This window comes from Psittacula echo (genome assembly GCF_963264785.1).
Source record: "Psittacula echo genome assembly, chromosome: 4".
Lineage (NCBI taxonomy): Eukaryota > Metazoa > Chordata > Aves > Psittaciformes > Psittacidae > Psittacula > Psittacula echo.
The window spans coordinates 20,277,943-20,347,877 of NC_137738.1; the positions used below are offsets into that span (position 1 = coordinate 20,277,943).

At 51.8% G+C, this 69,935-nt stretch overlaps 2 protein-coding genes across 8 annotated transcripts; one reads left to right on the top strand and one right to left on the bottom strand.

The window, feature by feature from the left end:
• Positions 1–1,672: 1,672 nt before the first annotated feature.
• On the bottom strand, positions 1,673–47,182 carry TMEM63B (transmembrane protein 63B). Of its 7 annotated transcripts, none has more exons than XM_080616779.1 (25): positions 47,056–47,113; positions 21,664–21,744; positions 19,737–19,935; positions 19,034–19,113; positions 17,206–17,244; positions 13,578–13,668; positions 12,802–12,839; positions 11,936–12,078; positions 11,625–11,676; positions 11,269–11,377; positions 10,671–10,741; positions 9,770–9,850; positions 9,513–9,636; positions 9,291–9,424; positions 9,009–9,146; positions 8,578–8,731; positions 8,266–8,372; positions 7,381–7,467; positions 5,759–5,824; positions 5,458–5,620; positions 5,212–5,317; positions 4,891–5,058; positions 4,648–4,763; positions 4,332–4,412; positions 1,673–3,359 (listed from the first exon to the last, which is right to left on the bottom strand). In XM_080616779.1, exons 3-25 carry the CDS (start codon positions 19,911–19,913, stop codon positions 3,183–3,185), a joined length of 2,502 nt encoding a protein of 833 aa, XP_080472905.1. In that variant the 5' UTR covers positions 19,914–19,935; positions 21,664–21,744; positions 47,056–47,113; the 3' UTR covers positions 1,673–3,182. The 7 variants fall into 7 exon arrangements, with proteins under 7 accessions (XP_080472905.1, XP_080472907.1, XP_080472909.1 ...); XM_080616781.1 differs by lacking the exons at positions 21,664–21,744; positions 47,056–47,113 and adding exons at positions 44,176–44,438; positions 44,605–45,507; XM_080616783.1 differs by lacking the exon at positions 21,664–21,744 and having other exon boundaries at positions 1,673–3,288; positions 47,056–47,182.
• Positions 47,183–47,259: 77 nt separating this feature from the next.
• On the top strand, positions 47,260–57,542 carry MRPL14 (mitochondrial ribosomal protein L14). Its single transcript, XM_080616536.1, has 3 exons — positions 47,260–47,328; positions 54,397–54,490; positions 56,936–57,542. Exons 2-3 carry the CDS (start codon positions 54,417–54,419, stop codon positions 57,300–57,302), a joined length of 441 nt encoding a protein of 146 aa, XP_080472662.1. The 5' UTR covers positions 47,260–47,328; positions 54,397–54,416; the 3' UTR covers positions 57,303–57,542.
• Positions 57,543–69,935: the final 12,393 nt, after the last annotated feature.

Sequence of the window (69,935 nt, forward strand, 5' to 3'; positions counted from 1 at the left end):
TGGGCTGCTGGGGGAAGGAGAGCTTTGTGCCCTCCGTTCATGCTGTGCTGCTGGCACATCAAGCTGCAGAGCCTGAACACGGGGAGGTGGGAGGTGAGCTGGGAGCCTGTGCTCACCCGTCCATCTCTAAGGCCTGCCCCACACACCGCCTCTCCCTTGTGCCATCCTCCAAGCAACAGCCACTGTACACAAACCTGTGCGTGCAGCAGCTGCTGGGAGCACCCTGGCTCCAGCCTGCGCCCCAGAGCAGCAGGGAGCAGTCCTGGGGGCTGGCTGCTTGCTGCCTGACCTGTGCTTAGGGGGTGGCAGAGCTGTAAGCAGCATCACACTGCAGGAAATCAGACCCAGCCAAGCTGCATGCCAGGGGTCTAGCACCCCTCATCCCGTCCCAAAGGCTTTAGCTGTCCACCCAGACCAGGCTCAGAGACAGGTTTCTGGCTGGAGCTGGCAGGAGCAGCCACTTAAATGGCTACTGAGACTGTAGGGCTGGGCTGACATTTGCCACCTGGCTAACAGCAACACTCCCCTCCCTTCCCAGACCATTCCCAAAGCATCTTCCTGCACCCCAGCATAAGTGCATGCAGCTCCCCATCCACCTGCTTTTAGCAGCAAAGCCTCTGATGCTTCTGCAATCCAGAGGGAAAGCCTGCTTGGGCTGGGGAGCCTGTGAGCCACAGCAGGGTGCCTGGCAAGAGGGCAAGGGCTTGCACTGACGCAGGGAGAGCACACAACCCTCCACTCCTCCTTTTGCACCACGCATGCTCCTGCATCCCTGCTGCAGCTGGGGTGCTCTCCTCCCAGGCCCCAGCCCCCAACCCACTCCACAAAGAAAAGACTGCAAGAACAATAGCTCCTTTTTTTCCTTTTCTTTTGTACACAAATATATACAGGGTATTATACACATCTCTACAGACAGTGCCACTCGGAACACACAGCTCTCTGCGGGCAGAGCCCCCACTGCCACAGGGGCAGCCCCAGCCTGTGGCCGTACCTAGAGACCGGAGCATCCCAGCCCCCTGCTGGACCAGGGCGGGGGAGTGTAGGTGGGTGCAGGAACAGGGAACAGGATCAACATCCCCCCTGCCTCAGCCTGGGAGCTCTCATGTCATTTCTGTCTCATCCCTGCGGGAATGGGTGACACTCACCATGCCCCTCTGCACTCACACACGCTCCAGCTCCAGCCAGGCCCAGGAGCTGCGTGGCCTGCCCTCCCCATGCACTGAAGACCCACATCTTTTCCCCTCTGTCCCCCTTTCCTCCAGGCCTAGGATTCCTACAGAGAGGTGTGCAGGAAAGTCAGCCACATCCTCCCAGAGCACCAACCCCCCCCCCCCCCGCTCTGTGTGTCTGGCTCCCCTCCTCTGAGGGACGACGGGGAGAGAAGCCATGGATGGGACCACCCTGCCCCATAGCAGAGCAACAGCAGGGCTGATGCGTCACTTGTTCAGGTCTATTAAAGTGCCTGGAGCTCCAGGGCCAGCACAGGTGTCTGAAAAGGTAAATTACTGTCCCTTTCCACCCAGCCTGTCAGACCCTGGAGGGTACGGCCCCAGTGGGCCAGTGCAGCACCCACAGGGGACAGGCAAAGGGAGGGTGGTAGTGTCTGCAATGAGCACCAAACAGGATGGTGGCAGGGGTCGAGGGAAATAAATATAGCTCAACAGCAGGGAGATTATTTTCCTTTACATTTTACACAAGGGGAGGGGGTAAGCAATTGAGGGCAACTGATCCTGTCCAGAAACCTCCTCTCAAAGAGCCTTTAAACAGGGTCAGACCTTCCTGAAGGTGCCAGGGGCTCCAATCCACCTCTCCCATCCAACCTGTCCCCTGCCTGCCTTTGAGACACAGCTACAACCAGGAAAGGGTGAAGGGCAGAGGTAGGGCAGGAACAGTCCTCTCTCTCAGGCTGGGTGATGGCAGAGGAACCTACACCCAGTCAGGGCACCTGAAGGAAACCAGCACAGCCCCAGGAAGCTTCTGTGCTCCTGAAGATGTGGTCTTGCTCAGAGAGGGCTCCCAGGGGCTGCCCTCCCGGGGCTCCCTCCCTCTCTGAACCCCTCAGCTGGGGCAAGATCCTGCAGCAGCTCAGGGAAAGCAGCCCATGGGGCCCCATCGCAACCAGGTAGAGCTGGCCCCGCAGAGTGCTGAGGGCCTGCAGTCCAGGACCCCTTCTCCCCTCTCCCTAGCACCCAGGAGACCCCCAGCACAGTCCCCCTGCCCCTGAGACCTGACCCTGCTGTGCAGACACAGAGCAGCAAAGGGGGCCATGGTACCACACGGGTCTGGTTGATTTGTTTGAAAGGGGAGTAGAATGCCATTTAAAATGATGCTGTAACCCCCTGCCTGTGCCCCTGGGGAGGAGGGGACAGGACCTGGGGGAGAGGCTGCCTGCGCCTCCTCCTGCCCTCAGCACCCCTCACCCTGCAAGGGGCTGCCTGGCTCACGTTCCTTCCCCACAGCGGTGCCACCCTTGATCGCGAGGGCAGGCTGGCCCCTTCCCCATGGGGGGGGGATGTCTGTCACCACCCCAGTGCCTGGCCCAGCTGCTGACATGTCACACCAAGTGGTGCTGCAAGGGGTTGAGAAAGGGCACGTGCAAGCAAGGGGAGAAGGCGCAACAGAAGGCACCCCTTCCCTAGGTGGGGCTTCCCATACACTGACTAAAGCTTTTAGTTTATCACTTTCCTGCAAGTCTAATAAATTACTAGTGTTTCCTGCCAGGAGGAAGGGGGACAGAGGGGCCTGCTGAGAAGACCCTGAAGGTTCCCCTTGTGCCCCTCCCCACAGCTCACCCAGCCTTCTTCCTCCCTGTAGGTCCAGAGCAGCACCGTGGGGGTCATAGCCCCCTTCTCCCCAGCCCCCAGGGTTTTAGGGTCTGGGGACACATTGAAGAAGGTAGCTAGTAAAAGAGCATGCCCGCTGAGCTGCCGGGCTGGTGCAGGGTGGAAGGGCAGGGAAATGGAGAGCTTGTGACAGAGCTCCTGCCCCCACTGAAGGCAGAGGCCCCCGGGGGGCGGGTGGGCAAGGGCAGCAGCCAGCACCCTTGGGTGCCTCTCCCTAGGTCTCCATGTGCACAGCCTGCCCTGCTCCTGGGCCTCCTTCCCCTCCCACCCTCCGAGGTCCCTACTGGTGGATCTCGTTCTCTATGAGGCTGTCCTCACACGACTGGAAATCCGTGTCGTTCATGCCATCTGCATTGATGAGCTCCTCGTCCTGTGAGCCCTGCTCCTCTGACTCTGTTGCTTCGCCCTCCGGTGAGGAGTCCTGCAGCACTTGGGCGATGTACTTCTGCCAGGCCAGGCACAGGGCAGGCGAGGGGTGGGAGAGAGCAGAAACACACGTGAGCCCAGGGGCTTCTCCTGGCAGCATAGCACAATACATAAAGAGTCATGCAAGAGGCTGAGAGTGCGGATACATTTGGAAGGCGAGGAAAGGTCCAGAATTCACACGATGTACTGGGAGAGGGGCTAAAAGTGGGGATGGCTTGGCCCTGCAACAGTGGATCTGCTGAACCACAGCATCCCCAAGGAGCCAGGGCTGGGAAAGCATGGAGCTTCTCAGCTCTGTGGAGCCCATGTGGACTGGAAGATTATGCTGCCTTTTTGCCAGTGGATGTGTCCCTCTGAGGCTGTGCCTGCCTCCTATGGGGATCTCCTTTTGGCAAGATGCCACTGCCCTTAGGTACATGGAGACTAGTAAGGAGCCTGGATTACATACGCACACTCCAGCACGGCTCCCCTCAGAAAGCAGGAGGCACTGCTGTACCCCGTCTCTGCACGTACCCCCTGAACTGCTCTGCACATAACCCAGCTAGGAAAGTGTCATGGTGGAAGGAAGCAGCTGAACAATAAAGTGAATCAAGGAGAAATACAGAAAACTGACTTTGGGATCTCAAGAGTTGGGCAGGGGAGGGGAGAATCCCCAAAGCACTTTCATGGCCTTCAAGGCAATGCCCACAGAGACCCCTTTGTGTTGCTTTCGTGGTGTGTGACAGCCTTTGCTGATAGGCAACACGCAAAGACACAGAATGAGAAGTGAGACTGACCCAGCTGGATTCACTGTCCCAGCTGACAGAGAGAGGCAGAGAGTAAATGCACAGCATCTGAGGAGCAGTGGGAAAGGGTTGAGTGTACATGCATGTGTATGTGTGCTGTTACAGTTCATCACCCAGCGAGGGGCACAGCACCTAACACTTGCCTCCCACCCTCACTGGGAGACTCTGGGTGCTGCCTCAGAGCAGTGAGGAGTGAGTTACTCTGACAGGGAGTTACCCCATTCCCAAACCTGGGTAAGGAGCACAGCAGGACATGGAGGTGGGGACAGGGACTCACAGCTGATTTGGGAGCCGGCAGACTGGTGGCAGGTCTCCCATTCTGCCTGTTTTCTACAGCGTCCACCTCCGTGTGGTCAATCTGGAGAAGAAATGAGAAGTTAAGACTGCTGGGCAACGTGTTTGCTGTCCCACCACAAGAGCAGCGTACAGACAGCAGGGACAGCCTTGGGACTGTCCCCTCTGTGAAGAGACCCCAGGGTTGAGAGGCTCTTCTGGGGAGCAGGCTGTGATTCCCCAGGAGCCCCTGCTGTTCCGTGGCTGAGCTGTACTTCAGAGGAGAAGGTCCCACACCCCTAGCCAGTACTCTGCCTCACCTTGTAGTTGTGAGCGCTGAGGTATTTGAAGTGCCCGAAGCAGACGTGACACAGGCAGATCACAATGGTGATCACAAGGACCACAAAGGTGAACATGGAAGTGGGGGCCAGGAACCCTGGGGCAAAGGAAAACCGAAGTGGTGGTGTCAGAGGGACTGTGCTCCATGACTGCCAGGACCACAGCCTGTCAAGGGAAGTGGCTCTCTAGGAGGCCAGGGGCTGGCATCCCAGCCCAGCACTCACCTGTGCGCATGGTGGAGAAGAACAGAAGCCAGAAGAGGCAGAGGATGGGGGCTGCCACCACCTGGTTCACAGCTCCTGAATGGATCTTCTTGTCCAGCTTGGCAGGCAGGTAAGCATAATACAAGTTGTATCGGTCTACCAGGTGCTTAAGCAGCATGTACATGAGCCCTGGGAGAAAGAGAGGTATGCCAGTGGAGAATCATCCCCTTTTCCAACACCTCTGGCTGACAACTGACCTCTATCTCCCCCAAGCCACACTTCTTGCCTTCAACTCAAGCTCTTCCAGCCTCTGACACAGGGAGGCAGAGGGGTATCACTTACCAAAAGGGACGATGATGGGGCAGGTGATGCTGTATGTCATGACCACAGTGAAGACACACATCATCCAGGCGTAAGCAGCCCCAAACTGGAACTCGTAGGCCTGGTGCTGCAAGAGGGAACAGAGACACGTCAGCATGTCCCTGGGATCTGAGCAGGGGTAACACACACAGCCCCATCAGGGCCCCACTCCAGCACTCCCATCCCCATGTGGAGGCCACAACCCATCCCATCAGCCCTGCTACGTACTCGTTTGACATTCCTCCGCTCCGCAGCCGAGCGGGCCAGGCAGAGCCGTATCATGTACATGAGCAACCCGGGGATGCGCAGCAGGTCCATGGCATTCCCGATGAAGGCAGAGGCAATGACATAATTGACAAAGAAGGCCCCGTTGTCTGGCAGGAACACACACCTAGGAAGTGCAGCAAGAGCAGGCTGCAGGAGGTGCTCCTCTCTCACAGGGCAGTAACCCGGAATCCCCAGTACCTTTGGATACCAACAAGAACCTCCCCGCATCGCAAAGAAGGGCCTTCTGCTCAGCTCTACTTACTCAAATCGTACAGCAGCTTCGGCAAGGAACTTTTTGTCAAACAACCAGCGGAAAAACACATCCAAGCTGTGGGGGAGGAGGCAGGAAGAAAAGAGGAACAGTCAGACACGGTGATCAGAGAGACATGCACGTGCAAGGACGTGGAAGCTGCGCTAGAAGCACCCAAAGCTCTGACCACAGACTGCTTTGTTCCCTCTTGGATGTGTCACTAGCAATTATGTAAATCAAACACTGGAGAAAACAGTGCAGCACCCAAAAAGGGGTGTAAAGCTTCCTCCTCTCATGTGTATTCTTCTCCTTTTGGCCTGATCCTGTCAGTAAAGTATTTTCTTCTTCCCTTTGTTGTTCTTCCCTCATGCAAGGAACAAGTGACTGACTACAGAAGAAACTGTTTAGGTATGAGGTCCTCTCCAAAACAGAGATTGAAAATAAAAAAATAAAATAAAAATAATCCCATTTTCCTCAATTCTGATTTTCTGATATAAAACTACCCAATCCTCTGGCACCTTGGGCACTGCTGGAGTACACAGCTCCAGAGGCAACAGCAGGGGACTGAGTACTCAGAAGGAAGCATGGTCTGTTAACAGTATTCTAGTCAAAATGCATTTAGCTGCCTCATCACAGAATCAGAGCAGTTTGGGTTGGAAAGACTTTAAAGCTCATCTAGTTACAACACCCCTGCCATGAGCAGGGTCACCTTCCACTAGATGAGGTTATTCCAAGCCCTGTCCAACCTGCCAGGGATGAGGCAGCCATAGCTTCTCTGGGCAACCTGTGCCACCCTCATAATAAAGAATTTCTTTCTTATATCCAGACTAAATCTAACCTCTTTCAGTTTAAAACTGTTACCCTTGTCCTATCACTACATGTCCCGGGAAGGAGGACTATTCTTCTGCCTCTGTCGGAGTTTGTCTATTCTCAAGAGCTGCCTGACTTGATTCAGGGGCTGCACCCTGAATCCTGAATTGAGAGAGGTAAAGATCCCCCACACTATCATGTGAATCAATTCCCATCAGTGAGGGCCCCCAGTCCCACTCCCACCTCCCAGTGTCCCTACTCAGCCACTGTTCAGTGCTGGGAGCCTGTGCCCAAGGCTGGCAGCTGACGCATTGCTCTTTGCCACATAGCATTTCTGTAACTGCAGGAAGATTTGGGGCTCATATCCAAACAGACAAGCATTGCTGTAGCCTACACATAACTTGCCCATGCAGTCAAGAGGTGTAATCTACACTGAGCTGGCTCGAATGGCAAATTCAGTAGTTTTGTGCAAAATTTGGAGTGTGCAGGGCACAGATGTGGGGAGTGCCTCCTTCACCAGCAGATCTCAAGCAGGCTTTTCACATGCATCCATGAACCATGTCAATTTTGTCTGCATTATTTGTAACACCACGACACACGTCAATGCATCTGCACATCGATTCAGTGAGCTTCTCAGAGACACAAACAGGTATGGTCCAACCTAGACCCAGCTAGAACTAAACTGTCACCTTCCTGAGAGAGTGGTGACCAGGGCACTTGTGCAGTGGGAAAAGAATGTAGTATAGGAAAACTACCAGGGGTGCATCTCAACCCTCCCCATGCTCCTGGTCTCTGCACTTGCTTTCCCTCCCCAGCACTTGTACCTGCTCAGGCCCAATGATGGCAGCAGCAAGACCATGAAGATGAGGAAGGTGTAACACTTGTGCATGGTTGTCCTGTTCTCTCCAGACCTGAGGGCAGAGAGGAGGCCGTTAATCTTTCACCATTACCGTGCCATAACCAGAAGCACCCCCATGGTTTTCCCATCAGAAGGCACCTCCCAGTGTCTAATCTGAATCCTATCCTGTCCACTATCAGTATGTGGACTTGCTCCCTGTCCTTCCACTGTGTATAAAATCTGTTCTTGAGTCCCAGTTCCTCCTCCTCCTTGTTTCACAGCCCTTCCCACCCCTCTTATCTTTAGAGGACTCTCTTGATGATGACTCTTTAGAGTCATCTCTCTTGATGTGGTAACACCCCCCCCCACCAGCCTTTGCAACATAGAGCAGAAAGCAAAGCTTACATCGCATGTCCTGTAGGGAACATGCGTCAAAAGCAGCACATCCTTAATGCTCTTCACTTCAAATACCTTCCCTATGTCCAGAAGCCATAGCAACTAAGGTGATTTTCCCTTGGAAAAGCTATGACTTACACGTGGGCACAGGCACACCATTCCTGCCTGCCCACCACAGCCAAGACTTCCCTCGCTACTAGCATTTGCCACCAGTAACCAGCCTCAACTCCTGCCAGCTTTCATCTTCTGTAGACCTATGTGAAGCTCTGCTCAGACAATCATGCTTCACAACAGCAGCTAAGGACTGTCAGAACAGCTGTCTATGGCAGACCCCAGGTGTCGAAGAGGTGCAACATAACACCATGCTTGGAGTGGAAAACAGAAGGTCAAGCAGAAGGAGCTTTACGTCAGTGATAATGTCTAGTGGCCAGGCAGCACGCTGGTGTGACTCAGAGCAGGCGCTGGCTGTCCTTACCTGGTCCAGTGCGCTTCGAAGAATGCAGAGTAATACACGATGGTGGGCAGCAGAGCAGAGAAGCACCACAGCAACAGGGTGGGGAAGAACTGGGTGATGATGGGGTTCTGCAATGGCAGAGAAGAGACCATGTGTTACATGGTGTGTCAGCTTCTGCAACAGCCGTAGGTATGGCTGCCTTTGCTGACACTGATGCCCCAGCACAGCAGCTGCCACTGCAGCCTGGCCAATTTCTCTCCCTATCCCCAGCCTTGCAGGTGGTAGGGGTGGTTCTCATGCTATCCATCCTGCACATGTCTCTGAAGGCCTTACATTGAGGTACTCCACAGGCTTGGTGACATTGAACTTGTCCATAGTGGTGATGATGATAGCAGGGGTGGTGAGGAAAAAGAGAAGGATGAAGAGGACCACATTGATCACGAGGCAGCGGATCCACCAGATGAAGCCCCGGATGGAGAGGTGTTCCCTGGGAAAGGGGAAGGAGGGCATCAGGATGGCTGCATGGGGGAGAAGGGCAGGTCCAGAGCCCCACATACACACCACGGCCCAGCCTGCATGAACAGCACTTGGGGCATCAGCCCAAGGCTTTCCCCTCCCAAGTCAGATCAGATCGCTAGCTCAGCCAGACTGGGCTTCAGCAAGAACAACTCATTCAGTTACCAGAGGAGCAGATGGTGAGGGAGACAAGAGTATGCACTCCCATCCCCTTAGCAGGGCTCACTGAGCCCCATAGAACTGCTCACCAATAGATGTTCTGTGGGTCAGGGGCATAGCTGACAGTCCAGTTGGAGACATGGAGAGACTCGCTGCAGGAGGAGGCCCTGGGCTCCCCACGGCATGCACAGCCCTGGCACTTACAAGCATTGAAATCTTTGAGGATTCTGGAGAAGAGAAAGAGGGAGATGCTGACACAAAGGCCTGGCAGGGACAAACGGAGGAGAATGCCTTAGTGCTGGCATTCCTTTGATTTAAGGCAAGAGCTGGGACAGGTCATCTTCCTGAGGAGAACAGGACTCTGCACTCACATGGCTGTGATGGTCTCATTGTGGAAGGTGACAAAGGCCATTCCCAGAGGCTTTTCATTCACCTTCTCCTTCTCCCGCTTGTAGTCATCTTTGAGCTTCTCCTCCAGCTTGGTATAGTACTCGATGGCCTCCACCTGGGCAGGGGGACAAAGGTCCGATCAGAGACCTGGAGATCCAAGCCCCCATGTGCCCTCCCACCCAACACCTCAGCTCTGCCCCCACCTCCTCACAGCCTCTGATGACACAGCAGCACAGGTGGCCGCAAGGCTTGGGGTTGATCATGGATGGGGTGTTCTCCTTGCTCTGCAGGTTGGTGAAGTAGATTCGGCCACGCTCTGCTTTCTTCCTGAAACCGGAGAGCAGAGGAGAAGGAAGGAGAGAAAGAAACAGGGTGGCTCAGAACAGCTCCTGTAGCACCAGACTAGAGGGGAGCCCATGGCACCGGCTCACCCTGCCCCCTCTCCCAAACCAGGCATTACCTCTCTGCATCCAGGAACATCAGCCGGGCCACGTCGTAGCAGGGACGGGCCTCCAGGACAGTGCAGTTAGCGTAGGCTTCCCTGCAGATGGAAGCACCAGCTCATCACACCTGGCACCAAAGGGTGTACCCTCAAGCAAACCCCATGCACCCAGGGCTTCTCTCCTGCCCCGGAGCTGAGCATCACGATGCATAGCAAGAGCTTGCTGGGGGCAGCAGGGGAGCCTGCAGGCTCTCTCCCTTATAGAGCAGGCAACACTTAGGACAAACGCTACATCCTCTGGGCTCTAGCACAAGATGCCTCTTTGGACTTTCACCCTGTGGCAGAGAAGAATCCCTCTAACCCCACACCGCCTCTGCCTTCATGGACCACAGGGTTTGGGATCAGGAGGAGGCAGAAGGGTTCCCAAAAGGTTACAAAGCATTTCTCCTCTCCCCATGGCACTTCTAAACGTGTTCCTTCTAAACATGGCCCTGACTGTGTTCGTTGAGGTCCTGACAGGAGAAGAAATGACTTTTATTGTTAAAAATATACTTTTCTGCAAGGACTGTGATCAGGGCAGAAGCAGCAGCACAACATCCCACAGTCACTGCTTGAGCATCTCCCGCCTGCATCTCACCTCTGAACTTGACTGTATCTCAGGTTATGCCCTGTCCACTACTTACCACACTAATCAGTATGGTTCTGCCAGAGATAGGTTGGCATATCCCAAGGCATAATACTAAGGAAACTGCACATTCAGATAAAATGTGCAGAAAAACAACAGCAAGATGTCCAAAATAAAAGTATTCACCTCTTTCTGCTCTCAGTATATTACTGCCATTTTAGGTAACAGTAGCACTACCCCAAATAACATCACTGTTACAGGGTAGCCTTCAATTAGGGATACAGGGAGACTCACTCAAAATGCTTCTTGATCTTCTCTGGCTCAGCATATTTTGAGATCCCATTAATGAAGAGAGTTCTCTTAACCTGGAAGGAAGAAAGGAAGGAAAAAAAACAACGAGAGGGCAGGCAGGTGTGGATGGCATGAAGGACCACACGGCAGCAAAGCCCTCCGAGCCCTGAGTCAGCGACACAAAAATGCAGCTCCATCACTTTTAGCACCCAGGGATCCCCCTTCCTCTATGCTTCCACAAGCTGCTGGCATCCTGCATCCTGATGCGCTGCAGCCCAACAGGCTAAGGTCTTACACTGCAGCTGCCTGAACAGAAACAAGGGGTACCCTTAAGAAGGCAGCAAAAGCAGCTAGAGAAAATCCTGGGGAAGACATGAGGTCCCCCCCACATTCACCCAGCGCAGACTTCTCCTGTTTCCTCACAGGCAGTCAGGGCTGCTGCTCTGGAGAGCTGCCTTTGGCCAGGCAGAATAAAACAACAGTCAAAATAAGAACGTCCCAAATTGCTGTGGGAAGGGGGGTGCTCAGCACTCTCATCAAGGCTACTTTGACAGAAGGGCATGGGAAAATATGCCTGGGAGAGCGATCAGATCCTGCTCACCAAGTCATCCTCTTTGTAGCGCATCTTGGAGGTGTGCCGACGCATGCTGTACACTGTCAGCAGCAGGTACAGGAAGGCAAAAGATGTGTGCAGCCACAGCAGGTTATTCCTGTCACAAGGGAGACCACAAAGGTCAATGCAAGGTTACCACTATAGGTTTATGTATGACTGGTCAGGCCCCGAAGGTGCTGGGGCCACGAGCAGTGTAACCAGCATGGCCACATGCCCTACAATCACTAGCCTCACAGTGAGGCAGAAATACAACCTTCAAAGAGGTGAGGCTCTGCAACAAATAAGCGTTTAAAAAATGCCCCCCAAGGGCCTCAATTATCTATCCCACCCCTGCCCACACATACCCAGAATTCAGGTTAGCGATAGTTGTCCTCCCAAAGCTGTAGGCGTTGTTTTCTAGGGAGAAAGAGGCAGACACAAGCACATTCAGTTATACCAAGTGCCACAGAGCACCACTAGGGTGGGCTACTGCAGGAATGTCACTTGCAGAACACCCTAAAGCCCAGGCTGCCCAGGATGACCCTCTGGATGCACCATGCTCAAAGAGAAACAGCAGTGAGGGATTATCTGTGTTAGTCCTGTCCTGCCCTCCACTGCTCTGGGACATGGTGTTGAAAGCAGGTCCCCAAGCCCAGCAAAGCCTCCCTGCTCTCACCTAGCAGATCCCCTGAGAAGTTGACAGGTAACACGATGCCCACGGAGAGCACACCCACAGCCACCAGCAGCCCGATGATGTGCCTCTGGAAGGACAGGTAGTGCACCGCATCACCCCCACACTTGTCCCGGATCTCGTCATCCCTGCCAGGGAGAGAAACACCCTCAATCTTCCACATTCCCTCAAGTGCTGGATGGAGAAAAGCACAAGGGCATGGCTGCCCTCCCGGTGAGCCCACACAGCACCCCTGGTCCTGCCATACACATCTGTGACCAGGCCCTGGGGTAGGAAGCCTAGCACCCAGCCTTGAACCAGCCTGGGCAAAAACCTGTCCATTCAGCTCTTACTGCAGCCCCACTCCCCATGTGCCAGCCTTCAGCCCCACAGGACAGACAGCTGGACACATGCAAACCCCAGCACACACCCTTCTGGTGGGCCTTGCCTCCCCTGCTGAGATACTGTCCCACAGTGCTCTGAAGATAGGAAGTGCTTGGGAGACCATGCCTGAGCATAGAGTCACAGGGGTGTCTCCCTGCATCACCCAGCTCTCCCTTCGTAGCAATTCCTTGGATAGCAGTGCCCCTAGAAGGAGTCCCAGGGAGAGGAACAGGGGAGACCTGGGCTTGGTGCTCTTCTCTTTCATAGACCCACTATGTGACCTTAGTTTTGGCTTCAGGACTCTTTTATCTAGTCCCATCTTTGCTTGTCCTCTCCAGAGGACACACTTTGCTTGTGTCCTTCACAAGAGGGGGCTGCAGCAAGGGCAGCAACTTCACACAGCTGTACTGTGCTGGGCACTCCAAGGCCCTGCCATGCCTTTCCTTCTTCCCCATGTGGGTCCCCTGTGCAGGTCCCGGGTCACTTACTTTATCCTGAAGATGGCTGTCAGCCAGGAGCAGAAACCCTGTGCAGAAAGAACACAGGAGGGGCTCATATCATTCTGTGTTCCCTTATCCCCACTCCCTCCTCCAAAGGCTTGGGACCACACTGGTGTCCTTGCACCTCCAGAGACTTGGCTTAGGTGGAGGACAGACTATGAGCACCAGACATGCAGAGCCATGGATGGGCCAAGATGACTGCGCCACTCCATGGGGCACAACACAGGCTGGACTCTGCCATGTGGCTGTCCAACCTCTCAGGCAACCCATGGGCTCTGGGGGCACCTAGAAAATGCACTACTTTAGCCATCTTTTTGAACAAGAAGAGCTCTGCAGGGACTGGGAAAGCTGGGCCAAGCCAGTGCTCCTCAAAGGAAACCTGGGGGGGAATATTTCCTGGGTGCTTCACCACCCATCCATCACACTCTGTTATTCTACTGAACTCTGCCTCCTCTTTAGAGAGGAAAACAGTAGTAGACAGCAGTGTGAAGAGAAGCTGGCAAGTACTGTTGCCATGCTGAGACAACAGGTTGGACAGATGTTCGTTAAAGCCACAGTTATGTACAGCCTACTTATTTAAGCACATGTCTAGAAGCCGCAGTTATGTCACCTTGAGGTCTACACCACACTCACACACTACAAGGTGTAGGACTTAATGCCTAGGGATAGGCAAACTGTGTTTCTTCTGAAGAGCCCTTAGTTCAGACAAGCTGTGGGCTCCTGGCCACGTGAAGGCAAGGTGTTAGACTCTTGCTACTACTCACATTGTCCCTCTGGTCGAAGTCCACAGAGCTGGAGACGGAGGTGAGGCGCTCATAGCGGTCATGGTTGTCGGAATGCAGGGCGGAGGCTACGCTAAAATGACAAGCGGGAGGTGAGGGAGAAAGTTAGGAGATGCGAGGAGGCAGCCTGGCCAGGAACCAAGAGCATCCAGAAGACTGATCCAGAGGTTAATTCAGATCAGTTTGCTCCGGTTGAGATGGAGAGAGGTGAGATCAGAGATAGCAGTAAACAGAGACCCCTCCTCAGACAGCACCCTGAGCCTTGCAGACCCACAGGCTTGGCCACAGATGCTACTTGCTCAGCACCTTCTGGGAGGTACTTGTGTTATGCAGCAGCACTTGTGAGGAGGGGCTGGCAGCGCCTGCCATGAAGGAGAGACAAGGTCTTTTAAGCACAGAGTTTATAGAGGAGAGGAGGTGGGAAGCAGAGGGAGCCGCAGCTCCTCCAGTTCTGGTGCGGCCACGAGGCGGCAGCCCCAGAGCTCCAGAGAGGTGCTGGCAGCAGCTCTACGCTTGCCTTGGGGAACAGAAAGGTTGGGAGTCTGGTGAGCTCGATCCTGCTACACCAGCTCTCCACACCTTCAGTGCAGGGAAACCCAGAAGGAAGAGGAATGCAGCTGAGCCCCAGTGGGTGGCTGGGGCCCAACCTGCTCTACAGCCTCAGCTGAGCCTCCTGCCCAGAAATCCCTCCAGCATGAGCAGGGCAGACAGCTAGAGGTGAAAGGACAGGAAAGCAAGAGAGATGAATATCCCAGACCGCTTTACTCCAGGCACAGGCAGGGTCCTAGAAGAAGAAACTGCAGCAGAATCAATCAAGGCAGACAACAGCCCCCACTATGAATGGAAGCAGAAGGCAGCTGGCAAATGAGACAGGAAAATGATCAGACCTAAATTAAATAGCACTTGCAAGATAACAGCAGGCTGGGACCTTGGAGGTGCAAGAAGAGATATGGCTGAACTGAAGGCTAGAAGCAAAGGATATAACCAGATGAAAACATGCTCTCCCTGCAACCAGTAAAGGTTCAAGGAAGATCAGAAGGACAAGAACCCAGAGAAGCATCCAAAAGACAAGTGCTAGAGACAAAGCGGATAACACTACGGGAACGAGAACAAGCAAAATACCCTCACAACCCTGCTGAAGTAAAGAGGATGGGACACGTAGCCTCTGTCAGAGCACAGCAGCACCTGCTGAGTCCCTGGCTGGAAGTAATGGAGAAAAGAGATCAGCTGAAGGTCATGGGACTACAGCAGTGCAGATTCAACAGTGGTGTGCAGCCTTGCAACAGTGCAGCCCAACACCCTGCTCTGCTGGAGGGACAGCCTAAGTTTCAACCAAGCTCTTGGACCTTCAGCTCCAGAGGGCTTCCAGCTGGGTGCAGGGAGGAAGGGCAAATTTCTGCTGTCTGAGGCCCTGAGGAGAGCCCAACGTGATGACATGGTGTGCTTTTGGCTCCTCAGTACTGGAAAAGCAAAGGGCAGAGCAGAAGCAGCACGAGGGAAGAACTGAGAAGAGTGCCATGTTATGAGATGACCAGGCTAACTCAGATCCACTTGCAGGGATGCAGAGACAATAATGAGGATGACCTCCATTGCTAAGAAGACAGAAGAGGCCAAACCTTGCCAAAGATGGGAAGCTGAAGAGGGAGCTCCAATGGTACCTGCACCTAGCTGAAGGCTTTTTAAAGCAAAGCATTAAACAAAGCAAGTGGATGGCAGCAAGGTTGCCCTAAACCATGAGGAGATTAAGGTGGGACCCTATTTGCTGCCCCAAGCTTGGTGCCAGCCCCACCAGGGAAGGAGAAGGACAGGGTCCAAGGCATGGCTAACTTCAGGCTAAGAGAATCACAGGCTCCAGGATGGGAGGCCAGTCATGCCATAGAAAGGGCTTGCTGCAGTGTGAGGCAGGAGGTGGCTGTGCAGGTGGCAAGCCCCACAGGGCTCTGTGAACATTGCCCTTACACAGAGGTGTGGGTAGGTTGCCACGACTTCCTGGTACACTGAGTCACCAGTTAAGAGCGCTGATGGCTACCACAAGCCCCGGCAACAGACAGGACAAGGGCCTTTGCTTGAGAACCGGTAAGTGGACACACCAGACAAACACACCTTTTTGCACCAAGAGCGATGTTGCACATTCAAGGGCTGGGAGCACTAGGTGGCATACATGTGTCCCTGAGCCCCAGCACAGAGCACAGCTGGGATGGGAAAGTGCCACCAGCCTTGGAGGAGCACAGCCAGGACGAGGTTTCCTCGCTGAGCTTCACGGGCTTTTGGAAGTTTTTGGCTATCAACACTGCCCCAGCTCATGCAGTAGGTTTGTTGGGGGGTAGGGGAGAAGCAAGAGGAAGTTCAGATGAAGAATAGGAGCAGGAAGAAGTGGCCTCCTGGAGAGAGACAAGCACTCATGAGGATAACTGAGGTGCCCCCCCCGCAAAAGCCTCATAGCATGATGGTTCTGCTAACTCTGCCTTACTTCCCCCACAAGGTGCTAGCAGGGAAAAGTTGCCAGACACACCTGAAGCAACAGACACCACTAGTGAAGCACTCAAGCATGAACAAGGGGTCCCCCTCTATGCCATGTACCACAGGTACCACCATCTCTATTTTTGTAACTCCAACTGCTCTGCTTCTTGGGGGTCAAGGAGCAGCTACAAAAATAGGAGCACCCCTGTACCATCTCAAGGCAGTAGCAGGCCCCTGCTTTGCAAGTGGCTGAAGTATGAGAAGTGAGGCTGCAGGTTGCTGCCTTGGCCTTAGATCTGTATCAGCCTGGCTGGAGTTACCTCGCAGGCTCTGCACCATCAGCTGACTGTCTCCTCTGTGGTGTGTACCACCCAGCCAGCTGGCAAGGCATAGGGAATGCTCTTTTCTTAGCCATAAAAGCAGCAAGAGGGAAGAGCAGGGGGAAAGGGTCCGTGGCAGGGTTTAATGGGCAACCCCAGGCCACGGTGCTGGAGGATGCTCTCAGCAGTGCTGAGACAAGAAGTTTGCTCCTGCAGGGGGAGAGAGAAAGGACAAAGGTGCTGCCTTGCTGGGTGTGCTGCCAGTTGGGGTTATGTGGCAAGAGACAAGGGCCAGCACTTGCCCTGGTCCCAGCAGCCTCATGAGGTTAAGAAAAAAAAGCTGTAAGTCTTGCAACTGCCTGCCAGATCCTCTCTGTGCATCCATCTGCCCTTGCAGCCAGTGTGGGAGCAGTTCTCGTGGCACCCTGGCACAAGAAGCATCAGGCAAAGGACATGACCAAGCGTGCTGTGGGCTCAATCGGGTTTGTTTTCTCCATCATAAGGCAGGATAGCTGGAGGTGGTAGAGCAGGACATATGATGTGGCAACCTCCACCCTGGCCAGCACAGGGAGCTCCTTGGCGCTGCTGCCCTTGTGGAGTGTTTAAAGACTACTAGGGGAAAACCAGGGCGCATTCAGCTGTGGTAGTGGCTGACACAAAGGGATGGGAAAGAGAAGAGCATGAATCCACTGAAAGGCACAAATCCAAGCCCAAACTCCCAGCCACTTAGATTAGTTCAGAAGCAAGACAGAAAACTGCAAGAGAACAGGAGAGAGAGAGAAAGAGAGAAAGCAAGAGAGAAGAAACGAGACCCTGAGAAAACAACATACTATTCCCGCTCCTCTCGCTCCGTCTGCCAGCGTCGGCGCCTGGGGGCACAGAAACAGAAAGGGAGAGGTTACAACCCTGGGAGCAGGTGCTGGGTCTCCTCTGTCACAAGGAGCTACGCACCCGACGCAGCTCCACACTGTCCTGGGGAAGAGAAACCTGCTGATGGTCAGACTGGAGAAGACCTTGCTTCCAGAGCCCAGCATCACCCCAAATCACAACAACCCAGAGCCCCCAACAGCCTGGGGGCAGACTGCTCTGCTGCCAGCTAAAGGGAAGCTAGCCTGGCTCCACACCATGGGTGCCCCAGGGAGTCCCTGAGGGACAAGGCCAGGCAGGACAACCTGCCAGGGCCACCAACTGCCTTCTAAGCTCCCCTTCCATGCCCTTCGTCCCCAGCCAGGGAGTCAACACACTTCATGCTACTCTCCCCAAATGCCCATCCCACCCTGCACATGGGTCAAGCAGCAGCAGGTCCTTCCTAGGATCCTGGTCCTGGTGATCCTCAGCTCCTACCAAACCATACACTTACCAGCTGTCCCTCACCAAAGAGTTAGCATCCCTCAGCCTTTCTGCCTACAGCCACTGCTCCTACTCCCTTGCACCAAAGGTACTCAAGCACCACCTCAAGCATCAGAAAAAGACTACCTAAGTCCAGACCTGTGCATCATGTGACCAACAGTAAGCACATACATGACCTAAGCTTTCATGTAGGCCCAGAAACCTTAACCCTGAGGAGTTGCTGCCCTCATACAGCTATTACCTTCTCCTCTTTTTCCCCCAGTGTCCCTACATTGCTGATTCCCCCAGCCAGGCCAGAAAAGGAGGGGCCGAGGAGTCACAGGGACACAGCTGCTTATCTAATGCCATCCAGGACCACTTATTAAAACCAGAAGAGTACCTGGTTTGGTACTGGAAGAAAACAACTCTTTGCGCTGTTGTGCACAGAGTGCCTGAAGAGCAGCTTGCTTGAATCTGTATTGCCAAAGGAACCACAGAAGCTGGATCTCAGCCCCATCTGAGCCTTTGGGCACAAGGAGCTCATGGAGCTGAATCAAAGGGAAGAACCATCTACCACAGCCAGCCTTCAGAAGCTGCATTTTGCCTCTAGCACGTGACAAAGCACCACAGGCACAGCAAACCACCCCTGGAGAGAGGCAGTCTACCTGCACATCCCTTCTGGCTTAATCCAGGAGAGTTCCTTGTTCTGCGGTGAAACAAAATAATCACTGTCCTTCCTACCGCTGCCAGCAAAAATGACCATAGCATCTCTTTCTGCTGCGGAGCTGCCATCGCTAATGGGCCCTAGCTTTTGCCAACAGACACTATAGCCCCAAAATGCATTGGGTAGGAAGGATGCATACCCAGACCGACTCATCAGCGCTTAAGATGCAAGCTAAACTCACATTAGCACAGCAGTACTGCATCTGGAAATGCAGCCTACCACTTTAAAGTGCTCTTAACAAGAATGGCACCCAGAAAAACCAAAGATACCTTCAGAGGCTTAACAAAGCCTTCACTGTGGCAGCCCTCACCCTTCCTGTGACATTTTCCTCTCTCTCTCTTCCTTCCATCTGCTGTTCCTCTGTAAGGGCTCTTGCACACCTCTGTCACTGTAGGGACCATAAGTTACATGGAGCCAGTAGCCACTCCCTGTGTTGGGAGAAGGATGCTGTAGCAAAAAAGCCAGTAAGTATGGATTTTTCCTGTTCCTGGAGCTCATGGGATGCTTGCCTCTCCTCCTCAGCTGCCCCCAGCACACGCAGGGGTATTTATCCTTTCTGCCCCACAGAAAGAAGGGTACCATGCATGCCCTTCTCCCATGCTTACCTGTCAGCATCAGTCACCAGGGCCAGGCGTCCATAGTCCCAAGCAACTTTACGCAAAATTGAAAAGACAAACAACAGTGCCTAGAAGAGAGCAAAGGAAGAACAGTGAGATGAGGCATGGCCCAACTCTGTGCAGAGCCACAGGAACAGGCAGGGTAGGAGGCGACAGAACTGCTCAGCTAACAGCACACTGAGATCATGGGACAGCACAAGTTCCCCAGGGCTGTTAAAATCAGACTATCTGGATGACTGTGGGAAGCACAGGTCCAGGGTGCAACACACAGTAGCTAAGTTAGCCACAGGATCAAAAGGCCCCTCAGGTCCCAGAGAGGTGAGATTATTCCTACAGTAGCTGTGGTCCTGCAGTTTCTAAGGAGGAACAAGCAAAGCCTTTGGGTGGGTAAAGCTGCAGGGACCTGAGACCATAAGAAGGAGGTTTGGGATGCAGGACTCACCTAATCTGACCCACGTCCTTAGGAAAATTTGCAACACCTTCCATGGGCTCAGTGTGGTAGTATTTGAGTTACGTCAATAGTGGCTAAGCCCACACTAGGTAAGGGACGTGATCAGGGCCATGAAGCCAGCCAGTAGCGAAGTCAGCCAGCAGTGAAGTAATGGATGGCATTTGGGGCCCTCAACATTAACCACCTCCCTTCATGGCTAATCATGGAAGAAGGTGCTGAAGCAACAGTAGGTAGACTTACGAGAAAGCACATAAAATCAAGGGCTAGGACAGTGGGCACCCCTCCGAAAGGCAGCCCCTGCAGCACAGTGCTGCGGATGCGGGCACTGTAGCAGTAGTCCTTGGTGCTGTTGTTGCATGTGGAGGTTTTGCAGGTGGCCCCTGCTGAGCCAAGGGTGGCAATCACGTAGGGAAGCATTTCTACAGCTTCATCGTCTTCCCTAGGGAAAGAAGAGAAAGGCATAGTTAGAAGCACAGCAGCTGAACAACAACTGCTAGAGTTCGGGGCCTGCCTTGCCTGCTACCTGAGGCCTCCTCTGCCCTACAGGATTTCCATGGGCACCAGTGTCCAGGGACAGGTAATCTGGAGAAGCCTACTGAATGTGAGGGTGCTGGAAAAGCCCAGGTACTTCAGCAGCTGTGGTCCCACCACCCACAGTTCCTAAGTTCCCTTCCTTGCTCCCCCACTTTCATGCCCTTTAGGTTTATCTCTTTCTCACAGACTACTACTCTTCCTGGGAGATGGTGTGTCATCCCCTTCACCTCAGCAGAGAGAATGTTCAGGTACAGGAAAGAACAAAGGGGTGGGGTGGTGGGGGGATGAAGTCACATCTGGATGACGGAAACAAACTGCTACGGGACAGTTGCTGCATCATGATCCCACAATTTCCTTTGCCTGTCTGCATGCCATTAACTTTATTAGGTTGAATCACCACCTACTGCTCATAGCAAGCCTCAGCCCCCAGGTCCCAGGGCACCCATCAGGGGCTAGTTACACCTCCTGCTTGTTTTCTTTCCTTCCTCTGACCTGGATGCATTGAGATGCCACCACACAGAGGGTGGAGAGGAGGCTTAGCCTGTCAAATACTTATTTTGGTGCACCTCAGATTGCTACGAGACCTGCAGCTGGGTTTGGGTCAGCATCACTGCAGTGTCACTGCTTGGACATGTGGAGATCTTTCTCCTGTGCAGAGCAGCTCCATGAGAAACACAGAAAAGACTATGCTATCAATGGATAAATGAAAATTGAGCATTACTGGGATGATCTAGAAATGACAAACTGACAGCAAAAACAACCACTTTGTGTAACAGGGAGAGAAAATTCTCATCAGCTGCAAAAGGAAGCACTGATAACAGACAGGAAGACCTACCCAGGCTGCTGATCTCTGAATCTATCCAGCATCGACCAACCATCCCAAATCCCTCACTACTACTGTGTACCATGTAGAAAGGCTGGATGGCATAGCATCGCTACTTGGCAATGCTCAGGTGCTGCTCACCCAAGCTCAGAAATGTCATCCTTGTGGGCTGGGCAAAAGAGCCATCACTTGCCAAAAGCATGAGAAAGCCAGCACCACTGCCCTGTGCTGGCTTCACACACGTCCCAGAGATGCTCCCTGCCACCAGCCCTTGCAGCTCTGTGTTGGATGGTGACATTGGCAATGAGGGCACAGGGCTCTTCCCTCCAGCTCACGGCTACATCCTGGCAAGTTCTTGCCTGGCTGCAGAGATTTATCAGCATGACAACACAGCACTGGCTGGATAATGGGCACCAAATCGTTCACTGCTTTGTCCTGGAGAGCTCTGCTTCCAAATGAGGCCTCCTAGCTCAGCTGGTATGGATGCACAGCTGGAAACCAGCTGAAGCACCAGTGATGAAGGGCAACACAACAAGCAAAGGCCCATGTGAGTACAGGCATTGAGGGGGGTCAGTCAAATCGGAAAAGCCACCAATCAGCTTGTAAAGAGATAGTCACAGGTATAGAGCTGGAGTGGGGCTGCTGGGAGCAGAAAATGGGAGTATAAAAGCAGGAGAAGAAAGCCAAGCCATGAGATCACAGTTGGGAAACAACTGGGAAGCCAGGCAGGATAATTCACCCTGGCTGAATTAACAAGAAACTTGGAAGCTCCAGGTGAGGGATGGGAAGAAATGATGGGATGAAACTCACCAAAGGGAAGTCACATGCTTTGGAGCGTGAATGCTTATATCCCTCTGGTTTTACTCCCAAGTGCCAGCCTAGATGGACTCGCTGCAAAGAAAAATTACCTCTCATTCCGCTTTTTGTAAACTTTTGGGTTGTATATGGTATCTTGCAGCAATGAGTTCCAGACATTGAATAAAAGACTATGATCCTACTGCAACTGCCCAGCCTTCAGCTCTCCTTGCATAGTGAGAGAAGCCAAAGAATAAAAGCTTTTGCTTTTTCTAGACCTAAGTTCACTACTATTAAATGCCTTCTCTTTTCCACGACACAAGGTCTCTTCCTGCTCTAACCACACTCACCACACACCCCAAATATATCCTCTCTTTTGACCCTATGGAAAGGAGACCAGAACTGCATACAATATCCTGAGTAGGAAAATGACCTTGGCTGCCAGAACAGCATCTTGATGCTCTCAGCATCTCTCCTTATGCTACTCCTTGTGCAGTCGAGCATGATTTACTTCTCCAATGGCACCTCTGCACACTGAGGACAAGTATCTCCAACCAGACTGCAATGCTGCTGTCCTCAGTAGCCACAGTAATATAGAAGCCAGCCACGTCCCAGAACAAATCATTCCTTCCAATACACCTGGCTGCACACTTCTAAGGACCCACTTTCTCATTGCCTCACACCACTTCATAGGGTGTCCCTTCATCTTGACAGACTTCAACAACTCCAGGGTATCAGCAGATTTTAGGCACCTTGCTGCACCTTATCTTTTCTGGATCATTAATAACCAAGAACCTCATCCCTCTGCTCTTGTCACACTGAAATTGTTCATTCCTAGGCTTTGTTGGTGGACCCTCAGCCAATTTTTGATCCATGAATATGCATCCCTTCCAGTGGGCAGTTTTCTTAACAATCTTTTGTGAAGGATTTCAGAGGTTTTCTGAATACGCAAGCCAGTTATACAAGCTGCCTCAATATTACCTACTATTTTATAGAAGTACTGAAAGACTTGCAACAGATCAGGGAAGTACGATTTTCCTCTGCAGAGAGCACACTGTTTTACCTCATTCCTGCATACTTTATAGACCCATTTTTGGGTAGTCTTTCTACAAAAATGAAGCTCACACGCTCACATTGCCCATGAGCCTACCATAATCATTATTCATATAAACTATTATACGTTCAAGACGAACTTTGCAAGTCTATGGGTAATTTAAGCCACATTTCACAGAGGTCCCAGAAATACAGTTTTTTCCCTGAAGCCTAGATGATGGTCTGGAAGGGACTGGAGATAAGTTTTCTTAGCTTCTTCAGTAACCCAACCAGAACACCCAGTAATGGAAAAGCTGGGGCATATGCCCAAGGCTTACACTGCCTTTTCATCAGCCCAGCCATGTGGCACAGGGGCAGTCAGCACCATTCTTTGGTATGCAAGCTCCCACCAGGCTGGTAAGCACCAGAAGGGGCTCCCCATGGAGACACAAGTGCTTCAGGGGTGTGGGAGGGCTGGGAAAGCTTGCAGGGACATGGTTAAAAGGTGCCTTTCCTGGTCCCTCCTTCCCCTGGTGTGCTGTAGGACAGGGGGAGCATGGCTCTGCCTGGGCTGAGATGCTAACATCAGTACAAGCGTCAAGAGCCAAGGCTCAGGGAATTGGTGGGAGGCTGCTGCAATGGATGGGGTTATGGGAACCAGCCCGTGGTGTCCAAGCCCTTTCCTGACCATTAACACAACTTTCCACCACAGCACACAGGGGGGCCAAGGAGGCACTAAGAGCAGGACATCAAACCAAGTCCCATGCAAGCCCCAGAGCCTTCCCCTCCTGCACTATGTGCATTTATTGCTGACTTACTCAAAACTGTAAAGACAGCACAGAAGAACCTGCCAAAAGGCATTTTTGGCTCTTATTCAGCAGTTCTGGACTCCATCCCCTTCTCTATGAGCAGTGGGAAGGGAGGAATGGCAGTCCCCCTGCTTCCCCATCCCCAGAGAAGCCTGCTCCCTGCCCCACACACCCAACAGGACTGGTGTGTCCATGCTATCCCATGTTTCCATGCCAAGAGCAGAGGCATCCTGCTTCCTAGTTGAAGGCCCTAAAGCACATCCCACTGGGTGCTGCAGGGCACCAGCTCCCACCCCCTAAGCCCCGTGTAAATGCAGTGCTGGGAACTGCTGCTCTAGTGGGCTTGCCAGGGCAGGGGCTCTCCTCCTCCTCGCTTCTGTCCTTGGCCTGCAGGTCACCACATCTTTCTGGGTTTTTCCTCCTGGATGAGCACCCATGTGGAAGCCAAGCAAGCCTGCAAGCTCTCATTCATCCATTGCAAAGGGAAAGAGGGAAGGCAGCGGCATGAGGCTAGGAAGGCCAGAAGGACATGCCTTGGCCCTTTCACGGCTGTGTGTCAGCCTGCAGGGTGTGCATCAGGATGCTCACAGAGTCATCCTCCAGTCTGGGAAGGGGGGGAACACCTAGCAGAGGCCTGAGGGGCTCTTGCAGGGCAGGGTAACAGGAGGCACCCACTGGGGAGGCTGCCTTCCCCACTCTGAACTCTGCCATGGCACAGCATAGCTTGGGCACACAATAAAAATAGCACTGCAGGCCCCTCCAAATGCAGCATTTCCTGTTCTCACCAGCGCATCCTGGAGCCTTTGCTCCTCATGCCCAGTGTTTGCATTCTCTGCCAAACCCCTGACACAAGGGAAAGAAGAAAGAGAAAGCATTCTGCTGGGACTCATGCAGGAATGATGCAGAAGCTGTACAGACGGCTTATAGGCAGACAAATGTGCTAACACGGACAAGTGTCTAGCTGCGCTCTTCCAGCCACACCACTGATGTCATGAGGAGGTGACTTGAGAAATGCCTGCAGAAAAATGTAAATCAATAAAGCACGGGCCTGCACTTGCAGGAAGTGTGACGTCAGCACATAAACTATGTTCATTTGTTTTCTCACCAGTAAATGTTAATAACCCATCTGTAATTAGTACAGCGAAATTGTGCTCTGGTACAGATACATTCCTTTATGGAAAGGTGAAAGTCTCACAACAGACCGGAGGCACAGAGACAGGCAGGATACCTGCCTGCATACCAGCAGGCTTGGGATTACAACACAAAAGATTTCCAGATTAAATAAAACGAACAAAACCAAACCAACCCCAAATGTGCTAAATCGCTAGGATTTGGCGTTCAGGGAGGTGAGGTGCGTTTTAGTTCCTGGCCCCAGAGGGTGCTGGGGACATGGCCTGTACCTTGCAGACCTGCTCCCTTGCAGTGCTCTTGGTCACCCAAGCACCATAGGTGACCTCTGCCATGATGCCAGGGACCTGAGCCTGAAGGGTGTATCACCCTCTGCCAGGTGAGACCTGCCTGCACTGGGCATTGGGGACCCTCATACAGCAGCCAGCACTCAAAACTGAGGAAACCTTTTCACCTCCCAAACAGCCACGTATGCTACCTACACCTTGCCAGTGAAGCCCAGCAGAGAGAGCTCCGTGCCAACCGCCTGCAGCCATGAACAGATCACAGGAACAGGCTGACCCTTGGAGACCAAAGCAGGGAAAAGCCTCAGGAGAGACAGGAAGAAGGGGGTCAGCAAATTAGCTGAAAGCCTTTCTCAGAGTACAGCAGCAAAACAAAGGGGTAAAAACCACTCTTGCTGCAGATAGAGTGGTGGGAAAGCTGCCCTGCACCATGCTTCAGACCTGGTATGGGGTTTTCAGGCAGCTGAGGGCTGGAGAAATGCTGACATGCCAGGTGCATCAAGGAGGAACATGATCTCCAGGCCAAGGGGAAAAGCATCAAGAAGCAAATGTGCTACCAATGCATTTCGAACAAGCCTGGGCAAAGCACTGACAAGCATACAATAGGGATCAGTCCTGTATCACCAGAAAGGAGGAGAACCTGCCAAAGCCCTGCATCTCTCTGCCTCCTCTCCATCTCCTTGTGCAAAGCTCCCTGCATGCTTCATCATTTGTATGAGCTAGCCAGGCAGACACCAGGCCTCCAAAGCTTTGATCTGGCAGGCTCGGCTTCTTCAAAGCAAAGATGAAGACCTTGCCCTGGGTCCTGGGTCCAGCTGGCTTTGCATCAGGCCTCAAATATGTGCCAGCAAAGGGCAGCACACCTTTCTCTGTGTGTGAGCTCCCAGCCCGTAGGTTGGCAGGTACTGTCACTGTCAGAGCCAGCCCCTGGCCCCATGCTGCTCAGAGTATTGCTTCGCAGCAGCTTGTGTACTGCTGGCTGTGTCCATCCTGCTGGTCCTGCTCCCAGCGCAGCTCGAAGCGCGGCCAACCACACAAGTGCCTGGCGGGGATGGACTGTAATCTAACTGTAACTACAGGGATAGACTGTAACAGCAGGGAGCCTCCAGATCTATGAGAAATCGGGGTTAGATTTTCCCCTAAAGGCAACTGAGGCCTATAGAGAAAACCGAATGAGCAAACAGGAAGGAAGCATGGTCTGCTTCCCCCTACCTGAAAGGAGGAGGGGAACTCCTCCAGGAACTCCGTCCTGAACCTGCTAGAGGGTGACCCTGAAGGGACACTGATGCATTGGAGATCCCTAGTCACTCCTTGGGGCTCAGTACCGGGCTGCTCTTTCGTTTCAAAGACTTGAAATAAGGTTGTTTGAAAGATGCCCTTCCCTGGGAAAAACCACTCCACAAGCTGGCTAATCCCGGCACCAGGGAAATCTTCAAGTTTGAGGTGAAACCAAGCCATTTTATTACAGCAATCTTCCCTTGACCAGGCCACATCTCACTTCTTTCTTGGAGGTTATTTTCCGATTCACAATTTTCAATAAGGGGAAAAGGTTTTGGGGGCTATCTTCCATAAAAGTCAGGGAACCTGTCCATTTCATGCCTCTGACCTTTTCAAGATCCTTCAGGATAATCAATCACAAAACCTTCCCTTTGAACATCAGCAAAACCCTGAAGGTGCTGCCTTCACCCACTGGAAACTGCAAGCCTTACCAAGCGATACAGATTTAGCTCCAGGCAGCTCGGTCTTTATTATGCCTCTTCTACAGCAATTCCCTCCAATCTGCTGGTAGTGCTTTCAAGTCATATGGTGCCCTGAACATAATGTTCCATGCCAAGAGGGGCTGTACCACAGCTTGAAACCCTAGTATGCTACAGTTCAGCCCCGTTCATCTCTCCTGGCTAATCTGCCTTCAGCCTTAAAGACTTTTTGGTTGCTCTGGCTCTGTGTTTTTCTCCCACGTCACACCTTGTTGCCCTCCTGCCTCAGTCTTCACATCCCACTGGATTAGGTGCTCCTGGGCAAGTGGTGTCCATCCCTGTTCTGGCTGTCAGGGAAGGGCTGATGGTGTTCCCATCCCCTTCCCCTCCAGGGAGGTTTGGTGGAACAGTGCAACACCATGCTGCAGCTCTGCTGCCAAGAAGACAGTCCAACCACCTCCATCTGGCTATGAGGAACAAACACAGCCACAGTACCCAGCACCAATCCCATTTGCTTTGCCTCCTGACAAACACTATGGAGTCTCAAAGCCGCATGGACACCCCCAGAGTCCCGTCCATGTGTCTCAGCCTAATCCACAACAAGTGCCCATCTCCTCTGCCATCAAGAGGCAGCCCAAACCTATCCAACAGTTCTCCATATCAATCAGCTCTCAGTCTGCGTGGCAGCATCACAGCCAACCCGATCTGCATTAAAATTTTGAGTGTTAGATTTCATGACTCACTGAATCAAACACCTTGGTTCCAAATATATCTGTCACTTTCCCTTCAAGCTCCTGGGCTGTAAATCTGCTGGAAAGAAATCAAGTTTGCCTGCCAGCTTGTACTTTATAGTCTATAAAGAAATACCACTTTCTGTTTGGCTTCCCATGTTTCCTGTAGGCATATGCTGGTAGTGATACAGCAAACACAACATAAATAGATTGAGTGGTGAGACTGACGAGGTGCTGCACTTCACGCTATATATTCTGCAGAGCAGTGGCCATATGGCAACCAAGCCCTGGTTGGGATTAAGTCCCAGAAAACAGGGCTTCCTCACTTATCACCCAACACCCCAGAAGCAGCAACTCCACCAATTCCCAAGGGACATTTACTAAACCCAAGGATGGAGACTCCACCCCCTCTTAACGTCAGTGGTTTTCCACCTTCTGGTCTGTGGACCTAGGAGCACACAGGCTGATCTTCAGGGGTTGCCTTCTTGGCTATCCCCTGCGTGTCTGTTATCAGTGCTTATGCTGCCTGTACATGGTCTGCACCTTCCTCACAATATACCTGTGGGACCATCCCAGGTTGGCTCTTCCATACTTCGTTTTTTAGGTGAGAGTGTCTATTCATACAGGATCTGTACTGTACAAGTATCACTTCCGCTTTCTAGCACTGTTAAGGAGAACTTAACAGTGTATGTTAAGCCCTTACTTAGTGTTCACAGTGTTTAGGTGCTTGGCTTGGCTGAAACATGGACCAAGGAGACCTTGCCCAATCCTTTATTTACTCTGAAATTTTCCATGTTCCCTTCAGTTTCTGAAGTGACCAAATGCCATCGTGTCCATTTTGCACAAGTACATATTTTTAGCAGAAGCTTTGCACCTCTCCTAGCTCTCCCTTTTTCCTTTGTTCATCTTAAGCTCACCTCATCTTAAAGCTTCTTGTTTATCTCTGATCCTAATTCTCTTGTACACAGGGGAATATAACATATTTGCCTTCCCTCATGCCCCATATCTGTTTGTCACAGACTGGGTATTCTCATCCACACCCAGCTTTTCCTCTAGAGCAAGACGTATGTGTGTGCCTAATAAAACCAGGTTTTTGAGCTAGTTTCTCAAGGTCACATTGACTGTTTCCTCCTCCTCACTTCTGCATGACAAGAGTCTTTATCTCCTTGCATCACAGTGCTCAAAGACACAGGAATTCTGTTCATTGGTCATGACTGCAATTGCTTACCTATACAGTACGGCCAGCACTTCCCACCACAGAAACCACTGGTCATGGAAATCACCAAGCAGCAGTAAGAAACATCTCTCAGCTGTCCAAGCTGTCTCTAAGGGCTCCACAGCCAATTCGTCACCAGGGGCTGGTAGAACACCTACTGCATCTGCTCTGGAAGATCCCTACTACTTACTCTGCAGCATGCAAGCTGTGCACTCAGATGTTATTTGGGGTTTCTCTCAAGCCCAGTCCTCCTGCCCTGAGCATTGAACACACCACACTCAGCATGCACAGCGATGGGGCATTCTCTTTTGGACGGTACTTCAGAAGAGCTTCATGTCCTTCTTTTAGCAGGTACTCCATTGAGACCCAGGAAACCTGAAACCCTGCATCAATTCAGGGATGGTGGCAAAGTGGGTGCATGGGCTGCTTAGAGCAGCATCCCTGGAGATGACGCTTAGCAGCACACAGAAAACCCCCTTCACATCAGGAGGTGAGGAAGATTGACACTAGCACTGAAGGGCTCACTAGCTTGTCTCTCTCATCCAGCAGAAAACAAAGAGGGAAACCTCTTCCCTTACATGCACTGGGGGGCAAGCACCCAGGATGCTGCATGACCTCCAGCACAAGCAGCCTCTCAGTGTTGCTCCTACAACAGGAGCATCTATTCCAAATCCTGACACCTGCACCCTTCCTATAACAAATAAAGGCTGATTCTTTTCAAAGGTCCGTAAGGAAGACTGCAGCTTCCAGCATTTGCAGTTTGCAGGCTGGGTATTTTCTCACCTTTTCCTCACCTTCCCTATAGCTCTTCTAGGGTAGCAGCTGCCTTGCAGGGTTGGCCTACAAAAGGACCCACAGCACAGGCAAGCAACAAAGGTCAATGTAATCACAACCCTACAGCAGGCAGAACTGAGCTCCCTTTATGACTCCGTGCTGAGAAGAGATTCGGCAGCCACAGCAGGAAGAGGAAAGAAGTCAATTGTTCCTCAACAACAGCAGTCATGAGCAAAGGACTCTCGAAGCAAGAGATCTGGATGCAGTCAGCAAGTCAGGACAGGACAGGAGAACATCTAGGAACTAGCATTCTGCATCTGCTGGGGAAATCATGACAGGAGTCAGAGTTCCAGCAACACGAGTACTGCCCAACCCAGGAAACAGCACCAGCACGCTATACCCAGTGCAGGCACAGCACCCAGTACAACCAAGAGCAGCTGGGAAACCTTGGCCACGAGGATGTCCAAACTAGGACACTGACACTGGAAAAAATTTGAGGCCTTATGGCACCTTACACACTCTGTCCCAATGGCTGCTGAACTCCAACAAGGGAGATAGAGGCTGTGAGAGACCAATTCTGAGTTCCTGCTGGGCATGAAATAAGTAACAAAGGTCACAGAGTGAGATGGACATTAAACATAGCCTTGAGACTGTCCTTGCCCCCAAGCCCTCATCTATGCTACAGAGAGAACTGCTGGACCTCACATGGCATATCAGTGCCAATTCCCCTTATGCAGCATGTTTGCTCTCATGCTGCCAGGGGGATCTAATCTAGAGGCAGCTTCCCAGGAATCTTTATCTGCTGGGAAGAATGAGGGTGGAAAACTTCTTTCTGAGTTGCAGGGTAGCTCAGCTGCTGGGGCTGGGGTCTGCGGGCAGGACTCACTTGAACACACCAGGCTGGGGATGCTGGGCTCTCAGCCAGCCACCAGCACTTGAGAGATGCTGACTGGGCTCTTCTTTTCAGTGGTCTCCCTCCACCCCATGGGGCTTGGCAAAAGGAGCTGGGCCTGGCTTGGGAAAACAGGGAACAAAGCACCGGTCAAGCGCTGGGCACAGAGATGAAGGCGCCTAGCTGAGACCAGGAACACCAAAGTGGTACTTCAAGGCAAGCAGCCTGGCTCCCAGACCACAGATAAAGGTGTGTGAGATGAAGTGGCTGCTTGGAGTTAGAGAAGGGCAGTGCATTTTCAGCAAGACATGGCAACGCAAATCTTGTGTCATCCGGACTCCATCTCAATGTTAGGACAAACAAAGAAACAGTACTTTAACTGGGCAAAGCTGCTCTGACTCACTGTTTATCCATGGAGCTCAGCTCCACAAAAGCAAATATCAAGCCTAGGAAAGTCCACTGAAGACTTGCAGTTGGTAACCTGCACTCCTCCTGCTCACAGCCCCTGCTGAAGCCAGGGTGCTCACACTTACTAAGACCACTGAAATCCTGACCTGGTATGAAGGAGATAGCTTGGAGGTCCCCCCAGAAGAAATGTGGAGCACACCAAATACTGTGCACCAAGGGCTGCTGGAGGTGAAGCCAGGAAGGGCCCTCCTGCCCAGATGGACAAGCATCACACAGAACTAAGACTGAATACCTGGCAGCCGCCTCAGGTATGCCTGTCAGGCAGCCGCAGCATCTCCCGGGCTCTGCTCCTGCAGGCTGTGGTGTTGAGAGGAAACCAGCAGTGGGTGCTTTCCATGGGCTTGAGCCTGGAGAACTCCCAGGAACAGCTAAGCATCATAGCCTGCAGCTGTTGTAAGGCAGCCTGTGCATCTGGAGGCTGCTTTCCATGGAAAACACCACCTAAACAGTGCAGATCAGTGGGGAACTGTCTGATTGGAGCTGCAGCGGCAGCCTCAGGAGTGACCATGCTCAGAACTGTGTTGCTGTCATCCAACCACCTCTGCTGCCAGCCTAAGTCCTTCAGACTTGATACTTATGTGACAGCAGGAGCAAAGATCCATCACTTATTCTGGCCATGTTTCCCAACACATCTCCTTCCCAAAGCACTCCCCTGTATCCTGTGCTTCCACACATGACTTCTAATGACAAAAGAAAACAGCATGACAGCATTGATGGCTGGGGTCCAAGTGCCCCGAGCCTGGGGTGAATCTCATTTCTGAACTTGAGTCTCCATCCTTGCATGAAGTCTTCAATTTTGAAGGTCACCCAATAGCCACAGCCCTAACCCTCCCCTGGACATGGGTACCAGCACACAGCACAACACTGGCAGGATGCACCAAAGCATGCCATAGGTCGCCACCAAGAAATCATACTCCTGGCCGTTCCCCTTCCATGGAAGGGGCATCCAACCGTATGGACCAATGTGAAGTGCAGCATCGCAGAGGTGAGCAGGATAAATAAATAGGAGTCAGTGGACCCCAGAGACTAGCAGGGTACCTTCAGACAACAAAACCGGTTCACACACTGGAGAAGGTGCGGATGCTGTTCCATACCTTGTTTTGGATGAGGACAACACACTGCATGTATAGCATGAAAAAACTCACTAAAGCAGTGGCTGAGGCCTCTAATATAAAGTGACACAACAGCAAGCAGTTTCCTCCAGAATTTTCCTTATAGGCATGAAGTCTGCCTGGCCTTCCCAAACACATCACTAGAGCAGGAGTACTAAAACAATTAGTAGATTATGGCATCCTGAGATAATTACTAATTAATAACCCCGATGAGGTTACTGCTTAGTATTTCTCTCAACACAAATCTAGCTTTGGCAGCTGTATGGGCTTCTGCTTGTTAAGATGTTTCTTGGAGTATCTTCATGTGAAAGAAATCGCCCCTCCTCAGGAAAGCTCCTAAATACACACTTCAAACGCTCTCACTGAAGTCATCATAACTTAAGTACATGGCTAAATTCAAGTGTTTACCTAAAAAGGGTCAGACCTGAGCACTGTGCTCTGCTTCAAGCACCAGATGTTTTCCATGTGCACTGATTATCAACCCAGCCCCAGTTGAGTGTCTGAGGGTAGAGGCAGCAAAGACCAAGTAGCTTAACCACAATTTTTCTTTGATGATGAGAAGTAGGTTCCTGCAGTACACTTCATAGTGGCTGGTTAAATAAATGATCCTAGATCAGAAAGCTTTCTTCTCTTCATGGAGAAATGGTTCTGGCAAGCATGAAAAGTATGCCACTCCTCCTGAACCCTTTTCCAAACTTCATTATTGCTGTTCCTCCAAAAACACTGCTCCCCCTTCTCAGCAAAGAGACCAGAGATCCCTTGCTGCAAGGAGACATCTCACCTGCCTCTGCTATCCTTAAACTAAGCATTTTTCCAAGCACACCTTTCTAGCCTCTGGCTGTTTCCACAGCTGATGCCTCTCTGCATGGTCAGCATCTTTCTAGCCATATTGTGCCCAAAAGTCCCAAGCACAGATATGGCCAGAGCCAGAGAGGTAACTGTATTGTGGTCTCCTTGCTCTGCAGCATGACTCCTTTCCTTTCATAGCCCAAGAGGCCAAAGAGTTCTCTTTCAGTCATATTGTAGCCAAAAATCTAACCCCCTCTATCCTGTCATCCTAGCTTGCCCTCTCACTTTCCATCTCTTTCCGGCACAGCTGCTGCCCATGGTGCCCAAACTGTCCAAAGCAGGAGGGCAAACCAAGCTTTTATTAATTTCCAAATAAACACAGGAGTTTGACAAGTGTCAACTGCTATACGGTGATCTTCAGTTTTCCCATTTATATTCACAAACATCCAAACATCCTAGCTGTCCCATTTTTACTCTGGGACGCAAACCTGAACCTTGTTGCCAGACTTTTTAACAATTAGCATCAGGGCTTGCCTGGCTCTTGGCAAACACCACCACACAACCGGCACAGCCTTTGTGTCACCATCACTGTCATGAGGGATTCTAATAACGTCTCTTGCACTAAAGCACGAGTACCTCAGAGTTGCCCAGGCAGTTGAATGATCCAGAGACTCCTGCACTCCTGCCAGGGCAGGCAACCTACAGATACCAAGGGCAGGGATGAACTCCATTAATGCATAATGAAGGAGCAGCTTCCTAACATTTGCTTTTCAGATCATGATGTGGAAAAGACATGTGCTACACCCTGGAGATAAGGCAGAAGCCTCTTTCAGAGCATTTTGCTTTTTCTCAATGGAGAAAGTGCAGCTACATCACCTCATCTCATACACCAATTAGGCAGTTACTGGGGTGCTTTTTGCCTGGCTCCTCCAGCACCTCACAGTCAGCTCAGGGAAGCCAGCCTGATACTTCACAGGAAAGCACTACGCAGCATTAGGGTTTACGTGACTTAAAACACAACCTGGACAATGCAAAGTAAGGATGGACAATGCTGCTTATTTGAGCAGTGGACCAAGCAAGGTCTCCACTCCTCAAAGTGGAGAGCTTCCAGGTTCAGTTTGCACTTTGCAAGCCACCACCGCCCTCCCGAGAGTTTCCAGGCAAGCCCAGCTGGTCCTTCCCCTAGTCACCCTCCCATTTGAAAGGGGAGAAGGCCACAAAGTCAGCAGCCCCCCATCACCCTAGCAAGAGGCATATCCCAGGCACGCCAACTCACAGCTCCTTCTTGAATCACAGCCATTCGTGGTGGGACATCCCCTCTCCACCCTGTGCTGCTAGGGCTGGGAGCACACCTCTTGGGCCAGCCTCCAGAGGGGAAGGTGCCTGGCTGCCCCCAGAGCAAACCTGGCAGCCACGCTCTGCTCCTCCAGCACCTGAAATGGGAAAGCATAGGGATGCAGGAGGGTACCATCTCCACCAGCCTCTCCTCCTAGGCAGCCAGCCCCGCTGCTGCCATCCTGCCCGCCTGTTTATGCCCAAGGCTTGCCATGGCAATCCTTCCACAGCAACATAATCCAGCAGGGAGGCTGGAATTTCACCCCTGGCACTCTGCCCTCCTCTTACGCCACCCGACCGGCATCCTGATCAGAGCCTGCAAGGAATCCCCGCGTAAGGAAATCAGGCCTCTGCTGAGGTGGCAGTGGAAGCCACCAGGCATGGCTTCCGGGAACTGACTGCTGGGTCTGGAGGCAGAAGGACACATCCCATCAGAGTCAATGCTGGGACTTCCAAGATCTACCCTGCCACACACAGCTCTGTTGGGCTCCACACTGAGGGCTGCCTCCTTTACTGCAGCTCATCAGGAATCCACAGCCCCAACAGTGCTTTGGGGCCAACACTTGCTCCCCAAGGGGCACAGTCACGCACTGGGTAGCAACAAAAACGAGATCCCTCACTTGGCACCTTCTACCTGGGACCCCAGTGGGCCCTGCAAAGCAGTCTGGGGCAGTCATCTGCTCATCTTCAGAGGCTCACCCAGATGCTGGCTTCTGGGTATACAAGTATACCTGGGTATATGAGATACCTTCTCCTGAGTCTGGGACCATCTCAACAGGAGGAAGCTGACAGCTACCAAGCCCAAGTTTTACCTCACTGCTACTGGCTCAGTACCTCAGTCCCTGCATGAAACACCTGCAGCCCTTCAGGGATAACTGTAGCCTAACAGCCATCTGCATCTGACTTCTTCCCCCTGAATCCTAGCTGCTTTCAACCCTCCTCTCCAATGACTCCATTCACATGTTGGTAGGGGTGGGAGGCTGTTGATGGCTTCCCACGGGGACAGAGCTGATGCTTAGGAAGCTTTCCCCAGCCATGTCCACAACAGCCACTTGACAAGGGGTCACCAGTGTCTCCACATGCCTGCCAGCCAAGCTCACTGCTTCCAGGCCCAGGTCCCACTATGCCTTCGGTTACCAGCAGACAAAACTCCTCCCAGTATAGCATCAGTTGCCTATTTATAACATGCTGTTTACCAACACCAAGCACTCTTGTTAGAAGCGGAGGATGAGATGAGTCAAGAAAGCATGAACAAGGGACCTTTATCCTGTCATGGGAAGATGAGGGAACTGTGGGAGGGTTACTTAGGATTGGGTGCTGTAGCACAGCTGATCACCTGCAGCTCCCACACCAATGCAAGCAGATTCAAATGCGCACTCAGCATTCTTTTTATACCAGACCCTTAAGGTCTGGGAAGACCTTCCTGAGAAAGGGTGAAATCAGATTGAGCACACAAGAGTCCACCAGCATTCCCTTGCAGCCTGCTCTGTGCTGCTCACCCAGGCTCCGCTCTGGTGATAGCTGCTCCATCACTGCACGTGTTCAACACCTCTTTGGTAGAGTTCAGTGTGGAGGGCTGTACAAAGCAAGGACATCTGAGGCACTAATGATACCAGCCTTCAGCAGTGGGCAGAGGTCACCACAACAAAGTTTGCTATGGGTCTTAAAGTGGGGTAGGGGGAGGAAAGGGATTACAACCCCAGGCCCCCATAGCAGTGTCTCATATTTGGCATACTCTCCACGAATATGCTCCTGAACAACAGAAGGCATGAAATGAGTACTTCCTAGGGCACCTTCAATTTTGCAGACTTTCTCTGATGCCCAAGCTATCCCCCCTCCTGGGTGGCTGGAAACAGATCCTGTGTACTGTTATTGAGCTGCACACCCATATGGTGGCAAGTCAGAATCTTGAAGTCCATCCAGGCAAAACAACCAGTGCCAGCCCCTGGGGCTCCTCCCAGAGACACCACCACATTTTCCATTCTTCCCTCCAGGCTGCATCCAGCCATCTCCCAATGCCAGGCTCATTTTTAGAGCCTCATATTTTCCTCTCTGTCTTCAAGAAAGTTATTGCTTTCCTGTCCTCAAATAGCCGACACCTCTTCCACCTACCAAACTGGTAATGGACCTCCTGGCTCCATTCTTCTGCCATTTCCCAGATCAATCTCCCTTGCCATTACACTTACCAGCCCCAAACAGGCAGGCAAGGATGTACATTTACTTTAAGAGGCTAGATCGATATCTGAGTTTTTAACATTTCCTAGTGGGCTCATGGACGCTCAGGGGCTTTACAAGAAAGCCTCAGCTGGAGCTGGGTGTGTATTCAGACAAGGCCTGAAGTCCAGTTTTGTGCCTAAACCACACTGCTTTAGCTGAGGGAATACGAGACATCATCCCAGGTCAACAGCATGAGTTTCAGCTATAAACCATGCACACAGCTCACCCTCATGTGACATCTTTCAACATGGTTTCTCCCTACCCACAAGCTATGGGCTCAGTGAGGGTACAGACTTCTGCACCCAATGCACTGCCAGAGGCTGAGGCACCAGCCAGTGGTGCTGTCCGTGCCCAGGATGATCCTCACCTCCTGACTCACCATGGTATTTGCTGCTGGGCCCCCACTCTTTGCCAGCTTTCCACATGTCCATGTGGCAGCTCCAGGCCATTCCCACCCATGTCCCAGCCCACCCCCTCCTCCCAGCACCAACTCACCCACCCCCAGCACTGACTCAATCCCTGCTGCTCACACATCCAGCTTGCCTCCAGCATCTCCAGTCGCAGGGCAAGCTGTCAGCACTGCTTTAGAGAGCAGCAGTGAAGCAGCATGGAACCATGATGCAGGACAGCCTGGCTCTGCTCTGCATCCCACCCAGACCGGTTGCATGTCTGCCAGCATGCTGCAGATACGCCCCGTGCCTCTGCTTCTGTCCTTTGGAATCATAAACCCCTCCCAGGGAGATCACACAATTAATTCATGAGCATTGGGAAGACAGTCCACTTTCCAGATTAGACATACCAGCAGCACACAAGCATTTCTCGCTGCTTGCACCCTCACAGTCAGCCAAAATCCCTATTGAGTTACTAGGAATGAAGGGTATGTCCTGCAGCTATGGTCCTCTGCTCCCATTGGTGAGGTCTGGGGAAGCAGCAGGGCACTGCTGCCCATTCCTTTTGGATTTACCCCTCTTCTGTCCTGTCCCTGCTCAAGAGCATCAACTACAGGATTAAAACCAAAGATGTTTCTGAATGGTTTCCCCGTTGTTTGAGGGGTAACTGCAAGTACACAAGCTTCACACTGCCTCTGCCAGCTCAGGTCAACTCCAGTGCACCTTAGGAAGTTTTGCTACTGCTGGTTTAATCTTCCATCCAAAGTCAGCACTTAGGATCTTTAGAATGAGGTCTGCTCCTTGCCCTCGAGGGAGAGGGAAGTGGCACTGAGCAACAAGTTTGTTTCAAAAAGGCAAGCAAGAAGGAATGAAACACTCTCCATCCACCCCTGGCCTGAGTCACAGGACCCCTGCCAGCCCCAGCATGGCCTCTCCTGTCTGTGGGCTGTGTCTGCCTTCAGGTAACTGTGAGACCAGCGGGGCTGCGGGATGCTCTGCCATTCCCCATCCACGGGCATTTCATTCTGTGCCTCACATGGCTCCTACATGTCACCTCCTGCTACCCGCTTCTCTTCACTGTCACCTTTCCTCCTTTAGTCCTTCTCTTTCTTCTCTACCTGGGGAGGACTTCAGGTTTACATCAGGACCAGGCCAATCCCCAGCCTTACAAGGGGATTCCATCAGGAACAGCATATATGCTGACCACTTTGTGTGGTTTGCTCTTCTCACCCAGCATCCAGTCACTGGATTAGGAGCGTATAAACCACATCTCTGCTATGCCCTTTGGGATCTGTAGTACTGACAGTAACACAAAGCTGGGGAAGGAGCAGAAGGTTCCTACCCTGGCATGGAAAGCATCAGGGTCTCCTCCTGGATCTTTTCACCTGCTGGGTTAACAAGGGATAACCTGGTTCTTGTCCCATCACCCCCAACACATATGCCTTAAGAAGTATGGGCAGGTAAAACAACTAACCAATCTCAAAACTACCCCTCTCCAGCCATGTTTGAAGCTTAATCTCCCATTGATCCTGAATTCACCTGAAATGAGGCTCCTGAAGGCGAAATGGGGCATGAAAGTGCACAGAGGTCTAAGTGGGGACACAGAACAGGGATCACAAGGCAGCTGCGCTCCAGTGCTGGGGTAGGAGGAGAGGGTGTTGCCCCAGAACTCTCCTTGGAGCCTCCAGAGCCAGCTCTGCAAGGGTTGGGTTGGTGGGAAGGGTGAGCTTCACAATCACTAACACCTTGCAAGTCAAGAGGTGCTCTGAAATGCTAGGAGGCAATTAAACATTGATCAGAATGACTGACAGGCTGGAAACAGCCAGGGGGAAGGGAAGGGAAGAGCAGGCAGGGGCCAGACAGGCTTACCACCCTGCAGTAGCTTTTCAGGACTAGGCTGGGAGCTTCCAGTCCATGGACCCATTTGGCCACAGCACCACCAGCTTTACTTCCATCACTGCTTGGATGGCTTGAAGTCTATCTTCACTCAACTCTAGGTTTAAAAATCGCTTTCCTTGCTTGAAGAAATGAAATGCAAACAAGAGACAGAGCACATGTGCTGCAGTCCAAATAGCAAAGCCCCTCTTCCAAAACTGACTCCTTTGTTTTCTATTTATCAGCCAAACACTTCCAGCACTGCTTTCCTACCCAGACATCAGTCACTCCCATGTATTTTGAAAACAGGCTTATTAAAACTGCACACTTCCTCTACTTTGATTGCCCCATCTCTTTCCTTCACCCGATTTCTCTGAGCTCCAGCTAGAGGTCCTGTTTGATCTTTTGCACCAAACCAACCCCAAAGACATCTGTGAGCACAGCTGGGTCAGACATCAAGGCACAGACCCAAGCGATCAACATGTCTGCACAGGTGTAAATCTGCTGCACTGATGGAAGTGCAGTTATACAGGCAAAACTGCTTCTGCTTTGAGGTGGTGGAATAAAGCCAGGGTGGGAAGCAGGAGCATTTTTGCCACAATAATGTATGAGCAGAGCAATCAACACAGGCAGTCCTACACATCAAGCAGGCCAGAAGCTGCAGGTGTTTTGAAGGAAGCACCTAATGCACCCTACAGACATGGCCCAGACCATGTTTTTACGCCTTTCATTTGTGAAGGCACATCCCTCACCTCATACCCACCAGAGGAGGGCTGAGCTATGGCTGCTGCTCCGTAACACTCTTCTGGAGCTACTCAGGCTGTTCCACCCTGCAGCAGCTGTCCCAGAGGAGGGAACAAATGCTTACTGGGGTTATTCCCTACAATCAAAGCTCTGCTCACATCAAATGGAACAAAGCTTGAGAGAAAACAAACCAAAGGAGTGAAACATGAGGACTTTTCCCCCTTCTCTCATAGCATATCAAAGCATTTGCTTTCCCCCTGACTCACAACCATAGTCAGGAGCTATCTATTAGCTTTGAAATTCCCCTCCTACCCCAGGCAATATTAAAACATGAAGATATGAGAGCGTGAGATTCCAGGAGCACCTGGCAGCAGGGATTTACAAGGGATACATCCTGTCAGGCACACTGGATCATCTTTATTTTTAACAGCATCACAGCATTAGTGGGTGAAAGGGAAGTCATGGACGTAGTAAGATTTTAACAAGCCATCTGCTGCAGCATCTCACCCAGTCGAGGTTTGTTCATCAGGCTAAGGCAGAAACATCACCCCATGGACTGAAAAATGGGTGTAATGACCCTAAATAAACTGGCAGCTCTAAGGGACAGAGCACTGAACTGCAGGCTGGCAGGAACCAGAGGCAAGGGTGACATTTGGTTCCATTCATCATTTTCACCGGCCATGGCACTTAGTCTGGAGGAATGGTAGGTGCTGGCTGCTCCTAGGTACCTTCTTCTTTGGCAAAGCAGCCAGGTGCTACAGAGAAAGGGATGCTAGAAATCACTCAGAGGTAGACAATGGGCTGGGGCAAGGAAAGGCAACGAGTAATTTTAGAGGTACATGCAGAGCAGGCATGGGTTTGCCGGGGCATCACCCTACATCGGCTGGGTCCAGACTAGTGCTTTCTTTTCCTGGAGGTGCCTCCTCTTAAGCTAGAGGAGTCTCAAGGAAAGGGCTCGGATACCAAGGCAGGAGCAACAGATGAGAGCTTTGAAACCCCAGAGAACAAGGGTGCACTGAGAAAGCAGCAACAGGCAAAGACAGAGCTCTCCACCTGTGCAAGAGAAGGCAGAACTGGGTGCATGGCTCGGAAGGTGACCACAGCCTCAGCATCTCACCATGGGTTTTTCTTGCTCCTCTTCATGGCCTGGCATTTCTATCCTACCAAGCTAATGACACACAGTCATAAGATACATTATGCTTACGCAGGATAAGCAAGTTTCACTGTAATCTTTTCTTGATTAGATAAACAGATTGATCTCCTTATGTTTCTCACCAGCCCTCAGATTATCTTGTAACTCTTTCTGCATTCTCCTCAAATTTTCAGCATCCTTTTCTGCGCACTGACACTGGATTTAGACAGTGTATTTTAGTACCAGTCTTCCCAGAACCTTCTACAGCAGTAAAGTCTCATTCAAGGGCTACTCACCGATGCCCTTCCAAGTATCAAACACTTCACACTAACTGCCAGGCTTGAACCAAACAATCTGGTGAGATTCTTTGAGCACTAATTCATCCTACTCCCAAACTCTGGTAATACCAACATTTTCTCCTGTCCTGTCTAGTCGGAGTCTCCTTACCAGACAGCAACCCTTCCGAGTACAGCTTTTTAACTGGTTGTGGGTCCACCTGAGGGACTCTTCTTATCTCCTGCCGCTTCCTCATTTGTCTATGAGGCTGACCTTTGGGTCAGTAGCACAGATTGACATAAGTCAAGATGTATTACATCTATCACCCCTGCTCAGCCACTGGGCAAGGCATCCTTTCAGGCAAGGCATCCTTTCAGGCAAGGGTGTTGACTAACTTGACATTGTACATGCCAGATAAATGCATACTGGTGGATTTTTAATCAGCACATTCTCCCACCTCCTTAACAAGATACACACTAACTGCTTAACTGTTGATTCCAGATTGCTTAAACAGGCTGTTATACTGCCATTCTTTCCCCATGTATTTCAAGGAATTACGCGTTGAAATACCAGATGTTCTCCAAGGTGGCTGCTCACCATGCAAAAGTTGCCTGAAGTCTATCCTTTCAGTACTTTCAGGGAAATTTTACAAAACTTTGCCCACATGACCACATCTACTTTACCTAAACTCTTGCTACTTGTTCCAATTTGTGCTTGGATTTGCTTTTTAACATTAATTCCTTTAAGAACTTTGTACCCTGACCTTCTTTGCAAGGTGAGGACAAAGGTCTTTCTGTCACATTTTATTGTCCCTCTTTTCCTTGTAGGCAGAAGCCAATTCTTTCTTCTATTCAATAGCTGCATCAGCTCCTTCTGCCCTGGCTGGGAGATCACACTGAATTTCACACCCAGCACAAATCCGGTTTCTTTCTCTCAAATTTATAACTTGGCAACTCATGCCAAATCAAGCTGTCTTTTCTGGGTTGTGGGTAACAGCGAGACCCTGGGCAGCTACCGCAGTTCAGCAGACACACAATAGTTCATTTCCAGGTCTATGTCTCAAGCACAGAGATCTCAAGAACCCAGCAAAACCAAATCACCAAACTGCATATGCAGTCATCCTGAAGAAGATGTCAGCTTTACCAGCATCACCCGAGAGCCTCCAGAGCCCAATGGTTTCACAAAGAGGGAGTCTAGACCATATGCACAAGGAGTTGAGAGATTAATCCCTTTTAAGATCTCCATTTGAAACTAAAAACACTAAATTTTTTGACTCAAGAGCCCAAGTATCCCCAGATGAGTGCAGAGATCCTTGTCAGTCACTGTCACGATCTTTGACCTCCAAGAAGATGACATCAGATGTTGATAATAATTTCAAGCAGAAGACAAGGCCTGATGCCAGCTGAGCTTCCTCTAAGACTGTCTTCCTCATGCTAAGATTGCTTCATCCGCTGGCTTGATGAAGGGACCTGGGACAGAGCCTACTACAGGACACTGTTCTAACTAGCAAAAGCAGGGCCCAGGCCAACACACAACTCTCCTGCTAAATGCACTCTGGTAATACCCCTTGTCAGCAACACATCAGGAGACAGCTGGATGCTCTGAGAGAACTTGTCAGAGCTGCTCTTCAATGCAGGTCAACAGAAGAGATCACAGCATCTCCCCTCGACCCACACCACATGGCCTCCTTGTTGGCACAACAGAGCCAGGGGTCACATCAGTGGCAGCTGTCTCTCTGCAGGACAATGCTTTGCACTGAGCCAGGAGCAGACACCAGCACGGAAACTAGCAGGAACTCCCTAGCAGAAAGGGATGTCAAAGGGAACAGGGTGTCAACGCAAGCAACTGCTCCACACACGGAATTACAGGGTTACAGAGGGGATGAGCACACTGGATGCAGGGACTCACAGGAGTAGCTCTGGGCACATACAGTCCTTCTAGGAAATGACAGGCAATGGGCAGACAGGAAAGGCCCACTGCAGCCACTCTTCCAGCCAGAGAAAAGCAGGGGTTTTTTTTCAGCTTGCTGCTCAGAGGCAGTGATGGTTCAGGAAAGCAATTGCAGAACATACTGAAAACAGGCATACATGAATCCTGTCTGCAACTGCTTTCTCCTGGTGCTGATGCAATACACTGCCTTTCAGATACACAGTGCCTTAAGAGATCCAGCCCCCTTTTTTTAATGCAATAGCACAAAGATCTTCCCAGATTGGGCGACACAAATAGGAATCTTCAAAACCTTGCTTTAAGCCAGACCTGTACTACCAACTGTCAATTTCTCTGGGGAAAAGCAGCACACATAAAACAAGACCTTTCTCTCTTCCCAGCACAATAACCACGTGGGCAGAAGCTGCTGGCATCACCAATTAGACCAAAACACATCAAGAACAGGAGATCTTGCTCAAAAGATGCAGTAGGCTTTGCCAGCAGGATGCCTATCTTGCCTATATAAGCTGTGTAGCCAGCATATGAGCTCGGCCTAAGGAGAGCACAGGGACACTGGGAAAGCATTCCCACTCCCCCACCTGTTTTTATGAGGAATAGGGAGGAAGAGACTTGAAAGCACAAGAGGGAGAACAGCAGGCATGCAATATCAACGTGCAAGGGCCATGGGGGGAACACGGGTATTTCTAGCACTGCTTAGCAATCATGTGCAGGGAACACATAATGAGCATGCAGAGACAGCCCTGGGAAGGGCAGCGAGCACTGCACAGAGAAGCAGCACAAGGGAAAATGTTCTGCATCTCACACTTAGCAAAAGTCTCGGGCTTCCTGCAGCTAATCTCTGTCTGGAGCAGAGGGCAAACACTCAGCTCCATGCTGGACAGACATGAAGGGAGAAGGCAGTGCCAACCACAGGCCTGCAGGCTCAGAGAAAAGCCATTTCATACTGCAAGCCTTTGCTCTACAAGCTTGGCACCGGTTTCACCAATCTTGCCCCTTCTCTTGCAGAGTGCATACACACATGCATGTTTCTTCTTCATTTCCTGATTTTTGTTTTTCTGCTTTTAACCGACTTTCTAGCCAATGCACTGGGCCTGCCCTCCCCCCGCAACCTCCCCTGAGTTAGAGAGCTGCCAACAGGCTGAGGGCTGCAGGCAGAGACATGCCTCCTGAGAAGTCCACGCTCAGGGCAGCTCCTGCACACAGCTCTCCATATGGCTGGTGAGACAAGGAGTCTTCCCCAACAAGAGCCTGAGCTACACAGGGCACAAGAGAGAGGCTGAAGGCTGCAGTTCCAGGCAGCAAGCACTTACACGATGAGCACAGAGATGAGCATGCCCCATGCCATGGCCCCTCAAAGCTAGAGCATCAGGACCAGCCACACACTTGAGAAAATCAAAGTGGTGGAGGGATACAGGGACTCCCTCCCTGCCTGGAAACCTGCAAGCAAGCTCTGAGCTCCCCAGGCTCATTTGCAGAGCTAGAAGGAACAGAAGACAGCTGTGCTTAGACCAAACACAGGAGAACCTTCCTCTGACTCAGGCAGCATCCCAGAGGCCACAGCCCATTTGAGGCTCTGCTGTTCCACCCCCCCCCCCCCCCCCCCCCGCCAATGCCTCCCTCCTGAGCCATCAAGCAACACTTGGGACCCTGCAGAGCAAGTTGAGGCAGTAGCAAACCTACCTCTTCGCTTCAGGCTCCGAGCAGGGCCTCCAGCTCCTTGTTCAAGAGGCAGAGAGGAGAAGAGGCAGCAGGCTGGCACACCAGCTGCTCGCCACAGGAGCCACCAGGCGGGCAGGGGGAAGGTCAGGATGGCTGCTGGGCTCAACACAGCATGCTGTCAAGCAAGCTCTCACTGGCACGAAGGAGGTAGGGCAGGAGCAGCTGGAGGGGCTGCCACCAAGGATTGCTCCCCCTCTCCTTGGTTCCCACCCATTGGAAAGCAGCTGCTACATTAAAAAAGCCTTTACAGTACTGTCATTCAAGGACATGGAAACGATCTCCATTTGCCAAACATTCCCATCATTTTGTCTCATCTATGCACCACAAAAAGCCCCGGCAAAGACCCAGCCCCAGCCTCCAGCAGGCCTTATCATTCTTGCCCATCCTTACCCACCGCGTAGCTCCGAGATGCTTTGATATGTAAATCAGGCACAGGATCTATAACCAGCACCGTCTGCAATTCACAGCGTGCGGGGTATATCCTACACCACGGCCTTCGCCGGCACAAAGCAGGCGCCCCACGGCTGCGCAGGCTTCACGTCAGACAGCGCAGGTCCCGCTGTCCTTCCTGGGAGTGGGAGGTGCCGCCTGCACAGCCCCCGGGTCCCCAGCACACAGCCTCACCCTGCCCTTCAGGACGGAGATGGGGCTCTTACAGAGACACGGGCTGGGCTCACCTCGGTGGGCACGGGGGGGTGTCAGAGGAACCGCTGGCAGGACACTGCGGGGCCCCCGTGACCTATGTCACTCCGGGGCTCAAGGAAAGCATAATTAGCAGCAGACAAAAAGCAGGCCGTCAGCACTGCCAGCTCTCAGGCTTTCATTGCAAATCTCACACTACCTGGGATTTCCAAAGTCCTACTTCCCACAACAAAGCAGCTTCATGGGGATATTTATCAAAACAAACCCAAAGCAAAGTCCTAGCCCATTTCATTGCTGAAGAAAGCAAAAAATTATCACCAAGGATATTTTAAAAGCCCTGAAGGAAAAAATAAACCCCACAACATAAACAAACAAGAAGCAAAACCCTCGGTATTTTTCTTTTCCTGACTCAACTCGCAGCTTCAGAACATTTCAGGATAGTCGCACCACACTCTGGTCAAAGGGAAGAACACGGAGCATTGCAAAGCCCCACGGCAATGCCTTCTTGACAAGAAAACCGACACCCTCAGAAAATACAGTAGCCTCAGTTCCTTCCAAGGTTACCGAAGACAGGAACAGACAAAAATAGAGCTAAGAGTGCAACAAAACATACTTATGAGCCAAAGCAGAGTGTCTTCCCAACCCCCTCAAAGGCATCTTCTTTCATGTTTGTCTTGCTCCTATGGTACCCAGGTGAAGACAGCAGAAAAGGCTTCTCTCCCTGTAAAGGCAATGTGCGTTCCTACCACTAAAAGGCTTGAGATGAAAAGGCCTTTCCTAGGTAGATACCAGCTAATTGCCATCATTAGAAGCAATGTCCTTAATGCTTTGCTATTTTTGGTTTGAAGAGTCCCCCTGAACTTGGTTCTGAGCTGAGTGGTTAGCTTTCCACTCTCAGAGCGTTAAGAGAATAAAGGCTATTAGGGACTATATAGCATGAGTGTTTGGAGGGGCAGGGTACCAGTCCCTGCACTTGTGAAAGCTTTGTCCCACACCCAGGTGAGGCATCTGCAGGACCATCCAAGAGGCATCTACCTGTGCCCTACAACCCTCTGGTGGCTTTGTGACCACTGCTAATCAGATGCTCCTGCCCTATAGCCAGTGGTTTTCCATGAGTGCTTACTCCAGAGGAGGCCACTTCCACCGTAACAGACAAATCCGAGGAGGAGGCTCCTCAGGGACTATGAACAACTAAATAAGTCACCTTGAGCATGCACCAATTGGCCTTTTGCTTCCATCTCCTACCTACTATCAAGGGAAAAGCAGGGAAGAGAGGTGCCCAGAATCCCAAATTCCCCAAACACTGGTCTTCATCCAGCTGAGAGCTATCAAACCTGCCCTGAGCACCGCGCTGACTGCAACCTCATCATAGATTTCTGGCATGATGCCTCCAGCAGGTAGCTCCACACACGGCGCATTCTAGGATAGGAGGAGAAACCTTGGTTTGCTGATTTGGAGGGAATGACGATCAAGACAAGAGCAGAAAGGGACTGCCTGACTACGCAGTAATGGACACAAGCCCTATCTGATAGCTCCTTGCTAAGTTCTCCAGGGTATGAGAGGCAGGGCGGTACCAGCCTGCTGCTCCCACCCTTGAAACATCACTCCTGCCTCCCTGCTGCTCTCCGCTACAGCGGTGCCTGGAGGACAGGCAGCTCTCCAGCACGCACAAAAGCAGGCTTCAGCACCTCCGACGCGATCGCGGGTGAGATGGTAGCCGGTGCCACCCCACAGAAACCCGGGTGTCTGGCGACCCCCGGGGCGCAGAAACCACGGTACCCAGCCGCGGCCGAACCGAGGACCACGGCACAGGACGAGCGAAAATCCCCCAGCACATCCCCCAGCCCCGCTTCCACGCAGCACCGGCGGGCCTCGGCTGGCAGCACAGGCCTCTCCGCGGGCGCCGCACCCGGGCGCGCCCCCCGCCCGCTCCACTCCGCCCCAAAGATGGCAGCGGCGCCCGCCGCCCGGCCGCCCCCGTTAAGGGGCTCAGCGCAACGGCAGCGCCCCCCGGCCTCGCCCGCACCGCCCGGAGATGCGGCCGCTGCCCTTCCCTCAGCCCCCCCCACCTCGGCAAGCACCGAGGCGGCGGCTTGCTGCGGCCCCGGGCCCGCCTGGCCTGGAGGTAGCCGCGGCCACCGCGCCTCACCGCGCCCCGCAGCGCCGTGCCGCAGCCTGCCGCGCCGACGACTCACTTACCCGGTGTCAGGCGCGTACTGGCTTCCCCGGGGCCGCCGCCCCTCTTCTTACCGCCTAGCCGGGCGCTGCGGTACCGCGCTGCGCCGCGCACGGGAGCAAGCGGCGAGCGCCCGACTGGCCTCGGCTCGGCTCGGCTGGGCGCGGGGCGGGGCCCCGGGTGGGCGGGGCGCGGCGCGGCGGCGCCGGCTCTGCACAGCGATGGGCGGGCCCGCGAGCGGTGGCGCCGCTGCTCATGCGCGCGGGAGGGGAGCGACGGGGCCCGGTCCCTTGGAGGTGCGCGGGCGGGGAGCGGAGGGCGATATGGCGCACCGGGAGCGGCGGCGGGCCGGGGTGGCTGGGAGGGGGGCGGACGCTGGGCAGGAGCGGGCCCTGAGCCGCCGCGCTGTTGTCGCGGGGCCTTAGGCCTCCCACGGGGGCTGGCCGCGGCCTGCGGGCGGCTTATGTCCTGCCGGCGGGTCATGTTGCTCCCGGTGTGCGGCTTTCACCTGGGGCTGGGTCCGCACCCAGCCTCGTGACCGAGCTGGACGAGGCCTGGGTGGCCCTCTTCGGCCCTGGGGCTGAGCGAGAACAGGCGGTAGGGCAGGTGAGCCTGGGTTGCCCCGGTCCTCCCTTCACTCATCTGCCGGCCCTGCTGCCTTTTACAGGGAGCCATTTGCGGCCGTCGGTGGTACCGTGTGCACAGGGCCGGAGGCGTCTAAACCCTGAGTATGGGTGGTTTGCTGCTCTAGAAACGCTGAGAAAAGCTGGTCCCGAAGGTTCCTTGGGGGTGACTTTGAGCGGCAGGCAGCTGGGCAGCTAAGTGGTGGCGTATTGCAGAAGCTGCTGGGAGCCTGGGCTCTGTGGAGCCATTGTGTCGCTTGCAAAAGGGATCACGGCTAGTATCTTGCCTCTCCGAGAGGCAGCGCCCTGTGCTGTTGCTGGGTTTCAGCCCTGCCCTATCAGTTTGGCTTATGTGATTCCTGCATGCATGTCCTTCAGAGTGTCTGTTTCAGAATCCACGTGGAGCTGAGCTGCCGGGGTTAGGTTTGTGGACAGGTATGAATAGTCATGCAGCAAAGTTAAACCGAAATTCCTGTGTCCTGACAAGAGTGGTATTTACTCGTGTGTGTCATGGGGACTCGGGAAGTGTGGGTGCTAGTCTGTGCTTTGCTGGTTGTTCTCCAAAAGACACTTTTGGAGGTCCGGTGAGTAAGGGGAGGCAATTTGGGGAAGAAGACATCATGACGGAGTTCTTGTAAGTGTGTAAAGCTTACTCCTTGTAGTAAAAGCAGACATACAGTCTTTATAAACGCACGATACAAATACAAAATACATCTGAGCTGTGTTCACTTGTCTGGTTTGAGAGTTCTCCCAGCTTACCTGGGAGAGTCTTTTTTGGAAGGAAGGAAACTGAGTTAAGGGAAGTATTTGCATGAGAAGCGAGGCTTAATCCAGCAAAGCTGCAGGTAGGTCTGTGCTGCCTCATACCATGAGTGTGCCTTTGTCTCTAGGGCAGGTTTTTCTTAAGCCTGAATTCTGTCTGTTAGGGATTGTTTTCTGGTATGGCTTTATCAGAAAGGCCTGGAGCCACTATCATTCTTTATTGTGTGAACAAGTAACCCAGGTTAGCGGTTCTTGGCTTTATTTTAATGGTTGAGCCACAGCTTTCCTCCTTTTTTCCCTTCTTCTTTGTGTCCTCCCTGCCAGAGCTCACCCCAGCGCGGTTGCTGCTATCTGCTTTGTGATCGCACCTTGCTGGCTGGGACATGGTCACCCAGGTCAGGGCTGGAAGCAGAATCTGACCTTGTGGCTTGCCACCTATCCTGTTCTTGAGACTTCAGTGCTTTCAGAAGTAGTGAAGATACATTTGAGAGGTGATAGCAGTATTGAGTTACAGGAGTGTGGGCAGTTCTCTGACTTCACATGTAATTCCTGAAGGCAGAGAGAAACAGTGTCCTCACTGGGGTTCACCTCCAGCCCCATTGACCAGAGCAGAGCTTCTGGGGTTATGCACCTGCTCTACTGCTCCTTTCCTTTGACCTCACACAGGTTGTCCTCTCTGTAGCTTAATTTCCTGCCAGTGCACTGGGAGTAATCCCTCCCTATTTTAGTACAGTGCTGTGAATATGAATACATAGAATGGTTTAAGGTGCTTGGATAATAGAATGGTAAGAGCCATAAGAACCTTAGAGTTGGGTTGCCTGGATACTTTTGACAGTTTACGTAAGTTTTCTAGTAAAGGTATTCAGCTCTTCTTTTTCATCTGCCTTTCCTGATTGTGATTTGGAAAATGAGGTTAGTGTTCTTTGCTTTAAAATTGTTAACAGATGTACCTGTAGTGAGTTTCTGTTGGTAACTTGGATCAATAAATATCCTACTTAATAGCTAATCTTATTTATAAATGGAATTCGAAAAGACTTAATTCTTCTTTGTGAATCCTGGCCTTTCTGGCTGTCATTAATGAAAACCAGTTATGTCTTGGTAATGAATATTTTGTGTATTTTTAACACGCACACATGTCCTTAATCACATCGTTTCCTTTATGAGGAGAGTCGTGAATGGATTGAATCCTGTAGTTCAAACTTGGCTTTGGTAGCTCACCCTGGCAGACCATCTATAAATAAATCCACAGTGCCAGAGTAGGAGTTTAGGTATTTGCATGGCACATATTATCTTGGATTTATTTCCTGCATTCTAATGATGGATGACAGATTCAGTTGAAATCTTTGTGGTGCCTGAAGTATGTCTGTTTTGGTCTTTTAGAAGAATAAAGAGGATGTTGGTCCTCACTGTTTGACTGTGCAGATCCTGTTACTGCTATTAAAGTGAAGAACATTTTTCCCTATTTTATTTTGTATGTTTGACAGCAGGCTTTGAGTAATACTCCTCAGCATTTGCTTTGCATTATCCATTGATTTTCTCTGGGGCCTGTTTGGATGAGTTACTAGAAGAAAGAAGGAACAGAAATAGTTGAATGGTTGTGAAATGACAGATCTTGGGAATATAGGGAGCAGGGGTCATTTCCAAAACTTGCAATTAAAAAGGGAACTAATACTGGATTGTTAGACAACAACTATTTAAAAATATGCTTACTCGAGGATGCAGGCAGGATAAAAATGGTACCTCGACTGGTTTTTAAAATATACACCACTGATAAAGGCTTCGTCAGAGCCATTGCACTGGCCTCTTGAGTGTTCAGAGACCTTTCCTGAGCTCCCATGGTTGTGTTAATAGTGCACATTCATACAGACTAGTCTTGTGAGGCACATCAGTATTTTTGCTGCAGTGGAAGAGATCCATTTCTTGTCCACATCTCCTGGTGTTTCTCCACAGATAATGTCATAATATAAATCTGGGTTGGCAGTGAAAGAAATTCTGGTCTTATGTTTTGCCGTGTTCCCTCCCACCAGCATTCACGCAGCTGTGGGATGAGTTGGATCAAGGAACTGATGTAGCTGAAAACTGTGATTTATATGTATGCTAGAGCCAGCATAAGAGAGGTGATGAAAATGTGTGTCGTGGGGACGCAGACCTTCCTTTCCTGGTACTGTGTGCCCTCATGTAGTTTCCAAGCGAGTATGTAATCCTGTTCTCCTTATCTGGAAGATGTCCTTGCTTTGTATCAGCTCCCTGAGGTGGTCAGCTTGTGCATTTGTGCATGTTTGACAAAAATATGGTATGTGGCCTGCTTCTGTGAGCAGGAATGGAATTCTCCAGCATTGCTCCATTCAAAAACCACTCAAGATTGTGGTAAATGTTAGTTCTTTCATCTCAAGGAAAAAGGGTGAAGGTGGTAGCTTTATTATGGCACTTGAAAATGGCACAGTGGTTAATTAACTTCCAGGGGTTTATAACTGGTGAAGAATTTCTTGTTGTGCAGTGTTGGAATTTGATGTCAGTCTGCTGGATTGAATGGGGTGAGGCTGAAGGGCCCTCAAGAAGGGAGTGTTTGCTCCAGCCCGTTATTGCTTGCTCAGATTTATTCGGTAAAGTAGAAATTGGGTCATTTCAGTGATATTTGATTAATAAACTCCTCCCTTCTTCTGAATCTTACTCCAAAGTCTGTGTGAGGTCTGTGCTAACTTTTAACAGGTATGTGGAGTGGAGAGAAGCAAAGTGTCTCTGATACTGGTTTAAGAAGTTAGTCTCTCTGACCATGAGACAGAACCACTGCTAGAATTTAGGGATAGCAGGGTAGAACTAGGAGAGGTTTCTGTACACAGTTCTTTATCACTGCTTTGATGCAGGTACGTGTGGCTGATGTTTGTATCAATTGTCCTTGTATTGGGCCTTTCATTTTAGGATAGCATCTTTTTAAACACTGCTCTTCCCTAGCACGAAGAACTCTGAAATTAATCCTGCTTGAGCAGGAGATTGGACTAGATGACCTCCAGGAGTCCTTTTCAAGATAATTCCTTGGCAGGAGTGTATTAGTGGTTAAGTACCTAACGATTTAAGGCCTAATGGTGTGAGGCGGCACAGGGAAGGAGAGAGGCGCTGGGTGTGCTGGGGCCGATGGCTGTCATCGCTTTATAGCAGCTCTTCAACTTTGGCACTAACTTGGATCATTCGTGTTGCAGCACCCAGCGTGACTGTGGCTTCTGTGCCCTTTGGAGTTTAGTTTGGTAATTAGCCCCTCCACATAGGGGAAAAGTGAAGGCAAAAGAGTAAAGCTCGCTGCTGCTGAGGGAGTAAGTCACGACTGAGTCTGGTTGAGGAGCACCTGGAGACAGACCCAAACTTTCTAGAAGGGAAGCTGGCATGTTAGAATAGCTGAAGATGTGATTCACTGTTTGTGAACCTACTTGCACCCTTGAATGCTGTACTCCATGCCACAGGTGCATTCTTCTCTTCCCTCCACCCTTCATGCTAATTGGAAGCAATCCCCCCTGTTTACTCAGTTCCTAGCAGGATGCTTCATACCAAATAATCAATCATAGGAAGGTTCTTAGCCTGTGACGCATCTTAATGTGCTGAGGAATAATTCTTAGCAAAGAAGGGGGTACTGAGTCATCTGGAAAAATAAACAGTCCTTGGGCATTTAATGCTGTTGATGCTCCTGCTGGTAGTTTTTAAACTTCAAACCTTCACTGTTGCCACAGGGTAGAAACAGATGGTGACTCCTCCCCATAGCGGGGATGAGTTCAGAGTTTAGGCAGCACTGTAGGACTCTGACATGCTGCCTTAAGCACATCTTGCTATGCTGGGCCTGACTTTGCTGTCACTGTGACAAAGGCATAGTGTGTGCCTGTGCCTGCCCTGCCATGAGCCAGCAGACCTCTCCCATCAGCCTACGTAATGGTGAGGATGAAGAGGCCCATCCTCTTCTGCCACCGAGGCCACCATGCCTGCCAGGAGAATAGAGACAGGGGTGACCGGGATGGCTGGATTCCCCAGGAAGTGTCTATAAAAGACGACAGGCCAACCTGCTGCTGCTCTTTGGGTTTTCTAGAGGGATTCAAAGCCTCAGTGTGATTCTGGAGTTAGTAGGAGCAGTATTACTGAGTTTGAGTTTCACATAGGGAAATGGTACACCCAAGCACAGAGCAGGACACAGGCTGCCCTCTGCTAACACAGAGTATGGACTTATAGCAAGGCAATGTAGTTGAACTTGCGTAGAAATCCTGGAAGCAGGAATGCCCTGGTAATCGCACCTTGTTTGCCGGTAGCACTGTAAATACCGCAGGGCCTTGTTTTCATTAGGATTACACAGTGAGGTAAGGAGCTGTGGCAAAAACACAGCCTTCTTGGAGTCTCATTTCAGGGAGGGCACAGTGCAGGCAAGCTTTGAAGGGAGGCTCTGAACTCATTTGAAGGTCTTCTACCCCACTGAAAAGTGTCTCTGTTTAGCACATCTTTGGCTGTTGCTGTTCTCTTCCAGACCTGCCTATATAACAAGTGAGATGGTTTGCTGCAGATCATGTGCTTTGTTCAGGGAGCGCTGCTACAGGACTGCTGTGGTGCACATCTCCAGTGCTTTTCATCTTGCTGTCAGCATTAGCTTGCTCTGTAGGACATCTGCAAACCCTAAAAATTACATACATCCCCAAGCAAGCAAACACAATGCACTGGGGAAAAATAAAAACAGTAGAGAGAGAGTGAAGATTTAGATTGGGGTTTACTCTAGTTGTAATAAAACCAGCTGTGGTGTCATTTGTCAGAAGGCTCTGTGTGTGTATTTTTTCTCTATAGAGATGTTAGGTCAGCTTTGTTAAGAAAATGGTAAGAAAAAGGTTTAAAAGTTAAAAAAGATTAACTCTTTAGAGTTAAGAAAATTAAAAGTTAAGAAAATGGCTTTACAATGTACTGCTACAGTTTGGCTCATCAGAACTGGCTAAGGGAGATAAGAGGTCAATGACTTTTTAATGTTTACTTTTAGAAAGGAGAGAAGCAGAGCATGTGTTGGTCGCACTGCCAAGGCCTCAGCAAGCAGTGTCACACAGCAGTGGTTGCAGTCAGTCTTAGCTCTACCTGAGCTGGCCTGAAAGAGGACTGGCTCTTGGCCTGTGTTGTTTTCTCCCTTCTCTTGGATCTGCCTGGGTCATCACTCCCTAGCTGATGTCAAGGTGACCCGTGTCCAGATAAGCCTTTGTGGTTGTGTGTGCAAGCTGGTTGCCATCAGTCTGACAGAATGAGGTTAGGGAACAGCCATAGATGTAGTCAGGGAAGAGGATGTGGAACACTCAGAGGTCGCCCCTGTAGCCCAGCTCTGCTGCAGTCTGGGAACTGTTCTGGTTTGGCTTAATAGAGCACTGTAAAGTTAGAGGGAGCTGGTTGGTCTGCGCAGCCTTAACAGGGCGAGACTGGCAAAGGTATGATCCTGGTCTTTAACCATAGGCTGCTGAGCACCTTGTGTATGCTGAGGGAGAGCATGCCCTCACCTATGGAACTTTGTCTTGTTTCTTGTCTGGCAAATTCTTTCTTGAAGCTCTAGTGCCCATCTGCAGGGTATCTCTGGCTTTTTGCTTGTTTTATAGGTTAATACTGGTAACTCGTACAAGTAACTGTGGTAGGTCACTGCAGCCTCTAAACTAAACATCTGAAATTCTCAAACCTGCTGCTTGCTTACATGATTCACAATTTACACAGAAGAGTCCTTACTTATGTGTGCAGGCAACTGCAATGCAGTGATACTGAATCCAGATTTGTAGTATACACATCTGAATTATATTGTCTCCTAAATTCAGGAAGGAATTGTTGATCTGCTTTGTGGCATGCTGCTTTGTTACCACTCCTTGTGCTGTGGATTGCAGCATCTAAAGAGGTGCTGAGGTTCTAGTGGGTGATTCACATAAGGGAAAGGAAGCAAAACAAATTCTGTCCATTTTCCAGAGTTCGTAATTCTCTTTGTTTCTTATGCAGGGTGGATTACCAGAATCCAAATGGCTGTCTTGAACAGGCGGTTGGGTTTACCCTTAACCCATCTAAGCAGTACGGTGATCCAGCGGCACTTGAGGTAATTTTCAAGTCTTGCTTTTGTTTTCTTGGGAGAGTTTTCTGATTGAAGGAGGTGCTGTTAAGTAGGTCAAGCATAAGATAAAGTATTTGTGATTCAAAAAGGATAATGTAATAATAATTAAAAGATCTCTCAGTTTTCTCTTCCCAGGTTGCAAAGTGAACCCAAACACAACATAGGCAGTTTCCTGGCAGTCTGAATGTGGTCTGAACTCTGCATTTTCATATGGGTGTAAGGAGGTTTAAAGGCCTTGAGGGCGATGCAGTGGCCTGCAAGCAGAATTTGGAAGTGCCTGTGTTTTTCAGCCAAGTGCAAATAAGCAACAGGCAGACCCTGCTGAATGCAGCACCAATTACATGTTTAAAATTATTCAGAGTTTATAATTTTAGGTATTTAGAACAAAAGTAACCTGAAAAATTATTTCCTTGTACCTTAACAGTGCCCATTTTGTTATTTTTCTTTAGGTCCTTGTTCCAAGCTCAAGGCATTTAAAACTTCTTAAATTTATGGACCTCATATTTTACAATGCCTTGCACAAAGCTTAGAGCCTAATTGCGCAGTACATTCAGTGCAGGTATGGGGAGTCTCTGGCGTATAACTCTTTAAAAGGTCAGGGCTTTAGTTTAAAGGATGAGACTAGTCATTCTTGTGACTGTGCTCTGGAGAGGGTATTAAGACAATGCTCAGAGCTAGGTTATGTGATAGTCCCAGGAGCTATCTTGAGGAGGTACCTGGATCATACTGGCTTTCTCTGTAAATGGGTTGTATGAAAGCATTGGCCAGTAGATGTTTCAAGGAGCTATGGATGCTGACAGCCAGAGGGACACAAAGTCTACAAAGGTGAGCAAGATGTCAGCAGTCTTAATGGGGAAACCTTTCATTTGTGGTGGGATTTTGCTTCAAGACTGTGATAGAAATGAAGAAAGGGGAAAGAAAAAAGTCCTCCTTCTGCAGTTAATCTTGTCCAGTCATACCTGGGGAACCACACTTCCAGCTGTTTCTTACTCCTTCATTGTGCATTTGGCCCATCTAGGTTTCTTCATCTCCTTCCTGTGACAAACACTCTTGTCCCTTTCCAGACTCCTCCCTTCTGCTTTCCCTGCTGTGTAGCCACAGCTGACAGGTAGAGGATAGAGTGTGGTATACCACATCCCTGCCAGGGGATGGGAGAGGGTGGCTGCCTGCAGAGGTGAGTGCCTTTTGAGAGAGAAGAGAGGTGTGCTCTTGTAGGGGAAAGCTGGGGTAGGCCTCTGCTCTAGGAAGCAAATCTTCAGGGCAGCATTTGACCTCTGCAGCAGTTAGACTAGTACAGACTGACCCAGCTGGCCCTCCCCTACTGGATGTAAAAGTACCTGCTTCAACTGATGAACATCCACACCGTGTTTAATACACAGGGGGTGGCTTGCAATTGCACGTCCTTCGTCTTCTAGAAGGGATGACGATCTCCATTGATTTTTATGTACTGTATACACTTCTGCTCTGCAAAACAAAGTGAATGGTTAGGTTGATTCCATATGATGTTTATTTGACTAGTTCAGCTGACAGCAGCTTGGCATTCCTGCAGCTGCCTGGCCAGCGTGTTTCTGGTACCTTCCTGCAAATCAGTTGTTCACCAGTAGAAGGGATCTTCCTGTTTGTCTGATGGTCGGTGTTTGGGCCTCCTTTGAAGACAAACAACACATCACTTGAATTTTAGCTTACTGGATAAACAAATAGCTGCTCCTGTAAAGGAAATTGAATTGTTTCTCAGTTTATTCCTGCTGTTCCTAAGCATAGTCAGAGTCAAATTTAACAATTTAGTATTGTGCAGTTTATTTCTGTTGTTTCTTAATCCTGATAATCTCACAGAGCAAACAGATACAGAAGAGAATGTGTCTCTGGGTTCCTCCCACGTGGGGAAGGTGATGATCTGCTAGGTTCTAGCTAGTGGCAGCTTAGCAGCCACAGCAGGACCTCAGGTGTCTTACTGAGAGCAGAATAAGATGGAAGACCCTTACAGACTTCACTGAAAAGAAGATTGGTCATAAAAACCCTTATCACTGGGGATTGTGTACAAGATTGAAAGAGTCTGACTTGAGCCTGAGCTTCCTGTAGGCTGTTTGTAGAAGCAAACACATTTTTTTGCTTGTAATTGAAGTTGAATGAAATCATCTGCAGTCACTAAAAAGCCCAGTAAATGCAAGCCACTCTTCGTGCCATCTTTTAGTCATGTTTCAAAGTAGAGTGGTTGTTATGTTTGACATTTAGTGAAGAGAGTGCAAAGCCTGAAGTAGCATCTGGCTTTCAAAGAGCACACTGAATGCAGTCAGTGTGTCACCCATATGGTATGAATTTGTTGCTGGTGCCTTGTGAGTGGTTTATGTAATGACAAGATCCTGTGCTGGGTTTGCCCTTGCTCCCAAAGGATTACTGAGGAGTGTCTTACTCTTTCCTGTCTTTTCCTAGTATCACTGGAGCATGCCAAGCAATACAGAAGCTCACCCGTGTGCGAGTGGTGGACAACAGCACCTTGGGGAACACACCGTACCACCGGCCACCAAAATGTATCCACGTGTATAACAAGACTGGAGTTGGGAAAGTAGGAGACAAGATCCTTCTGGCTATTAAAGGAGAAAAGAAGAAGGCTTTAATTGTAGGGCACAAGATGCCTGGTCCCACCATGACGCCCAGATTTGATTCCAACAATGTGGTACTCATAGATGACAATGGAAATCCATTAGGGACTAGAATAAAAACACCAATACCCTATAGCCTGCGACGGAGAGAAGGAGAGTTCTCCAAAATATTGGCCATTGCCCACAACTTTGTATGAAAGATAAGAAAGGTGTCTGGCAATTGTGTTTATGTGCTTCCATACATAGCTGTTCCTTGGTCCTTTTCTAAGAAAGAAAACGGTAAAAAGTGAAAAAGTTGAGGTTCATCAAGAGTCTCTTCATGTATAAGAATTGCAGGCAACTAATTTAAATGTTGGAATACCTTGTTTTGCTCTAAAAGAAGGTTGATTTATTTCACAGAACATCTGCAGTGTGTCTATAATCATTAAAATGAGAACATGAAAATCCTTCCTGTTTTGTACTGCTTATGCTCTCTTTTCTGTATTTCTGCCTTTCCCAGTTCCCCAGGAACAAGGCACAAAGCACAGTCCCTGCTCCAATGGGGTCTACAAAATGGATTCACATGAAAGAGTAGAAGAGTTACATAATGAACTGTTGGTGCCTTGGCCGCATTCAATAAAAGGATAAGTTTCTATATCTTTGCCTAAGAAAAGTCTTCAGGGGTAATCGGAACTGGGAGAGCACGATGGTCTGCAAACTTCAGTGGTGTGTGATTGAACAGGATATGCCAGAGATGGGGAAGCAAAGGTAGGAAGGGGAGGTGAATAGGGTAGGTTTGAGATGCAGCCTGTGCTCTCCACCTGGCCAACCTGAGGAAATTGTGTTCTCTGAGTAATGCAAGGGCTGGATTCATAAACTCGGTGCTCATGGCAGGTAAAGGAATACAGGGGGCAGAAAACTCCTAGAAATAGCAGTGCTGGGGAAGAGGGATGCAGCCCACAGGACTTTGGCCAGCTTTGGGCCCCTCAGCCAATTCCTCACATGTCTAGTGGCAGCTGGCAGTGTCTTGTCCTTCCCCATACCCTACCTGTTGAGCTGGGAAAGCTCCTTACCTTGGTCCTGCATTGCCCCGATATGAAGATCTGAAGACTTCAGTGCTGAGCTATTCCACATTTTAAGTAGTTACTTCTGGCAGATGTGTCTGCCCCACAGTCCCTGCTGTGGAATCCATATTGCCCATGGAAAAGTTGCGTCCTGAATCCTCGTTCTCCATGATTCCAGGTAATGCAGATAAGAGACACTTTGAATTTAAATTCAGTCTTGACCTTTAAGTAATGACACTGTCCCACCCTGTGAACTAGAGGGGATCAAACCTATGTGCTGCTCAGTTCTGTGGGAAAGCAGAACCAGCTGCTGCTGGCAGCATCTTTCTTGACTGCTGTTGTCCATGGGCCAGTGGATGTTGGGTCTGCAGCTCCGAACCCCACAGGCATTGCCTTTAAACAGTTGGCGTGCTTGCTTCGTAGGTGGCTGCCCACTGGTATAATAGTGGAGCAGGTGCTTGTCTGGCTGCTGTCAGTCTTTCCAGTGTATCTGAGTGCAGTCGACTTCCAGGAGGAACTTGATGTGGTCAAAGGTGATGCTGATGCCATTTAGCGAAGCAGGATGATGAACAAACCATGTGTGCAGCGGGTGTTGGCTGGCCGGCCTCCCTCCCTCCATGGCACACTCCAACTGCTCGGGCACCGCTTGCTGCTTTTTTTTCTCCTTGCTTCAATGTGCTCCCGCATCATGTTGGGCTGATCCTGGGGCAGTTTCGGAAGGGTTGAGCGGCTTCCTCAGTCTTTCGGCGATGCTGTGTTTCCGCCTTCCGGGCTTGGGGAGCGCGCCGGGCCGGCGGAGGTGGAGCGGGGCTGCCCGGAACCGGCCCTTGCAGTGAGCCGCCCGGGCCCTCTAGCGGCGCCCGTTGTGGAGTCCGGACGGAGGGATGGGACTAAGCCGGAGCCTGCTCAAATCCGAGGGGCCTTAGGGAGAGCTGGGAGCGCGGGTACCGTCCTCGCACGGGGGAAGTTTCGTGCAGGGCTGCAGAGTGCTGGATCTACCCGAGTTAGGCGAAGGGGTGGGAAAGTCAGCTCTATGCCCTGCCGTCGGCGGATGAATCTACGCAGCCCTCTTGAGGTACGTTCTAGCTTTTTCACAGCTCATCCCTCCAGCAGGCTTAAGTATTTTGAGTGGAAAAGGGGTGTATGCTTTTATGCATTATCAGGGAAGGTGTTTATGTCACTTAACAGCTCTGTGGTCTTGCTTTACAAAACCTTCCACAACCTTTGAAAGTCCCAAGCCCCAATAAACACATAAACAAATACTTTTATATGTTTTTTTTAATAATCACAAGCCAGTTGACATGTTTGCCATGGCCTTCCTGCAGACAGAAGCAGCTCAAATATCCTCAATTAAATCCTTTGGAGAACAGAAAAAGAAGCTGGCTTCCACTAATGTAGGGCTGGAAAATGTACTTTCAAAATATCATTTGTTTCTGTGTAAAGGCTGTGGGCACAGTGAAAAAGGAGTCCATCCCAAGCTGGAATACCTTATAACTCATCTAAAGGGCTGCTTTACTGTGAAGTTTTTGCTTGGCAACAACTCTAGCCTTGAAGCATCTCCCAGTAGGACCTAAGGGCCTGCAAACAATCCTTGTTTTTCCTGTCCTGAGCATAAGGGCTATGAGTCTCCTGGGATGCACAGACCCTGCTGTTTGGATATTAAATATTTCACAGAATATTTGCTAATAACTTGCCAGCATTTCGCTGGGGAAGGGGTCCTGGGGAGAGGGCACAAGAGGAAGCGGGCAAGACAGTGCAGCATGCTTGAGATTAAAATGTGAAGCGATGCTTTATTTCTAAGTAAACTGATATGTGGAACTAAATCCTTAACCTCAGAGCTTAATAAGCGGACATGCAGACAGCTGAGCTAAGCATATCCCATAGAGCGTATCCTGCAGTTTTTACCTGTCTTTCCCTAATGAGGAACGCAGCCTCGGCAGAAATCCCTGTCCCACTGCAAATTCCAGGTGCTGCCTGCAGCAGTATCTCTCTGAGGGGAAAAGGCCCAGCTTGTGGATGAATCCTCAGCCTGCTCCCAGCTATCCCATTGAATTTGGCCCCACCACGGTTGCAGGATGGTCAGCCCCTGACTGCCCCAGCACTGCTCTAGCACCATCCATCTGTGCTGCATAGGCAGGAGCAGATGGACAGTGCCTTGCCAGTGGCCTAGGCTGATGTAGGTTCTCTGGGCTCTCTTTGAGCACACCCTGTATTCATAGAATCACAGTGGTTTGGGTCGGAGGGGACATTAAAAGCTCATCCATTTCCAACCCCCTGCCATGGCCTGGGACACCTTCCACTAGAGCAGGTTGTTCCAAGTCCCATCCAACCTGGCCTTGAACACTGCCAGGTCTTCTCTTTTGTTTCAGCACAGGGGGAAATACCTGCTTGTTCTCGACTTCCAGCTGGCTCAGCTCTGCTGCAGACATGCCAGAGCCTTCTGAGCAGCAAGGCAGTGGTGTCCCAGGAGCAGCTGCTGGGTTTCCTGGGCTCCAGCATGTAGTATCCTCTTTTGGCATCCACCTGAGACTGAGCTCTCCTCAAATGGAAGGCTTTTCCTTGTGATTTCCATCCTGCTAGGAAACTAGATGCGATTTACTCCATGGGAAGCAATTCTTGGAGGTCCTTTTCTTGAAGGATGGCTGCAGGCTGGTGAGATTATTCCCTTAGAGGAAGGAAGAAAAACAAAACACCACCTACCTCAGTTGCTGCCAGAAGGTCATTCTTTCCCCTGCTTCCTAGTTATGTTTATTATTCTGCGATTAACAGGATTTTATATGGTAAATGGGAAAATTTCCCAGCATGAGGCAGTGCTTAAGAGGAATTCTCTCATCTCCTGGGCAGCCTCTGGGGGAGCTGCCACCCACTGCAGAGGGAAGGAGAAACCAAAGGCAGAGTTCTCCCAGGGTCTTCTTGCCCCATTACAAATGTGCCTCCCTGGTCAGCTCTGAGTGGGTCCCTGGGTCTGTGTCTGTTCCCATGTGTTTGGATTCAGGGTTCGCATCAGATGAAGTTCCCAAGAGGGTGCCTATTCCCCTAGTGATGATGGGGACTTTGTGCTCAGACATTCTTCCATGGGAGATGGGGGAAAAGGGTCTTTTTCTAGGTCATCCTGCATGTGTAGGAAGAGATGACCTTTGGGGAGATGTTTGCCCAGAAAAGATATGTGATGGGGCTCTCTAGTGAGGGCTGGGGTATGGAAAGAGACAGGCGAGCACTGGGGATTAGCTGGCCGTGAGAAGGGGTGTCCCCAGAAGGAAGCAGGCGAGACAGATTATCACAGAGGGATGCAGCAGGGAGCTGATGTCTTCCATCTGCTTGGAGACCGAGGCTGAGAGACAGGTGGCCCTGTCTTGTGGCCCTGTGCCAGAGGGTGGATGGACCACAGAGCTGAGGGAGGCAGCTAGTGACTTTGGGGGCTGGGAGGAGGGGAATACAGCTGACATCATGCCTGCCGAACCAGGGCTGATGCAGCTGCAGGCTGGACTTGGGTCCGGATCGGTTGGCAGCGGTGAGAGTGGCGAGCTGCACATCCCAGAGCTGGAGGCTAGGTGGCAATGTGGGCATGATGGTGTGCCTGGCAGCCTGCCCCCATAGCCCCCATGCCACTCACTCGGTGGGCCCTTCAGCTTGACTGACTGAAGTATCCGAGCCGAAATCTCTCTCCTTCAGCACGTTCCCCAGCCACTGGCCCACAGTAGGGCAGCGGAGCCACTGCCAGTGAGGAGGAGGAAGATGAAGACTTTGGAGCGACCCAACCTGACCAGGTCCATTGGGGAAAGACCCAGTGAGAGCCAGGGAGCTCTGACCGGGACTGAGCCCTGGCTCCATGAAGTGGTGTTGAGTGGCTGGGCGCAGCAGGGTCACATCAAACCCTGTGCTGTTTTGGTGAGGGTGAGCTGGGCTGGGGAAATCAATGGAAAGACGGCTCTGTGAGCAGCACTGTGACTCCCACAGGGCTGTAGCTGCTTGTGGCAGGGAGAAGAGGGACACAATGCCCTGCCCGGCAGTGGGGTGCTGGCTGTTGGGTGGCAGTGGGCTGCAAAGCAGGAGGCAGAGGTGGGCAGTGGGGAGGCACAGCCGGGGTCTCTTAGGAAGCCTGGAGCGGGGCCAGTCTCCTGATACAAAATAACCCCTCAAAATGCATAGACCCCTGCCGGGGCCATTCACCTAAAGGCAGATGCCAAATCCCCTTCCTTGAGGCTTGCCAAGCCTCGGGCGGTGAGCGGGGTTTACAGGCGAGCAGCATTTTCCGTCCGGCCACTCGCAGAGAGGCAGTGGGAGGACCCTGCCAAGCCCTTCTGATGAGACAATGAGGGCTGTCACTTTTTAGCTGTCTGCTTCTCTTCTGGATGTGGCTATGCTGCTTAAGATCTGCATGACCCAGGGAGAGCAAAGAGGACTGGGAAACAGCTGGATCTGGGGCCTCACTTGTTTATATCCTGCAACTGCTGTTCAAGATAGCCAAGGGCAGGGTGAGAGTGTCCATCAGGGAGACTGTATGGGCTGGACACTTGTACTGGATAACCCAGTTTCTCAGAAGCTGGAGGGCGTTAAGAGCTGGAGGCAAGGGGAGGACTCTGGGACTGGCACCTCTGCCAGGACAGAGCCCACAGGTAGAAGCTTGTGTGGTCATTGCCCAAAGGGCTCTCCTGTGAATGAGCTAGCACTGACGGCAGCCTTATCAGCTTATTTTATGAGTAGTTTCTCCTCCAGCATAAGAAATGGGGTGGTGAATGATACTGAATCTAGTCTTAATGCTGTTGTGTAAATCAGTGGTAGCGCCCTAAGTGAGCTAGTGCACGGCGGGCTGGTCAGCTTATCTCAGAAACTGCCACGGGTAGCAGATGGGAATTTTCCTAGGCTGGCATCAGATATACCCCTAACAAGAAAACAGAACTGGAAAGCTCAGGAGTGTCTGTCCTGGAGAGAAGGAAGATTAATGAGGGCTCCTGACAGAAGGATAAAAAGAAGGATATGGAGAAAGCACATGAGGCACATCCATTCACCCTCTCTGAATGTGCAGTAGAGACGACGTTCAATCAAGCAGTCTGGCGGAGGAAATAAAATTAGCTTCTTTCATTTTTCCTTTCACCCAAAGCATAAATTGCCCCATGGAATTCATTACTCCAGGGCAGCAGCAAGCTTCACTGCTTAACACAGCTCAGAATGAACCTCGGTGCTCACCTCTGTGCCAGGAAGGGTGAACATGCTCAATATGAATAGCACACACACCCTCCCCAAAAGGCTGGGAAGTGATGTGCCCAGTTGTGGCGCAAACACCAACGACAGGCTGTCACTTGGGCACCTGAAATACAAGCTTGCTTTGAAAATATCTGAAGGCTATAAACTCCATGAGCCTAATGTGGTTCTTCAGAAATAAACACTCAAGCCCCAGGATACAACATGGACCAAGGCAGAGCTTGGGAAGCAAATCCAAGGTCATTTGGTCAAGATTGTACCTTTCTCACTCTAGCTCAAATGGGCTGCTTTTCATAGTTATGACCTCACAGCACTTGGATGTGGAGTAAGGGGTGGCAGGATGTGGTGATCCCATGGCTCCTGTACAGTGAAGCTATCTCTCTGCTTGCCTGGCGACATGGTGGCGTGAGCTCTGCTGGCATCTCAGTCTGCTGAAAGACTGCAGCTCTGTGGACGGCTCGGTGGACATCCTGTCCTGGGTACTGAGGTGCTTCCAGTGGTGATCCAGGCAGGTGTGTGGGAAGAGGAGGTAAAGCTGCATTCACAGCCCATTAGTTGCTCTTTCTGCCAGAATCTCCCAGGGCAGGAAAAGGAATGAGTCAGGGTTGGGGCACACCAAGGAAATTCTCATCTTCCACCCCTTGTTTAGCAGTCCCCCTGGTTGGGGCTATACTCATACCAAAACCAAGGGCAATGCTTTGGTGGGCTTCCTGACTGTTGCTCTGACTCTCCAGTATGAATGCAGATGGTGGCTGACCTTCAGCCCCTGAGAGCTGAAACCTCCCAGGCAGGGTAACATCACTGACATCCATCCCTGCCCAAAAAGTGTCATCATGGAGCTTGTAACTGTGGCTGTGTGTCCCAGTCTGTGCACCAAACCTTCTCCTCTGATGGACTCCAGTTGTGACCATGGCATCCCAGTGTGGTTTCTGTATTAGATACATCTCTTGGACTTAAAGGATTTGTTGCTGTAGCTTGTGACACTGGGGTCTGACCCCCGAGGAGGTAAAAATAAACTTTCCTCCCATTCCTGGGACTATATGATGCAGGGATTGGAAATCATGGCAGTCCCTTCTCAGCTCTGAAATGAGCAACGTTTTGTAGGTTGAGAGAGCAGCAGCTGAGCATTAAGGACAGCACGTACTGCTGGAGAGCATGTTCTACCTCCTGCATCCAGGAAGTAGGAAGAGCTCAGGGTGTCCCCTGACATCCTTGTCCTGCCAAACCTGGTCAGTGATGCTCAACCCATACCGCTGGCCTAGCAGCAGCACCCTGATGACAGCAGACCACTCCTGGTTCACCAGGGATAGCAAAAGCTGAACAGGCCAGAGTGTACTTCTTATTACTGTGCTTGAGGCCATCTCTAGGGAGCCCAGCCTGCCACCCCCCAGGGGCTGTTTTGTACTGACTTTCACACTTTGCCCTGTGATCTGGTCCAAGCTGTGTGGGATGCACAGGAGGCTTACTTAGGAAGGTGGTATCTGTCTCCAGCACAGGAGAGGCTGTTACTTCTGCATGATGAGCTTTTGGGCTTTTGCATTCATGCATGCATGGACCAGAGAAAATGGTTGTGTGCTGCCCAGCCACTTGAGCTTTTCTCCTAAGCGTGTCTATGTTTGTGTCTATGTTCCTCTTCAAAGCAAGGCCCAGGATCCCCTATGTGCGTCTGGAGAATGGTGGGAAAGGCTCAAGTTCTCTGATGGCACAAAGCTCATTGCTCAGAGGGGTGGATGAAGTGAGGAGAGGAGGTGATAGGATGGTCGATGTTATCTTTGGCCTTGTTTCCTGAGGTTCACGCTCAGCTCTAGGCAGTTCTCCAGCAGGCCCTAGAAAGCTGTAGAAAGCCTCGAATCTGCATTTCATGATGCTAACAGCAGTAAATAGTTGGTTTAACTGGATTCACAAGTCTGCGGTGTTGCCCTTGATAAGCCTTGGCTCTGTTTTACTGCGGAGGGACAGGTCCCCAGGAGGCCACACCTGCAGCAGGGTGAGCTGAGGACACAGAGGCCTCCAGGGCATCAAACGCAGAGCTGCAGAGGCAGTTCTCTCCTGAAGGCTTGGCAGCTCAGGCACTGGGGCAGGGGGGGAGAGGGAAGCCAGGCCAACCTCCTGCCGGCAGGAGAGGGTATCTAAACACCTGCTGGACTCTGCAGGGCAGGATCCATCCTTCCCTTGCTCCCTGGGCTTCCTTCACTGCTGGCGTCTCCACTCACCATGCCCACAGCACTGAGACATCAAACCTGAGCTAAAAGCCCCTGTACCATGCAGAAGGGTTAACAGTCTGCTCACTCCCTCTCTGCTTCGGGAAGCTTTGTTCATTGGAGTATTAAATTCCACAGCTGTAAATAATCTGCAGCAGGAGCGATTATCAAGGCCTTGGGAAGAAGCAGCTTTTATTAACAAGATCAGCTCTCCCTGCAGAGCATCACGTAGTCGCTCTCCACCCTTTCCTCGCTGTCTCGCCAGGCATTGCCGCGGACATTGGCACAGCTTCCCCACCTCCATCCCGTGCCACCCATCCTCCTGCCACGCTCCCTTCATCTCTCTGGTGCTGATCGTCAAATACAGCTCCTCAAAGCAACTGGTGGTGTGGGCTAGAAATGCTCCCTGCTTCGCCTCAAACACAGCTGTGGCTTCACATGGCCGGGCTGCCACTGGCTGAGGTGTGGAGGTGGCGGGACACATCCTTACTGTGACAGGAGCATGGCGCTGTTCACTATCATGGCACATGGCAGCCAGGGAGCAGCCCTGAGGCCTCCTGGCAGCACTCCAGCACTTACCCTCAAGTAGAGAGTAGCATCAAGGCCCTCCATGCCTGCTTTGAGGGGAGGGAAGAAGATGCTCCTAAAGCAGGCCTCTAAGAGGCTTTTCTTCTTGCCCTCCAGTGCCATCTCCACTTTGCTGAAAAGGGAGAGAGGGACCTCTCAGCCCCTGGTGCTGGGAGCGCTGCCTCCTGCCTTGGGCAGCTGGGCACCGACCTCTGGAGCAGAGGTGCCCAGAAGGGACGGAGCCCTGGTGTGCAGGGAGCCCTGCCAGAAGGTGCCTCCTCCCTCCATGACATGGCCCAGCCCAGAGGACAGCACTTGGGCAGGGTCGTGCCCCTCCTCACACCCCTGCGCTCTCATGGGGATGGCTTCTGGGCTGTGCAGCCCAGCACAGCTTCTCCCTGGCTGGCTGACGGCTCTGGGAGACCTGAGCCCTCTCCCCTCAGCCACGCTGACACCCGTGCTCAGGGAGTGGTGTAGCTGAAGTCTTCCTGTCCTCCTCCCTGCCGGGAGTCAAGGCAGGTAAGAGATTTCTCCATCTGCATCTTCAAAGACTTAATGCACATGGTGGTTTAGAAGCACGAGTGGCAGATGCAGGTGTGGAGTAGCTGATCCCACTCGTGTTGCACATGAGGATGAGACCGAGAGCATGGCCACGGTACACATTCCAAACTTGAGCAGTGGTGCTGTGAAGGGCGTGCTGGCCCTGCAGGGGTGGCCTGGGCATCAGGGAGGCCGGAGAACCTGGCAGGGACATTTCACTGCTCTGTGTGGTCCAGCAGGGCTCAGCAGCAGCCCATGGCCACCAAGGCCTGAACACCAGAGTCCCCAGAGCCTTCTGCAGGGGCTGGGGGCCAGGGCTTTGGGCCCCAAGCTCTGTCTGCAACCTCCCCAAATGCCTGTCCCGCTCTGCAGGCCTCTCAGGAAGCCCTGAAGCCCTCTCAGCCCTCCTTGTCACTGCGAAGCTGCTGAAATAGAAATGGGTCGAGCACCGTGTGCAGGCACAGGCCCTGGTCCTGGGCTCACTGCAGGAACCCAGCTGCTCGCCCTCGAACCGCTCCAAGATGCACGTTAGAAGGGGCTCAGCAGCAGCAGCAGTCCATGGGGAGCGGCGGCTGCGGGCGGCTGCTCCTCACTGCTCTCCCAGCGCAGCTTTGCTGAGGACATCCTGGAGCTCAGCGCGGGCCTTGCCACTGCTCCAGGCTCCTCCTGCCAGCTCCTTGCCCAGCTGCTGCTGCAGGCTCCATGCCTGACGGGCGGCGGCATGCTGCTGCTGCAGCTTCTCCTGCAGCTCGCACCGCTCAGCCTCCTTGGAGCACAGCAGGCAGCAGATCTGGTCCTGCTTCTGCTGCTGCCGCTGGTTGAGCTTCCACAGCCCCTGGAGCTCCCATGCCTTCCTCTGCCTCCAGTTGGAGCGCAGCTGTTCAGCCAGGAGCTGCTGGTCCTGTTCTGCCACCTCCTACAGCTTGTGGGGTTCAGCAGTGCAGCAGCCTGGGCCTGCTCTGCACTTGAGCCCTCCCAGGTGTGGTTCCTCCCTGCGTGCCACCCTCCCTAAGCCCCTAATCTTAAACACAGGACTTGGGCAAGAAGACATTGGTCATCTAATGCCATCTCCAGTGAGCATGCCGTTCTTTTCATGGTCTTTTTGAGTCCTGTTGACTGCTCTGGCTCTGGACATCATGAGACATTCTGGTTATCTTGCCATAACAAGACCCCAAATAACATGAGGGAAACGAGTGGCTCAGGACATCCCAAGGGGACTCAAGTGTCCAGGGGGGAGCTGGCCTCGTGCCCCTCACAAGGACACCATGCGCCTCACGGCCTGGGTGGCAGGTTACTGAGGTGCTCTTTGTGCCGTGCCCTTTGGTGACATCCTGGGGCACCGTGTGTAAGTCAACGTGATTGCATCCCTCACCCCGGTGCCCGGCAAGATGATGACGGGACGGAGTGGGGGCACAAGGCTGGTGCAGACCCCTGAGCACAGCCCATGTTGTTGCCCACTGCCCCAGCAGCCACGTGGTGCCGAGGCACTTCCCTGAACCCGTTCCCCACCCTATCCCTTTGTCAGAACAGGGCCACCCACGAGAGCAGCTCTTCACCAAAGGCCCATGTGCTGTGTGTGCCCAAGCCACAGCAGACGAGTAAGTGAGGGGCCCTGCTGGGCTGGGGCCAGCGGCTGCAGCCTGATGGAGTCAGGATCCTGTTAGCAGGGCACTGGTATGGGGGTCCCACGGGCAGGGAGCACGGCAGTGCCGCAGTGCTGCTGGGAGGGAGCAGCGGGGCCCTGGCTCCTGCTCTGGGATACGGGCAGGACGAGACTCCTGGCCTGGAGCTGGGCAGCGCTGGTGGGGGATGGAGACCTTTTCATCCTGCCTGCAAGTGAGGTCCTAAGGCCGGTGCCCTTATGGTTTTTCATGCTGTGCCATGCTCAGCATCGAAGCCCATCTCTTGGGCACCCTTGTAGCCTGGACATGCATGGGGACACTGAGCCAGGGGAGCGAGCATGGGGCTGGACAGAGGGCAGAGCTCCCTCCTCTCCTCGCATTTGCCTTCGGCTCCTCTCTGTAGGCCTCCCTGCTCTCCTCCTCTCCTAGGTGCCTCCTCTGCTGCACCCAGCTGGATGCCTCTCTACACAAAGGAGGAAGCATCCATGGAGTTCATCCAGACTTTTGTGAAGAGCTCAGTCAAGGCAACTGCAGCCATTTCCAGGGCAGCAGTGCCTGTGTCTCTTGACGGGGCCACTGGCTCTGCTGCCAGGGTTGCTGGGGGCTGCTGGCTGGGCAGAGCTGCTCCCCCAGGCCTCCTGCCCAGCACTGCAGCCCCAGTGCTCCAGTCCTGCTGGCCACGTGTGCCCCCCTCACGCTGCCTGTTTGTGTCTCTGCCCCTGGCTGCCCAGGAGGAGGCCCAGAGGATGCAGTTCCTGCAGACCATCTGCACCCTGTGCAAAGCTGCCAGAGATGAGGGCTTCTCACAGGAACTGAAGGAGTTCTACCACCAGTTCCAGGCGGCAGAGAAGATCCAGGAGAGGGGACAAGTGGCTGCTCTGGTGAAGGGGGAAAGTCACCAGGCACCAGCACACTGTGAGGACACACAGGGCCCATGCATGGGGAGGGCAGGGACCAGGGTGAGCACACACTGAGCTGCCTGAGAGGCTGCGGGTGCCGCTAATCAAACCTGGCAGCAGGGCCGCTCTGGGGGCTGGTGCTTGCCTGGAGGCAGAGGGTCTCCTCCAGCCCTGTCACCTGGTGCTGGGTCTGCTGGCACTGGGTGCTGGCAGCCGCCAGGCACCATCCCGGTTGTGCTCTGCAGGCGCTGGTGGAAGAGAAGGCCACGCACCGGCTGTACGTGGCGGTGCGGCAGCAAGCCATGCTTGCCATCGCCTGGATGGTACGTGCCCAGCCCCTGGCTTGGCTGGCACCTCTGCACAGCCCGTGGCCCTGGGCCTGGCTGAGGGCATCCGCCATCCAGGGAGAGTCCAATGGTACCGTCAGAGGGGCTGTGCTTTGCCCTGCTCGCAGTTCGTGGAGAGATGCAGGGGAAAGCAGGGGGGTCCTGCAGGCCCTTGCCACATCTGGGCTGCTCCTGAAAGCAAGAGGTGGGAGGCTTTGCCTGTCAGGATGGTCCTCTGGGCTGGGCCATGTCATGGAGGGAGGAGGCACCTTCTGGCAGGGCTCCCTGCACACCAGGGCTCCGTCCCTTCTGGGCACCTCTGCTCCAGAGGTCGGTGCCCAGCTGCCCAAGGCAGGAGGCAGCGCTCCCAGCACCAGGGGCTGAGAGGTCCCTCTCTCCCTTTTCAGCAAAGTGGAGATGGCACTGGAGG

What these genes read in the sequence shown, in the direction of transcription:
- TMEM63B (XM_080616778.1), bottom strand. Translation starts at nt 19,913, where the DNA reads ATGCTTCCCTACGTGATTGCCACCCTTGGCTCAGCAGGGGCCACCTGC. An exon ending in CTGGTGACTGATGCTGACAG is followed by an intron (nt 17,245 to 19,033) that starts GTAAGCATGGGA and finishes CTGTGCCCCCAG; the next exon opens with GCGCCGACGCTGGCAGACGG. An exon ending in TTCGAAGCGCACTGGACCAG is followed by an intron (nt 7,468 to 8,265) that starts GTAAGGACAGCC and finishes CTCTGCCCTCAG; the next exon opens with GTCTGGAGAGAACAGGACAA.
- MRPL14 (XM_080616536.1), top strand. Translation starts at nt 54,417, where the DNA reads ATGGCTGTCTTGAACAGGCGGTTGGGTTTACCCTTAACCCATCTAAGC. An exon ending in GTGATCCAGCGGCACTTGAG is followed by an intron (nt 54,491 to 56,935) that starts GTAATTTTCAAG and finishes GTCTTTTCCTAG; the next exon opens with TATCACTGGAGCATGCCAAG.